This window comes from Sturnira hondurensis, unplaced genomic scaffold (assembly GCF_014824575.4).
Source record: "Sturnira hondurensis isolate 20B ecotype Veracruz unplaced genomic scaffold, ASM1482457v3 Scaffold0010128, whole genome shotgun sequence".
Lineage (NCBI taxonomy): Eukaryota > Metazoa > Chordata > Mammalia > Chiroptera > Phyllostomidae > Sturnira > Sturnira hondurensis.
This window is the reverse complement of record NW_028082759.1, coordinates 390038-450985: the sequence shown is the minus strand read 5'-3', so window position 1 is coordinate 450985 and position 60948 is coordinate 390038. Positions and strand designations below refer to the sequence as shown.

The following is a 60948-nucleotide window of genomic DNA, read 5'->3' as shown; positions in this document are numbered from 1 at the left end:
ATGTTTTTTTCATTTTGGGGTGTTTTTTTGTTTGTTTGTTTGTTTTCCCATCATTACCAATTTTTAGAAATATAGCACTAAATACAGTTGAAGATGCTGGTCCCTTACCTGATCCAGGTTCCAGAAATTTATTCCAGGGCCTCATCTTTTTTCAACTTCTGTGTTCCTTAAATCAGAAACTGGATCAGCTATAATGGTATTTCTCGAGGCAAAGGAAGACACATGTCATTTCTAAGTGAACTTAACAGGGAGGTTTCATGTGATTATTTTCTGTGCCTTAGATTTGGCTCTGCTACCTGACCTTGGAACAGAAAAGCTTTCTGTTCTTGTCACAGCTACTTGTTCTTGGAAAGTTCAGAAATGTTAGAGTATGTTACAGTGGAATTCTACAGAATAATAAAGCAGTTGTGAAGCGTTTTTTTTACAATAGTAAAAGGGTTCATACTTGTCCTGATAGTATTCATTCAATGTTTATTTATTTCTTCCACAAATTTTCGTTGGATGCGCATGATGTGATAGGCATTGGGCTAAAAACTCAATGTGGCAGTGTACATAAAATTCGTTCATGCTATGCTTGCCTATTTAATCTTACCATGAACTCTGACTTTAATACGCATCATAGTCATATAATAATTTTTAATTAACAACTCGAAATAAGAGAACAGTGGGCTCTTCACACAATTTGACAGGTGCTCACTTTTTCAATAGTTAGTGGACTTAGTACTTTGGGATGATCTACCATATGAACTAAAAGATAAATGCACTGAAGAGATTATAGTAAGAAGGGTATTCCTTAGGAAGAGTCACTTTTTCTCCTTAGAAGTACTTACGTTCTTCTAATTGGTTAAGAATGTGTTCAAAAGAAAGGCAGTGATTCTCAGCCACAAAGTCAGGGTGTACAGGAATAAGTAAATCTTGTGTTTATTAGATCCGTAAAAAAATTATTTCTACACTGAGCGCCTTCGATTTCTAAGAACCCAGCCCTCAGACCTGGGGCTGCCTCCCAGCTCACTGCTGGAATTCCTGATGATGGCAGAACGAGGAAACATGAGTTCAGTTACCAAATATAGTTGAGTGGAGTAAGAGGACAGATGAGACTCTGAGGCCACAGTTGCCTCAAAGTGACCACGGACCAAGCAGTCTGTAATGAATAGGACAGGCCAACCTCTGCTCCCACAGAAAAGAAGAAATGCCCATCTGAACCCCATCACCTTTTGGGAGCCTTCAAAGTAACCGAGGATTGAAAAGGTCTGTAACATGTATCATAATATATTAATTAGTAGGGCAACAGTTGCTAATTTTTTTAAGCTAAATATATAATAGTAGTTTTTCTGACGGTGTAATACTAGCTAGAAGATACCTTAATTTTTCTCTTATTTGCGGAGAAAAGTAATGGGAATTTTGTCATCTCAAAAGCAGAATACGTAGGATTTGTCTTCAGGCTTCATTTCTACCTATACTGTCAAATAAATGCATTGTCTATAGTAATCTTAAACATGCTAAATTGCTGCTATTCATTCCAAAACGATTAAATGTAGTTATAGAATCTACGTTTGTCAGAATCGTGTATGTGTTTTGTTTTACAGAAAATAAGAATGCAGTTCATTTGAACCTCACATATACTTAAGCTAAATACTGACAGTTTAAATGATATACTATAGATTTTTAGTAACATGTTAAGTTAATTATACTTTCAAAGGATTATTTAAAATCAGTTGAGAGAGTAATAACAGACATTTTAAGTTATATCTATGCAGAAAGTTTACATACTTCTCTAAGAAGATAAAGCTGACTAAGGGAAACCACAGCCCAGTTAAATGTAAGCATCACATTATAATTTTATATCACATTGTTTTATGTTACATATACAATTGTCTTAAATCCAATACATGAGGTGAATGCAAAATGATCTCAGGCTCATATTACCTGTTAAGATTTGCTAAAAATACTAATTGCCTTTAGCATGAATTAGGTGACCACAGAGTCCTTTGCCTGACAATATAATACTATTCAAAATCTATTCAATCGTGTATGTGCAGAAATTCAATTCTTATTACTTGATAAACATATTTTCTAATATTTTTCTTCAAAGAAAGAATTTGAATGCTCACTTTAATTATCCAGATTTTAAAAATCTGAGTCATTTGACAAATTTGTGCTCATGGTAAACGTGGCCTCCTAAGGCTTTATCAACAACTGCTCCGAAAATGCGTGATTACATATTCCTGGAAACAGATTCGTCCTCTCGCACTCTAGTGTCTGACACAGATTAGGGTCTGTATCCTGGTGACTCTATGTCAGTTTCCTGTCTGAGTTCCCCTGCTTTACTGCTAAAATTGAGAATCAAAAAAAGGTCCCATAGCAGACTTCCCAATGGAGTAAGGATGCAGACTGCACTGGGCAATGACTATCACTTGGACTTATTTATCTCATTTTTTAAAGATGCAGAGAGAAAACATTGGTTAGATTTCAGAATAAATCTGGAACATCCTTATAGATATGCCAAATGACGTCTGCCTCCAAGGCAAAAACCTCCACTTCACTAAAATGACATGTGTGGAGGGTGTCCAAGGGTATCACGCTAATTAAGTTCCAGTCAGGAGGTGTATCCTCTTAAATTCCAGCAAAGAAAGCAAAGATGAGTAGAACAGCTCTGACTATAATTTGTAACTGTTAAATTATATTAGAGACTATAGAATCAGAGTTAGTAAATAGGTTTTGAATTTAGGTGGCAGGAATGAAGGCCTGAATGAGGACAATGAGAGTGGAAATGGATGAGTTAGAAGTAAAATCTGAATATTTGCAACCGACTCAATCTGGTGGATGGAGCTGATAATATGAAGAAGCACCCAGGGATGACTCTAAATACTCTTTCTGTAAAATATTTCATATGGCTGTTATGGGAATTAAATGAGATATTATATTATTCCCCTATAATTGAGATAAATAATAGTACTTGGTGGGTGTTTAAAACTGTAGAATAAATATCTTCCTGTAATAATAATTTACTTAAAGATTAGTAAAAAAGGAAATGTACATATATTGTCAAGAAATTATTATAAAATTTTATGAGTTTTTTGCATCAAATAAGATTTTGGACATTTTTCACATTTGACTTTTATTCTATAGGGTCTTTGGTGAAAAGAACATTACAATAAAAGAAAAGAGGGGGGAAGGAGGGAGGGAAGGAAGGAAGAAAAGAAAGAAGGAAGAATGTAAGAAAAGAGAAGGGAAGGAAAAAAGGAGTTAAAAAGGAAGGAGGGAGCCAGGAAGGAGGAAAGGGATAAAGACAATTTCAGAGATACAAACAAAACTAACATTTCATGAAGCAATCTCTTTTTGAAGAACTGCCAAATAGGGCAAAAGACAGGAAGCTTTTGACAGGATGAGGAATAACGAACAAGAAAGAGAAAATATCTGATTGGCTTGGGCCACACAGTCAACCTTGCCTGGGGCAAGACGGAACCAGGAGGCCTGTATAAGAGCCCTGCTGGTTTGGCGTTTGGGGATTGGCTGACGAGGTAGACTGTGTTTTGGGTGAAGCAGAGAGTTTGAAAGGACACGAGAATTATCTCAGTTACAGTCTGCTGATGTGTCACCGTGGGCAAAAGTAGCTCCGTGATAGGCCTAGAAATGCATTTCAGCAAAAGGAAGAAATTTAGTCTAGAGACTGCCTGTGATTCTAAAATAATAGGAAAAAAGTTTTAAAGCTTTTCATCTTTGGTTTTCACAGTTTCAGTTTTCCTTTAAAAGACTTTTAGTATTGAATCATTGTACCAATAGTTTTTAACTACTATTTTAGTAATTTTTTGAATATGAACATAAACAAGTAAACTACTAAATTTAAATTTTAAAATCACTTATAATTTTAACTCTTTTTTCAAAGCATGTAACTAAGCCACAAAAGATTTGCTTATATGTCTCACCCCTCCACCCTGTGCCTGCCTAAGCCCTACCACAAAGGTGATGAGCATTAACTGTTCCACCCTTTTTCGTGTATTTATTCCCAACCATATGTCCATTTCTAAATGCCTATTGAAACATTATTGCCTGAACTTTGTAAATTGCCTGGCCCGTGTGGTTTGGGATACTGCATGATCCTTGGTCCCTGTCAGACTTTTTGTAACATCAAACACGTTTTTCTTCAAAATTGTCAATGTCTCTACCAAGCATTCCAAAAACAGATTGCAAAAACTCCCTATCAACTAAACTCTTAAGTAAATACCCTGAACATTCTCAATGGGAAAGGAAAACTTTGTGGTTAAATGCCGGTTTCAACCTTGAGTCTACCATTCTCTGACAACTCAACTTTAGCCAAATAATCGAACACTTTTATGTTGTAGTTTGGGTAATAGGAATAATAAGAATAAAAGTAATGTTTACCCCCTCAATCATTCTGAGAATCAAATGATTTACTATAATAAAGTAGACAACTCATAACCAGAAGCTGTCGTATAGCAGTCCTCAGGGAGGCTAGCTTTTCTGTTTGTAATTGAGTTCTTTCTACCACACAGCTATTTCTTGTGCGTCTGCCTTATCCTCCCCACGTTCCTCCCAAGTCAAGGAAATGCTGCATCTTTTACCAGCCTATAGTGCCTTGTCTCGTGGGGATCCGGGAGGGCATGCCCCACAGTATATTTTTATGGACAAAATAGAGGATTACCCTGGATATCACAGATCGGGTTTTTAGATGTTATCCCCAAAAGCCAGCAATTCTAAAAGCAAATGTTATTCAACATTTCTAAATCTGCCTGTCTCTATTTTCTATTATTTGTATATTTACATATGTATGTGAATTTTATATATTTATATGACATATTATAAATTCAGGAACTCAAAAATTAATGTTTTCCCAAATGCTAGGATAACAGTGCCAAGACAATTTATGATAAGAGTTGTATGTCAAAATGTGTGATATACAAACCGAACATAAAATATTCAATGAAAACGTATGTTCTGTATTTCAGAGCAGAACATGAGTCCAACAAAATTCACCTAGCGGAAAGTTGTGAACCATACCAAACACAAGTAGAAATAATCTGTAAATTAAGTAGCATAAAATTTCTAAGAATTAATGAAATATGCATGACTTAACAAAATAGGTGACCAGGAAAGTTTACATTTGAAAGCAATAGTCACTTGGGCTGAGCCAAAATGTTGAGAGGCTGCCTGTTGAAGATTAAGGTGGAGAGGAATCTGTACTGACTCACAGTATTTGCTGACCCTCCCAAACCTTTGCTTCATCGCATGTTTACTGAAGATTAAGAGTTTGCCGGGAGTATAGCCAATAGTGTCATAATAACCTTGTATAGGAACAAATGGTTACTAGACTTGTGGTGATCATGTTAGAAGGTATATAAATGTTGAACCACTACATAGTATTATATGATCTAATATGTCACTATACTTTAATGACATGGAATAACTTGCCACCAGGACACCTGCAACTGCCTTTGTGAGCCCATTTGAGAGAACTTAAAGCAGGTGCAATTCTCAATATCAAATACCAGTTCTACTTTTTCCATCATCTGCATGATTCAGACACTGTTCCAAGCAGTAGCCATGCAAAGACTGAGGGCTGCAGTCCTGCTTTCAAGGACTAATGGAGAGAATGTTCTCTAAACTGGCCTTTTTAATTCAGTAAGATGAATGTTATAATAAACACAATGCAGAGTGTCAAGTTCCAAAGAAGAAGCAGATCACACTGACTTGGGAACCAAAGAAAGCACACAAAAAAGTGAAATTAAGTAGAGTTTTCAAGGGTGAACTGGGATTTGAAACACAGAAACAGAAGGGAATGGCAAAAGGAACAGTACATGCAAAGCCTGGAGACATGAAAGAACATGGAGCATTCAAAGAATGATGAGCAGGCCAGCGAGGTGCGACTGCAGTATGGGTCAGAGTGACGATGGAGCCTGCGGCTGGAGAGTTCACATCAGGGCAGACTGCCCAGAGGCGCACAGATAACAAGCTTAGGTGCATATCAAGCTTAGACCTTCTCTTATCGGCCTGGGGGTATCATCGGGGGAAAAATACCTAAGGAGTGACATGACCATTCTGACCATTTTAGAACCCCTACGGCTATTTGTTTAAACTATTTTAACAGCACTTATCATGTTCCTCCTTGTGTTTAAGCCATTCTCATTCTTGTCTAATTTCTCCTACGGGCTTATAAGACCATTAAAGACAAACTACCCCCGGCTCAGCTTTGCCCTCCTCAAAGCTTCCCCTCGCAACGGTTTTAAGTGATAAAACAGTTGCTCCCGTTGACTTTGTTTTCCACTTACCATTCTGGGAAAGGGAAGTGGGAGAAAGCAAGAATAACTATAAAACGAGCAGGGCCAAAGAAAGGCCACTTCTCCCAGGGTGAGGAAGCTAGAACTACACAAATTCCAAAATACTAGAAAGTAGTTGGGGCTTACCAGAGCTTTAGTTGAAGCGACAAGTAGGCTAAAGTGTTAATGATGGGGATGATGCAGAAGACAGGAGAAAAGTAAGAAAGGAGTTTCCAGGCAATTCAGATTCCTTAAGAGGATAGAGGCGAGGGGCAGAAACAATTTAAAGATTTGGAGAGAAGTCCTCAAAATGTCAAAACCTTACCATTGCCCTTGCCAAAATGGAATGCTTTAATGTTTTTGGGCGTTTGTCCCACTTCCTCTTTACTCATTAAAGATGATATAATAGTTCTTTTGGATGTATTTCCTTTCTGTGTCTATCGCAACAGCATACCCTTGCCAAAAGCACGGTTTGAAATAAAACATGAAATTTCAGGGAAATAATGAAGATGTTCGAAGTTGTATTTCTTCTGATTACAACCTTTTTTATCTTGGGGTGCTGACGGACACGGAAATCTCTGACGCAGAATTTCCCAGTGAGTTTGGCACCTGGAAACTTCCCTTGCTCATCCCCATTGAAGGAGCATTTCCCCCAGACAACGTACATGTTCTAGCAGCAGTAACCGGGTTGCTAATTAAACCAGAACCATACATGCCATAGAGCTATTATTTTCTTTTTCACTATGCAAGCAGTTTTTAAGCTACATCTAATCCTAACAACTGGATCCCGTCAGACGGCGCCTCTTTAAAACCAAAATATAAGTTAATAAGCGGGTGATTTTTTTCTGCCTCCGGCAAACACTTCCTGTTAAAAAAAAAAAACCTGAAAATTGTTTCCTCATTCAGAAGTTGGCTTTAAGCTTTCACATATATGTTTCATGAAGTTTTAAAACATATCCTCTTATGTTCAGTTCACATAAAATATAATGAATAGCAGAACTCTGATTTCTGATCTACAGTTTTGTTAGTCTGATATATAGCTTAGGGTGCTTTCTAAACTGGGACATGTAGTGAGAAGTTTAAGTGAAATAATCTACTCAGTGGCTTTTGACACAACGCCCACCTCACGGTGAGCAGCCCATTGTTAGCCATTGTCATCGTCATGATCATCACCACGAGTGCTTAGGTACATTATATGAATTCATTAAGAAGCTGATGTTCTATAGCTAAAGTTGGCACACTTTTGCTGTAAAAGTCTGGATGAGTATTTTAGGCTTTGTCGACCATACAGTCTGCTGCAAATACTCAACTGTGACACTGTCCCACAAAGACAGTCAAGAGAGTCACATGGCCACACTCTGAGTGCAGTCAGAAGTCAAAAGGCTGTGCCTCTAAGTGATCCATTCAGACGCTTCACTATCTTAGCACATCCTTCCAGATCTCTCACTGTTCTCCATATACCTTTGTTTATGACATCTTTAGTTCCTTAATCCCTTCATATTCAAATGCCTACCCATAAATTCTAATCTAGTACAGACTTTTAGAATCCACCCACCTTGCCAATATTCCCCACAACATGCTCATTTCCTTTCCATCCTACCTGTGTGTCACGACCTGGGCCATCTACTTCCACATCTTCACCTGGACTGCGCAGCCCTGGTGGAGAAACATGCCCAATCCCACAGATTAATGACACCAGAAATACAACACATCCAACGTCAGCAAAGCCCTCACCTCTGCCTATAGACCTTTAGGGAAATTTATCCCTCCCTACAACTATTTCAGATTGTCTCCTGTTCTTATAAACTTCCAAACGCACAGAAGCCTCAGAATAGGGGCTCCCCTTTCTTTCAGTGATAAATTTAGGCAGATTCTCATTCTCTTTCTCCCCCCCTTTCACACAAACACACACACACTATATATAATTTCTCTCCTTTGACAGAGGAAGGACTGTCCCCTCCAACCTGAAGCCACCTGTGCACTATAATGACCCATTTCATCACACATCCTGGGAGACCTCTTCTGTATTCCATCCCAACTTCCTTACAAGGATCTTCTGTCACTCCCTCTCTATTGACAGATCCCATTAGCACTGAAACGTGTTCCTGTACCTAATAAACAACCTCACTAGAGTCCGGACTTTAGTCCAGCTGCACTGCCTGTCCTCCTTTCTATGAGTTTCTCCAAAGAATGAACCACACTTACAACCTATACTTCCTTTCCCTTCAAAATTCCTCAACATAGCTGGAGTCTGGTCTATGTCTCTGTCACGTAACCAAAATTGCTGCTGCCAGTTGTGCTACATTTCCCAGTTGCTACATCAAAAGGGCTCACCCCCCTCCGTGGAACATTTCCTTGATACCCTCACTCTCCTGCTTTCTACCCCAACTCCCGGGAGGATTCTTTTCTTTTTCTCTCGTGATGACCTTACCTACTCTCATGGCTTGGGGTGCCACTTATGGCCTAGGAATTCCCATTCCAGCTTCCCCTTCCCTCCTTTGGACTCCAGACCACTGTCTCACATCGTCTTCTAGCACCAGAGGTCCCAGAGTTCCCTCAGATGCCAAATGTGCAAACCAAAATGAAGCTTCATTTTTTTTTCTCAGAACTGGCTCCCCACTTGTGTTAACTGAGTTAATGGCACTGGCCTTCCTGTTGTTGGAGTAAGACATCTATGATCCCGCCTCTGGATCATCTTCTCATTTAATCAGTCATTGAGTTATGTCCTTTCTATCTTCCACCTATTGGTTCATTCCTGTTTTCCACCTCGATGTCACTTGTTCACACTTTCATCGCCTTTTTAATCTACTATTAATTGTGTTTCTCAGTAGCAAGCAACAGAAATATTCTTTGCTCAACTTGAGTGCAAGGAGATTTACTGATAGAAGTTGTGGCAACTCACAGAAGGAAGCCAAGAGTCTACGCTGGAGGCAAGATCACAGTCAGAGCTGTGCCTGGAAAAGGCCCCTGTGTGGCTAGCCCTGCATCACAGCCGAACAGCTCACGCCACAGCTCCCATCTCCAGTGCTGGGTGCCCCCTGCACAGCCACCACGGCTGCCCCGACCTCTCCGTGCTGCTGCCTCTGCTGCCACCGTCAGCATCCAGCAGTCAGAGTGGTTTCACCAGGGAGCCTGCTTCAAAGTCCAAGATGCACGCATCTAATTGCCAAGCACAGGACCTGTGCCTGGGCTCCGAGGTGCTGGGATAGCACATATTTGGAGATTTTACATCCCATTATGATAAGGGAACTCAGTTTTTTACTGAGGCTCTTAATATAGGAATTATCCAAAACTAAGAAGGAGGTTCAGATAATGGGCAACCAAAAATAAAATGATGAGAAACACACACACCCCCTAAATACTACAAAAGCCTTCTCTCTGACTTCTGTTATCTCACCTCCTCTTCCCCCGACTCTGTCTCCAACCCGGGCTGCAATCAGTCATATTTCTAAATTACAACTCTGGGACGTTTCTCACACACTAAACAGTCTCCTTTTGTCTCCCAACTTCCCATAAGACAAAATTCAAGCTCTTCACATAGCTTCAGGCCCTCTCTGACCCCACTCCTGCTTTCTAACCTTAATTTCTGACTATTCTCCCCATCCCCAGATGGATTTCTGTTTAACTGAATCTCTCTGAGTTACCTGGGTCTGCTGTACTCTCTTGGGATGCAAGACTCTGTACAGTCAGGCACTGAATAAAGGTAATTTGGTCAATGACAGACCACATACATGACAGTGGTCCGGTAGGATTATAACAGAGCTGAGAATTTTCTATGGACTGGGGATGACATAAACTGTCCAAAAGTCATGGTGTTGAGGCGTAAGGCATTACTGTTTTTTGCCAGTCTCAGTCAGTCGATAGCAATGCTATCAGATAGAAACACCTGGGGCACTCACCCGAATCCTATAAGCTTCCCACAGACACCTCTTCTTTCCAAGCCAGTGTTACACCTGGCCTGACCTTGTGGTTCTTATTACAGTTGCAAGATACTTCAGTGATGACTATTAGAAAACTCTGAAGAATAAAAGAGTTTATAACTTACCAGCTCTGGAGTGCATGGGGCACAGAGCCTGTACTCAAGCAGGGAAGTGTGAGGGGCGTGTGTGCTTTGAGGTGATCCCTAGGGTCTGGAGGGCTCACTCTTTGTTGGTGACTTTAAAACATAAGAGCAAGAATTTAAAGTGCAGGAAGAAAAAAAAAGCAGCCCAAATAATTATCAAAATCAGCCAACATCTAAAACAAAGGAGCCTCGGTCACAGGAGACGCCCTGGCTCTTTATCTAGTCTTGTTGCTGGTGTTTATTCCAGATAAGCCTTTGTTGAAGCAGATGCCTCCGAGAACAGGATGCATCACTTCCACCAGTGTATGTATAAGGAAAAGTCTGTTTCTTTAACAACTCTTAATGGAATCGCAAGAAACAGTATGAACATGTGCTTCACGGAGGAGGCCACACCAGCTGAAGTTGAACATGAGTCCTAGAGGTTGGTGGCGGAGGACTGCCATGTGGCAGTGTACTGTGTGGCAAAGCGGATACCAATACTCACAAAAGCTCCCAGTGGGACTCCCAGTGGGAAAATCGGAACCATTTTCAAGGCATGGGTGGAATTTTGCCGTCCTCCCCAATAACACAGAGTCCACCCTGCATCATCTCCGGGCTGTGCCTGGAGTGACAATTCTCTGGCTAAATACTGACATGGCATTTTCTACCTCGTGTTGGTCTCAAGACCAAAGCCACCTTCCCCTGGTTTACCTCTTACACACCGGTGCTGACTGCATCTGGTATTGCACTCTTGCTGAGGAAGAGAGAAGGCTCCGGGATGCGGGCCACACCCTGCTGCGAGCCAATGGAACCCCAGGGCTTCAGACGCTGGAAAGCAAATGATGATCTCCCCAGATGCGCTGTGCAAGGAGGAGATCAAGATGCACAGGACCCTGTGGCCGAGTGGCCAGTTCGTCACGTGCTTCCTGGGATCCTTTGTGTCCAAGATGGGCCACAGCTACAGTGTCTCTGGGATCACACGCTTCACACCATCCAGGGGACAAGTATGTGCTTCCAGATGCCCTCATAGCTCAGCCATTTTCCCCAGAGAAATTGCTTTACCAGACAAGCAGAAACAAAAAAAGGAAAAATGGCCCCACTCTTTATTATTATTATTATTATTATTATTATTGACTTGAAAGAGAGAGATCTATCTGTTTCAAAAGCTAGTCACCGCAGAATCAATGGTTTTATTTCCAATATCTAACTGGATTTTCAGTTTTGTGATACCAAACCGTTAGCTAGGACAACAATCTCAAGGTCTGGGCCATCCTTAACTAAATGCTTTTCTCGCTAAGTGTTAAAATGTAGCACCGTATTTTTCAGATCGGCTGTAAATAGGATAAGCTTGACAGGAACTCAGCCTGATAAGGGTGGCCAGCTGCAAAAAGGAGAAATCAACAAATAGTGTATACAAGCAATGGCTAGGCCTCCTTATATGAGGCAGAGCTTCAAATACAAATCTCCTGCCTCCTTTATTTACTGCAAGTAAATACAACTACCTTGCAACAACCTCATCTTGATTTTAATAGAGTACTCCAAGTGGTGAACCCCTTGAGGTAGGTAATAAAATGTTTTCCAATCTCGATCAGCAGTGAGTTCAATACAAAAAGGGAATCAAAGACTAAACATATGCAAATATTCAAAATACACCGAATATAGCTAATTTCCATATATGGGCTATATTTGAAGCACTGTTGAGGAATCAGAATGGTTTCATCCTGGAGCACATACAGAACAAAAGAATCAGAGTCATGTTCGGGTTGAAAAAGAGAGGGGGAAATTATGAGACTACTCTAATGGGTTTGTAAGATTTACTTGGACCACAGTGGGAATATGGTTTAGTAGGTAGAGTAGGACTAGCGTGTAGAGAATCTCATAACTGAGGTTCCATGAAGTGAGTAATCTTGCTACAACACAAGTATAACGTTCAGCTGAAAAAAGATACGGCAGGTTACTAATGAGCTTTAGGGTCTCTGGTTACAAATCTTCTGTTGAATTAGCCAATTCTATCAATCACCACACCCTACCTGGCGGCACATCCTTCAGGAGTGTTTCTGGAATCCCTCTACCTAATGCTGTTTGAGATTAGAGAGAAAAGAACATTTCACTTAATAAAAGAAAATTTCATGACTCTAGGCAGAATCCCTGGATGGGAAAGATCATTTAAACGAGCTGCTCAATTCTATCCTCACAAGGCAGACTTACTCTCTGGAGGATGGATGTCTCACCGGGTTACTCCTGACCCAATTTATGAAGTTGAACTTCATCACACCCAGAAAGCTTCCTTTATTGACTTTCAGGTTCAGTCCCAAGGTAAAGGTCATCTCTGAAGTTTTCGAGATCTTCCCGCTATCACTCTATAAACAATACAGAGAAAAGGAGCAACACTCAAAGTAACAAGAAAGGAATTGCCTCACAATATTTAGTTCAAAATGCAGTAGAATTTAAATTGATGCCCAATTATTTATTGTTTAAGGCTGGTAATAGTCCCATAGAAATGTCCTATTCAGGGCACGTAGCTCTCTCATGCGCCCTGGAAGGTTAGGTAAGCTTTCATGGCAACCAAGCTCTTTCCCTTTCCTTTGACACCCTATCCACATTTTAGATTGTTTGTATGTTATTTGTTTAATGTCTTCTCCACGTCCTTCTTTAACACACCACACAGCTTTTACCTCCTTAAATGTCAGGATGGTGTCAACAGTCTGGATCAAGAGTCAGCCAATTTCAGCCCCTGTGCCAAAGCCATCCCGCTGCCTGTTTTCACATGGCCTGCAAACTAACAATATATTTATACTTTTAAACTACTGTAAAAAATACCAATGTCCATAAATAAAGTTTTATTGGCACACAGCCATGCTTATGTACTCCTGTATTTTTGTGGCTGGCTTGCTATTCCAATGGCAAATTTGAGTAATTGCCACAGAGACTGCAACAACACACAAGGTCAAAAGCATTTACCACCTCACCCTTTATGTAAAAAGTTTTCCAATCCCTGGACCAGAGCATGACTAGACCTCTAGCACCTGGAACTTTATAAGTGATTATTAACCATGTGTTAAATTAACAGCGGAGTGAGTGAATATGAGTGCACGTGGCTAGACAGAGGAAATAAGTTTCCAAATATTTCATCGAAAGCCAAAAACAAAGAAAGATTGGAATCAAAATGTATTTTGTGGTCATTTATTTGGTAAGCAGGGTCAGATTTACTAAAATGTCAACAAGCTAGTAATCTCATAACATTAATGAAATTAGAAATTGCAGGAGGTGTATAGTGGGGGCAGAGGGGCAGTGCGGCAGGCCCGACCCGCCCAGGGTTTACTGCAGATATCATCCTCAATTATTCCATGCTGGTTTGTAGCATCCTTAATATTCACTCGCAGGGCAGATATTAAAATACGATAAGTACAAGTATCTTTAATGTTTGCTCCAACTTACAGACTAGAGAAAAACCATTTCTTAAAAAGTACAGTTGACTCTTGCACAATATTGGGGTTATGAGCACCAGTACCATTTGGAGTGGAAAATTTGGGTATAAGTTTTGACTTCGCCAAAACTCAAGTACAGCTGGCCCTAAGCAGCTTGGGATTCAACCAACCATAGATGGAAAACAGCATGTTACATTTGCAGTTGCAAACCTGCAGCTGGGAATCTGCAGCTGGGAACATGAAAAGGCTGGTTTGCACCACTGTTCGTTTAATCTGCAGGTGCAAAATGGAGGAGCAGGTGGGGCAGGCTGTATTTATCAGAAACACACATGCACACACACAGTTCAAACCCGTGCTGCTCAAGGGCCAACTGTACATTTGTTCCCCGTAATGTTTCTCCCAGTTTGTAAATTAGTAGCATTAGGGTAACACACACACCCGCATTACTACTCATGGCAATGCCATCTTTGTTGTCTTTCAGAAGTAAACCGACACCCAGTGCCTCTTGCCTTCCTGTTGAAAGCAGACAAAGAGTGTATGAAGACTTTTCAAATATGTCAGAGACTTCCTCCCACGACTCCTTCTACGATTCCCTATCAGACATGCAGGAAGAAAGCAAGAATGCTGACTGCTTCCCTGAGCTGTCTGCTTTTCTCAGCCAGGAGGAGATAAACAAGAGCCTTGACCTGGCCCGGAGAGCTATAGCCAACTCAGACTTAGAAGATTTTGACTCAGAAAAGGAGATCTCACAGATTTTCAATACTTCCCCCATAAGCTTCTGTGAAAATTCTTCCCGAAAGGAGACCAAACTGGGTGAGCCAGCCTCCTCAGGAAGACCTCTGGATCAGAGGCCAGAAGAACAGACTGAGCACACCTCCTCACCTGGTTCAAAGAGGAGACCTGCCGCCTCGCCCCTGCTTGCCAGACCCAGCTATATCCGGAGCCTGCGGAAGGCTGAAAAACGTGGTGCTAAGGTTCCCAACACAGGTGTAAAGCCTAAACCAGCACATCAAGGTAAGACTGGCCCCCAGAGCCAGCTGTGTGATAAGGCAGCTAATTTCATCGAGGAGTTGACATCTATATTTAAGGAAGCGTCAAAGCCAAGAAGCAGAAGCCCCAATGGGGAGTCGTCTTCCCCGGACAGTGGCTACCTGTCTCCTAAAAACCAGCCGTCAGCCCTGGTGAGTGTCTCCGCCAGCTCTCAGAGCCCCACGGAAGACCAACAAGAAATGGAAGCAGAGATGAAGTTGCCCGAGGCCAGGCACTGCTACGGGGCAGACCAGGACGAGGTGGTGCCGGGCAATAGCATCTCTCACCCCCGGCCCCAGAACGCACTCCACTTCCCATCGGCTCCTCGGTTCATTCAGAAGCTGCGGAGCCAAGAAGTGGCCGAAGGAAGTAGAGTCTATCTGGAGTGCAGAGTCGCTGGAAACCCGACGCCTCGAGTCAGGTAAGCACTGTTCTATTACAAATATCGAATGATTTGTGTTGAGCTTTGATGTTTTCTTTAATGTGGGAGGTTATTTCCTGTATAGCTGGCCTTCTGGGGTCTGAGGTAGTGTTTTCAAGTGTCTGCAAGGCGAAAGCATCTCAGAATGGCAAATAGTAGTGGACCGGGTTGTCCCTGGTGGGATCTATTTGTTGTCATGAACCACCTAATATGGGAAAAACAAAGGACCTGACAGGCATAGAGGAGTACAAACAGGTTGTTATATCGGACTCCGGATTATTAACAACCAGGGAAATGTGAAATGTGCAACATATTTATTCAAAGTACTGTGAAAAGTGTGTGCCTAATTTCAATGTTAGCATCTGAAAATGGCTGAAAGTGTGGCTAAAACTGGAAGTTGCTGCGCGCCAGTGAAAGCCACAGGTGTGCTGAGGCCAATCACAGTCATGGCCACCTGTTTCTGCCAGCGCTCGAGGCCAGGCAGGTGCACACGTGATTCGCTGAAAAAATTCGGAGGGCAGTGGGAATGCCTGACAAGCCTTTATTCTGGGGTGGGGCAATCCATGCAAGCTATGGGTGGCGCGTGGCGAAGTCTGAACTCCCTTATGTATCGAGTGCACACAAAGTCGTCAGGGTGCCAAGATGTTATATAACAGAACTGGATTCTTCACATTCGAGCCCATTCTCACGGCTATATGACTTAATAGGAACACTGCTAAGTCATAGTTGCCGGAACATCTGGGTGAGAGAGACTGACTGACTCCATTTTCCCTACATCACCAAATACATAATCTGGTCTAGGCCTGGGCAAAATCAGAACGTATTTACTTAATGTAAGCACACCCCCATGCATTCCATGTGCAACCAGGGAGGGCAGAACTTTCCTACCAAAGATACACCAAACCACATGGTTCAGGTCTGTTGTTCACGCCAGGCCCCAGCACAGGTGCTGCAACAAAGTGACAAGTGCATGAGTGTGCAGTTAGTTGGAGTCCATAAACACACACGATGTCCATCTTAAATTCTGTAGATTCTTCCTCTTTAATTGCAGAGTTTATACCTTGTGTGCAAAAGGTTAAGAGGGGTCACCCTGGAGTCAGGCTGCAGGGTTTTCAATCTTGTCTCTACCTTTTCCCAAGTAAGCAAGTTACTTTGTTGACCCAGTTTCTTCATCTGTGAAATGGGAAACATAACAATACCTACCTCACTCTATTTTAAGGTGACTAAATAAATTAATATGTGAAAGAGTAAAGTAAGACCTTGCACCTAATGACTACTAGATTGGTACCACCCATTATTTTTTATCATTTCTCATTTCTTAATGTCCCATGCCGAATTAAAAATAACATTTCAAGGTTTTACTATAAAAAAACACTCATTCATTTATTTGGGAAGTTTTGCTTTTATTAATGAAACATGCTTTTGCCTAAATTATGTAAATATTAAGAAGTAAATTCAAAACTTTGAAATTGGTAGAAATGATAAAGGACCTCATTGGCTACAAAACACTGGTACTTTTTATTAATATATCATTTCACATCACAAACTTTACCTCTCACCCCACATCCACTAACACACATTTTCCTAGAGTTTTTTTCTTTAGCTTGACTAATCATTTCTTCAGTTTGACAAACACAAAGTAAGCGTTAGCATTACAGACTTAAAAGTGGCTTAGAAGCAGGACATTTTTTTTCCAGCAATTTGTTCAACCAATTCACCTTTAGTCAGTTTTCACAGTAATTGTACTATATTATAGAAACTGACAGCAGGGGGCAGTAAAAAGCTTTTTAATGGGTTCATTTATTAAGTATGTCATCCTGAAGTCTGTCATCTTAATACATTATCCTTTCCATTAAAAAGAGCTTCTTTTAGTTTTGTCAGTAATAGAAATGAGATTGAGTATTTCTTTTGGATTCTATTTAATTTTTTAAACGCACTAATTATGGGAACATTCTTCATTAGAAACATATTCACATGTCACTAAAACAGTCCCACAGGTTTTCAAACTACATAGGGCTCCACTGACATATAAAACAGGCCCCTTCCAAATGCATTATCGTGGCAAGTGAGTATATAATACCCTTTCAAAAATGACAAAAATCAATCCATTTAGTTCAACTGTACCAGAGTTCACTTAACCATCTGATAATCAGGGAAACCATCAAATTCATGCTTTTGCCCCTTTGTTTATGGAGGGGGTGTTAGTCTAATTAGTAGCTACAGAATTACTAACTAGCTTGTTCTTGTCATTCCTCCATCTACCAGAGCCCAGGAGCAATGATCAGTAGTCATTACAAGTTGCGCCCTTCTAGGGTGATGAAGTATTTGATGAGCAAGCTCCATTGTTTACCTGACTGCTGTTAGCTGGCCTTTTTTGAGTTTTGGGAGTTTGGGGGATTTAGGAGGTTAGGGGTGGTTTTTGTTGTGTGTTTTGTATGGTTGTTTTTTTTTGGAGAGGTAAATGTGCATTGGATTCTCTTAATTTCTGTTCCAAAGGTCTTGTTCCTCTCTGCCATGGGTCTGAACGTGCACCTAATGCCTAAGAACGTTCACTGAGCTCCTTTTCCACATGAGCTATTTCTCTTTAGACTTAAAGGGAAAATCTTTGAAGGCAATTTTGTATGAGGAAGACTTTTCATAAAGAGTTGCGTGCCCCAGGCAATTTTAGAACCTGACTCACACTGACTAGACCAGGGTGTCGGCCCCGGAGATCAGGTGAGACTATTGACTGGGAGGCCACCTCGGTAGGTCCCAGAAGCAGGTGACAGAACTTGTGGTGAGAGACCCCTGTAAGTAGAGGCCCAGCAGACACTGGCCGGTAAGTGCAGAGACGTTCGGGGTTGAGAAGCTGGCAGCTGTACAGGTGAGTGAGGTGTGGTGCAGCGGCCAATGGTAAGATCCAGACTGACTTCAAAGGAACGCACCACAGGATGACATGACAGCAGGTATCATGTTCCAGACACGGGGGGCTGGAGCACGGGGAGAACATTCCACCCTTTCAAAGTTTAGTTAAGGGAAAGTTAAGTCTACTTACCTGCTTCAAAAAATACAAAAGCGTGGAGCGGGAAGTAGAGACACAGACATAATTAAATGAGGCAGGGCTTCAGCGACTGAATTGTGCGGGGCTCAAAACAGGGGAGCGGATTGCCAGGCTGACACGGCTGGGCTGCTCCGCTGCTGGCCTGGAGCTGCCTACATTTGGTTTGCTCCCGGAACCTGGGTGTAGTACAAGTTACGGTTGTAGATGGACCAGGTCTAGCTACAGAAGGACAGACAGAAACCATAGGACCAAGATGCCAGGCCCGTCACTGCATGACATTTCTGCTATCACTTCACCCTCCCACACACATAACTGGTGCAAATACCACTTATGACTATAAATAGGATGGAAAAATTTCTGTTTTGCTCCTCTATGCCCACATAGTTCAACAAAAACTCAACAGAAGACAGAAAAGCTGATAGAAGAAAAGCTTGTGTGTAGTAGTTGAAGTTTTATACAATTTAGATAATGCTCAGCTTTACAAGGTTTAGGTCCTACTCAAATTATATGCAAATTATTTGTTGACAATTTGAACTATTACGTGAATTTTTTTTTATTACATGAAATTTTTTAAAAGTCAGAAATCACATCACTCACCTTTTCTGTTCACTTCATTCTCTACTTTTGTTAGTTGGTGAAAATCTACAAAGATTTTAGTTTAAATTTACTTACAGTACAGGTGGCAAACACAAGTCCCACGGGCCGAATCCAGCCCTCTACCTTGTTTTATCCTGCTCGGCACCTTGTTTCTACCCAGTGGCAATGCCGGACTCTCACTTAACTGTTAAGGAGTAGTTCCATTTATACAGTCCTAAAGTTACATTTGGCCCTTTGAAGGCAACTGCGAGGCTGATGTGGCCCCCGGTGAAAATGAGTTTAATACCCCTGACTTAGAGTATTATAAAGATGAGGCCTTGTATTTTCACTTTATGCTTTTGAAACTATTTTATTCTGGCAACCATCTGTTTTAAAGCATGTAAATATAAGGGAACTAAGACAGAAAGCAAGAAATTCTTTGCCTGGTAACACAAAATAATTGATTGGTCATGGAGACTGGACTACAACTCCGGTTTCCTGATGTCTGGGGCGGGTTCTGCAGTGGTCCCCAAGAGGGGTTAGCTACCGTCAGTGCTGTTTTGCTGCCTGGGCAAGGCTCACTGACAAGCTCCAGAAGTGGAGACACGTGGAACTGATATGTTTAAAAATCTTCTAGGATTGGAATTCACATTCTGAATATCTTTAAAGAAACAGCATCCTGATAATTTCCACAACATTGCTCTGTATCTCTCTCTCTCTCTCTCTTTTCTCTTTGCAGTAAGTTAGTACTGTAAAATAATTCAGCACAAACCAAATGTAAACCAAAACAAATTTTAAATGGGAGTGGCGAGGCAGATACTGTCCATCAAATAACTACAAACAAAACATCATTCCCAATTCTTGAAAGGTAGTCCAAATTACCCTTATATTCAAATTAAATTGTAATGTAGATATGAACATACTCATAAGAAACAAACACTTTTAAATACCCACTCTCTTATACTCTGGTTTTTCTTCAGATTGTATAAATCTTTCACCTTTTTAAATGACTCTTTGCAGTAAAAATTGAATCCAGCAATAGTCCAAGCATTTTTTAATATTCTAAGTATGATTATTCATATCTAATCATACAATGCCTATTAGGTCATCATTATTAGCCTAGGAAACTTTCAATTAATGTATATAGTTAAAAGCAATTAATTTTTTTATGATCAAAACTCAGATGCCTCTAATTAGTTTACATCAGTTTGACTTCGAACATCAAAAGCCAAAGCAAGAGGATTAGCCATATCAACACTGCAGTGCTGTCTGTAGACATTTCCATCTCCCCAGAAGAAAGTGGAACTATAACCAGGTCGCCGATTCACTTTTCTTACTAAGGGTGTGTGGTATATCCCATTTATTGAGCATTTTGGACTGAGACAGTGTGGCAACAGCGCCACCGGCCAGTAGGTTGTAAATATGCATTTAGTGCTTGTAAAATTAAGAGCTGAGCTCAGGAGTATTGTTTTGTTAAAAATATTGTCAACAGTGCTATTAGGTTATCAATAAGAAAAATTGAAAATCCAAGTGTTGTTACTGCACATGAAATGTAACTAGGTACAAGAAATTGGGGGAACAATTTTGTGATACGCAATAAAGTTAAAGATAAACCCTAAACTTCATGTAATACCCAGTTGCCTACTTGATATCTGTATTGTGATATCTAATAGGGGTAACAAATTTAATATATCTAAACTGAACTTCTGATTCTCTTCTCCTCCAAAAACCTTCTCTTTCTAAATCTTCTCTGTTTCAACAAATGACAATCTTTTCTTCCAGCTTGCAGCTGTTCAAGGTAAAAACCTTGGAGTTATCTCCAGCTTCTCTTTTTCCTACACCTCACATCACCCAATCCATCCAGCAAATCTGCATGGAGCTACCCCCATCCTTCCGAATCTGACCACTTCCCCCACCTCCACTACCGAGGCCCTTGTCCAAGCCACCATCGCCTTTCTCTCTATGTTAGCAATCCTTCCTGATCACGCTCCTTATTTCCATCCTTGCTTGTAGTAGTCTATACATCACCTGGCGTGCTTAATAGCACTGTGATCAAAGCACAAGGCAGAGCCATCCAGTGCCTTCTCACCTCACTCAGAGGAAATTCTATAGTCCTTACAAACTTTGATAAGGCCATGTTTCTCTGCCTTTGTCCCCTTCTACTACTACTCAATCACCTGTGTTGGTCCACTCCGGCCACAGCAGTGTCCTTGCTGTACCCAGCATACCAGGCACGTTCCTGTCCCTGGGCCTGTGCACTTGCTGCTTCCTCTGCTTGGAGTGCTCTTCCCCCAGATATATGCAGGATGGACTGGGCCCTTCGTCTTCTTCATGCCTCTCCCTAAATGTCACCTGCAGAGGATAGCCTTCCACAGCTACCCTTGTAAAGAGCAGGCCCTGCCCACTGCACTCTCCATTCCACTCTCTAGTTTGTTTTACTCATTAATAATTTTTTTAATTGTCTGTCTCCCTCAGCAGAATGTAAATTCCTTGAGTTAGGAACTTCCATATGATTGTTATCATTGTGTTCCCTCAGCCTAGGATGGTGCCTAGAATGTACTAAGTGCTCAATTAACACATATTGAATAAATAAATGAATAAATTTCACTCCTATGTGTATACCTGAAAGAAAGTTTTATTCATGTGTACAAGGATACATGTATAAGAATGTTCATAGCAGCATTGTTTCAAAATAACTGGAAAAATTCTAAATATTCCTCATAAATAAAATGGGTATCTCTTTGACATAGTGATTTCCTTTCCTTTGGATATACACCCAGAGTGGGATTTCTGGATCAGATGGTAGTTCTATTTTTAGTTTTTTGAGGAACATTCATATGTTTTTTATAGCAGCTGCACCAATTTCCATTTTTACCAATGGTGGACAAGCATTCCCTTTTTTCCACATTCTCACCTGCCCTAGTTGTGTCTTGTTATTTTGATAATAGCCATTCTAAAACAACCTAAGTGTCTGCTGTTGCATGAATGAATAAAGAAAATGTAGTGTATGTGTACAATGGAATAGTATTAACCCGTATAAAAGAAGGAAATCCTGCCATTTGCAACAACACAAATGGACCATGAGGGCACTATCCTTAGAAAAAATAAGCCAGGCAGAGAAATAAAAATACTTCGTGATCTCATTCATATGTGATCTCATTCTTTGAAAACCAAAACTCATGCCAAGGTTTGGGGAACGGGGGGAGTGGGGAGGCCTGAGTCAAAGGGTATAAACTTCCAATTATAATAAAATAAATAAGTGGGGGGCTAATGTACAGCATAGTAACTATCATTAACACCCTATTATGTACTTGAATATTGCTAAGGCAGTAGATCTTAACTGTTCTCACTGTGCACACACACAAACCTGCAATTATGTGAGGTGATGAATGTGTTGATAACCCTTATTGTAGTAATATAGGAGTCATCACACCATACACCTTTAACTTATACAATTTTATAGGTCAATTGTTTCTCAATAAAGCTACAAAAAATAAAAGAAAATGGATAAGTTGTGATATATATTCATATAATAAATGAATTAGAGATTCATGAATCAGAATTCTGAAACTCACAAGCATAATAGCAATTTTAAAAATTGAGAAAAATACTCAGATTGCATGAATAAGTTTATCCATATGAAGTTAAAATTGCAAAACAGGATTATTTCAGGTGTAGGCATGTAAGAGTCTTCTACAGAAAAATACACAGGAATGACAAATACTAAATTTCATATAGTGGTAACCATGGAGATAAAGATGGATAGTAGAGAAACAGGTGTAAATTATTTTATTTTTATACTTATTGAAAAATAGTGACTTTTTATTTCACTCTGGTTATGTGTTTGGTATGTTCATCAGTATTATTCCTAGATTTACTACTTAAATGCCATTCAAAAAATATGTTGCTGTTGAGCAATGCAAATTGGATAGGTTAGCTCTTAGCTGTTTGTGAGTTATAAGTTAAACAATTTTGTGGGTTGTTTTAGTTGTATTTTAGAGTTTTTAAAAATGTTTGTGTTTTGAATTCATGATGTCATAATAGAATATTATATGCATTCAGTCTTGTCCCAAACATATTTTATGGTGTGATCTTCATGGTTTATTGGCTATTGAGGGTGTAAAAATTTGTATATGTCTCTTGCTCTTAAGAAAAAAAATCTCTACATTTAGATACACACACGTACACGCATGGTACCTTTTTGGATCTTGCTCACTCTCTCACCGTCCCAATGGCCTGCCCTCCATCATTGTCCTTCCATGGTAAGAGCCAGCAAAATGGGGCAGCTTTTAAAGGAAACATGACAATTTTATACTTCCCTGCTCCTCATTCTTTTATTATTTCATTTTAAATTGATTTTTAAAGATGTTTTCTTCTCTGTACATTTTGCATTGAATTGAAAAACAAAGCCTTTTCTATTTTACAGAGGATAATAAATGTTCTCTAAGACATTAAATTGCCATTGAACTAGAAACCAAAAGAGACTGAGCAACAGAATGGCCCCTTTGTTTTCACTGAAATGAAGATACAGCTCTATTTTCTATTCCTCCATGCAGATGATTTCTGAGAGTTAAGACAGTAAAAGGACATGTCCTATCATGCTGTTTTGTCCCCTTTCCTATATTTCCCAGTTTTTCTTAACCCCTGTTTTCATCCCAAATCGCTCGAGGTGTAATTCTCACTAGAAAATGTGGCTGTACCTCTGCTGTGCTTTAACTGCCAGAAGACCATCATTCATGTGAATAGTGACTCCGCTTCGACAGACCCGTGAGTGAAGTGGACTACCCCAGTATCACTGAACCCAAGAAATATGGCCCCGGAGTTATTTAATGATATGAACGTTGCCGAGTGACTGCAGCTGCCTTATCACTTTCTCGCGGTCAACCCACGACCCCGCGGTGCTGTGCCAGGTCCACCGCACTGTGCATGAAGCTGCTGCTGCTAATGCTGATATCTCAGGGAATCACGGAGCAGGCTTGATGTTCAAGGCACAAGGGGCATTACTTGAACACAATTCAAGGAGTATTACTATGGTCAGGAATCTGAATGGATTGTCACAGTCGTTGGTATCAAGCCATGAAGTAGCAGTAGCCAAATTAGACAGCAGCCTCTGCTCTAAAGCGTTGATGCCATCATTGCAGCTTGCATCTCAGCGGCCAAGTTTCTGGATTGAACAAGAAAACCAATCAATCAATAAATACCATCATGAATTTTCATAAGAAATAGAGGTCGTCAAAGGGAGTCCTTTTAGGAAACTATGCTCGTGCGTAAACACGCATGTGTGCTCATGGAACAGAGGAGCTTTAGCTACTTCCAGGACAGATTCCGGAGCAGGGGTGCGAACCCCGGCTCTGCCTCCCGTCAGTCGGGTCCCCTCCACAAGTCACTTAACCTTTCTGTGTCTCAGCTGTCTTCGCGGGGAAATGGGAGTGGGAGGAGTACCTAGCTTGTGCGCGACTATGCGTGTTACACCCATTCACAGGGGAAGAGTTCAGAACTTTTCTAGGCCCATGGTAATATATTACGATATTATAACATTATTATTATTATAAAGTGTTCACTTTATCTATTGTCATCAATTCAGTATTAACTCCTTACACCCTACCTTCTCAAAAACCTTTGAATCTGTCTTCTTTCTTTAAAATCTTCTTCCTACAATTATCTTCCATATTGCTAAGTATTCACCATGGCATTAAGTTTACAGAGAGGGCACACTTCAACATTATAGGCTAAACAAAAAATTTATAAGGGACACAATGTCTCTCGAAAGGTGTTTCTGGCCCTATTTGGAGAGTGAGTCCTAGATTTGTATCTCGAGGACAGGCTCCTGGCTGCCATGGGGAACAGTGGGGTCCCTTCACCTTGGCTCTGTCTGTTTGCATTTGCTAGAGACTTTTACCTCACTTGGCCCGCTGTTCCTTCCCTGCTGTAGGGGATGGGATCAAAGCCAGAGAAAAGTAATTGATTTCCATCTCTACCCCTCCCTCCTACAACTAATTACCTTCCCATCCTCTCTCTCTAAACCTCAAAGCTGCGAAGGTCATCCTTATTGTGGATTATAGCCAACCTAAAAAGCCTTCAGAAATCAAGTCTCTTTGACTATTGTTCTCTTGCTGCTTTTTAAATGACTTGGCAGTTTTCCTAAATTTACCTCGTGGTTCCTTGTTAAATATTTGCTAAAGCCAATTGAAAGTGGTTCCTCAACACTTTCCCCACTCCCTGTTTTTTTTTTTAAATTTTTTATTCCAATAATTTCAGCAGGAAGAAAACTAAAAATAAGTTAAGTAACAAATGCAGGCTCTTCCCCCTGCTAGATTAAAACTGGCTTTGATTTTGTATTTTCTTCCTACTAAGTATTATACCATACAGCCAAACTCTCAGAAGGAAAAGAATGCGCGTTTTTGGAAGTTTAATTTATTGTTATGCAAACTACTGTGAAACAGTTCTTTTCAAAAAATTTGACGCTGAAGTTTTAGACTTTCACAGTCAAAACTATTCAATGTCTCCAATCTTATTTTAAATACTTATTGACAAGTTTCTTCACTTGCCGCAGGGCAGTACCACATCACGGATCACTGAATCTGTTCCGGTATAATTACAGCAATTTAAGAACTCCATTAGACATTGCATTCTTTGGATGGTTACAGGGAGTTACTTTATAATACATCTGTAGCAAGTACAAGTATAAACCTGAAATTTAATACAGTTTACCACGCTAAAATGCAAAAATTTTCTATGACTTGGCTGTATTCGAATGATGAATAGCAATAGAAATTATTTTTTTCCTGTTTAGTTTTAATTTGAGCCAAGAAAGAGTGTCATATTAGTACCTGCTGGAATAGGAATAAATTGCTAGTCGCCTAAGCACTGACAAAGGAATCCCAATCAAAAGTCTTTCCTGGAAAAAAAAAGATTACTAATTATGACCAGAAACGTTGTTCTCTTGGTTTTGAGTTCTAGCAGTGAAGGCTGGTTCTGTATAGCAGCATATGGTAAATTAGGCCACGGAAACACTTTCCAATCAGTTATAAAATGCACATGTGGGCCAGGAAACTTAAATAAAAATACCCTAAGAAAAAAGAATTTTTGTCCTAAGGTGACAGCTTTTAGCCTCGGTCCCTGCCTGGAATTGGAAAAGTACTTTCTAATGGGAAAACAGAGAACAACTCTGGGGAAAAGGATTTCCAAATAATGGAGGAGAATCTTCAAAGGAGGGGAAAGCGGGAAGGGGAGGAGAAGGAGGAAGAAAAAGAGAAGGTGAAAAAAAAAGGAAGGAAGGGAAGGAGGGAGGGAGAAAATTCATGTTTGAAGATAATTGGTTCTTCCTTTAAAACCCAGAGAGATTTTCTAAATTACTTTTATCATTAGAGAAGGTATTGCCAACCAATTGCATTATCAGAAAAAATTCCCATTGCGCTTATGTATAGAGAGGACAATAGATGTGTTGTTGATGAAGTCTAGAAAGATGAGGCAGAAATGTCACTCTTTCCGTTTTGGATTTTGAACCACCACAGACAGAGAATAAGAATTCTCCACATCGTTATACAAATTTGGTTTTGATGAAGGAGCCAAGGTGGACCAGTAAGCTTTCTGGAGTGAAGTGACTACTGAGAAGGCATTTGTCACAAATAAGAGGGTTTGATCAAGTGTAAGAGCTTAGCCAGGGCTAATCCCACCTGCCCAGGGCCTTTGTCATTCCCTTAATGAAGAGACTTTGACAGTTAACATCAGAAACTTAACTGTAGCCATATGTCTGCCCAGTCACTGTGCAGGATTAGACAGATGAGATCTGTCCAGAAAAAGTCCAGCCATTGTTAATATAACGACAGTGATTTGCATGACATTGATGTAAGCTGGCAGCCAAGAGGAGTAGACTGGAATGTACATGAGTGAACAAATAACAAATTCACTGTACTAGTCAGTGGGGGCGACAGACGCCCTTGAGTGAGCATGTGTACTGTGTGGCCATCACATTCAAAATGACTGAGCGAGGGGAGCAATGAATCTGCATCCAAGTTTGCATGAAGCTTGAACATTCCTCCAGGGAAACTATTCGGATGATTCAGAAGGCTTTTGGGGACGATGCAATGAATGCAGTGCAAATAAAAGTGTGGGACAGATGTTTCAAAGGTGGTCAAGAATATTCTCCTAGTAATAATAATAGATATAATAATAAGAGCCAGCATTTTTTGAGTTCTTAGCATGTGCCAGTCATTCTTCTGAGATCTCTACATTCATAAATTCACTTATTCCTAGAGGTAGATGTTGCTGTATTGCTTGGATTCTAAGACATGTATTCCGTCACACCTGAACATCTTTGTAATCAGAATGCAGCCTTCAGTGAACACTTCACAGCCACTGTCAGACCACAGTTGTGATGTGGCTGGCATTGCCTGGGCACACACAGATTTGGTAAGAGTTGTTTCTTTTGCCATTTTAGTTATTTGCACTGTTGACATTACATGCTGTTTTTTTTATCTTAATGGTTCATTTTTTTGAAAGGTGTCATAGTGAGCAGCATCTTAGGGTCAATGAATACAGTATTATTATCTCATTTTTTTTAAAAAAGAAACTAAGGCATGCATTGTTTAGAAAAGTTGCCCACTTACCATTGCCCTAGACCACCAAACAAAACCCAGTGAGGGGCACTGCCTTTCAGACAGAACGGTGCTCCGATAGAAAATCAGGGTCGTCTCCCACTTACCCTTTACAACACCTAGCATGGTAGTTGTAGTTTTATAAAAATAAAGTGCCTGTGAGTGGCTTCTTTCCATTGTCCCCCACAACACTGGGAAAACATGGGAAAGAGCCATGATCAGTGATTCATTGGTCCTCAGGAGAAAACCTTACCCTGTGTACGCACCCGGCCCACTCTAGTGTCATAGGGAGAGCCAGCATCTTTCGTAGAGGAACAGTCTCCACTGATGTAGCGTGTGAGGGCAGGGGCTGGAACTTCCACCATCAAAGCCATGGTGCTAGGTCTCTCTCTTTCTCTCATAAACGGAGCAGTAATCTCAAGCGGAACAGAACAGGTATGATTTGTAATCTAATATGGCACCGTTTAATTCTTACGTTCAGTGGCCAGCATGTTAATTAAGAATGTGCTGTCATACGTTGGCCAGAATCCCGATACATGGAATGATTCCACACTCCAAGAACAAGGACACATCACCACTGCCTGAAATAAAAGGGAAACGGGCCCCCAAAACGCCAACAATGTGTTAGTTCAACTGATTTCTGATAGACCTTTTCTACAAAAGGCCATTACAAAATATAGTACACCAAGTTCTAACAGAATAAATTATTTTAACGTTGAACAGGTGGCTGTAAAGAAGTATCAATATTGAAGAAATAGAATTGATTGTGTGGATGATACATAGGATGAGCATCACTACAGCATTAAAAGTTCCTGTGCAGATCAAAATGACAGATACTCCTCAACCCAGCATAACGACCTTTCATCAGGGGCCTGACAGTGTGATGAAGATTGGGGGCAGGTGTTACACGAGTAGTGCGGGGAGGGGCGCACTCACGAAATGCGCCATCTTACTTCAGGGTTGGGTCAGTTCCATTCAGAGGAAACAGGTGCTACCCAGTGGTACATACTCAGTTCCACAAATATCTTGGCCCACTCATTTCTATCCTAGGTTTTAATATTTGAGGGAATATTTGAATTGGAGGTTTCTGGAGCATATGATTTAAAAATGCCATTTGTTTTACTATTGGTTGATGGAACATACCTATGTACTACTTCAAATTAGAGATGCCATGACTTCTAGTTTAAACAACTGAAATGCCACAGAGAAACAGCCAGTAGAATACTTTACTATGAGAACAGTCATGTGTTTGGATTGTTATTTTTTTCCAAGTTCTAACATGTCAGCGTGGGTAGAACAATGACTCCATTAACAGGGTACCCTACTCCAAATCAAACTAACTTTACTACCACTGAATAATATATAATAACTACCTGTTATTATAATACATAATATATAATAATGTATAATGAATAATAATATTATATATAATAATATATAATAACTACTTCCATCGCCAATTTATTTTTTCTCTTTTTTCAATTCACTGGGGTGGCGTTGGTTAATAAAATGATATAGATTTCAAGTATACATTTCCATGATACATGGCCTTATTTTGCACTGTGTGCCCACCGTCCGAAGTCAAATTATCTTTTGTCTCCATTTTGGCCCCCTTTACCCCTTTACTACCCCAACCCCTCTTCCCTCTGGTAACCTCCATATTGTTGTCTGTGCCTATGAGTTTCAGTTTTATATTCCACAAATGAGTGAAAACACATAGTTCTTAGCTTCTTCTCTCTGACTTATTCTGCTTAGCATAGTATTCTCAAGGTCCATCCATGTTATCACAAATGGCAGTCTTTCGTCCTTTCTTATGGCTAAGTAGTATTCCATAGTACACCACATCTTTATCCAATCATCGATTGAAGGACACTGGTTGTTTCCGTGTCTTGGCCACTGTGAATGAAGCTGCAATTAACATAGGGGTGCATATATCTTTCTGAATAGTGTTTTCAAGTTTTTCAGGTAGAAGCTCAGAAGAGGGTTTGTTAAATAACATGGAAACCCTATCCTTAATTTTTTTAGGAAATCCCACCGTGCTTTTCATAGTGGCTGTACCAGTTTACATGTTCACTAGCAGAGAATGAGAGCTCATTTTTCCCCACAACCTCTCTAACACTTATTATTACTTGTTTGTTGTTAATAGCCATGCTAACAGGTGTGAGGTGGTATCTCATTGTAGTTTTGATTTGCATGTCCCTAATAGTACTAAGTTATGTGATATATGAGCATGTTTTCATATATCTGTTGGCCATTTTTGTGCCTTCTTGAGAGAAGTGTCTGTTCGGACCTTCTGCCCATTTTTTAATTGGATTGTTTGTTGTTGAGTTGTATCAGTTCTTTATATATTTTGAATATTAACCCCTTGTTGGAGCTGTTGTTTGCAAATGTCCTCTCCCACTAGATTGGTTGCCTTTTTGTTTGGCTGGTGGTTGTTTTTATAGTTGTTGTTGCTGTTGTTCATTTTGGATTGTTTTGGGGTTTTTTTTTTTTTTTGCTGTGCAGAAGCTTTTTTAATTTGATATTGTCCCATTCATTTATTTTTACTATTGGAATAAAATTCATAAAATCTTCTCTAAGACCAAGGTCCATAAGTTTAGTACCTATGTTTTCTTCCATGTAATTCATTGTTTCAGGTCTCATATTAGGTCTTTGACCCATTTTGAATTAATTTTTGTGCATGGGGACAAACTGTATGACAGTCTACTTTCATTCTTTTTTATATGGTTTTCCAATTTTACCAGCACCATTTATTGAAGAAGCCTTCTTTTCTTCATTGTGTATTTTGACTCCTTTGTCAAAAACTATTTGCCCGTATCCATGTGATTTTATTTCTGAGCTCTCAGTTTTGTTCCATTGGTTTGTGTGTCTGTTCTTCTGCCAACACTATGCTCTTTTGACTATCATTGCTTTGTAGTATAATTTGAAGTCAGGTAGTGTGATATTTCCACATTCATTGTTTTTTCTCAGGATTGCTTTGGCTCTTCAGGGTCTTTTGTGGTTCCATACAAATCTGATGATTTTTTTTTGTTCTACTTCTTAAAAAATGTCATTGAAATTTTGATGGGGATCGCATTAAATCTTATATTGCTTTGGGTGATTTAAAAAGTTCATATTTATCTAATCCCTTTCATCTGTAAATCCTAAAATCTTAATATTTATTCACCTAATATGCTCTGTAAAATGGCTTTAGTTCAGAATTTAAAGGTTTTTCTTCTAACAAAAAAACAAACACCTTGCCTTCCCACACAGAGTTCAGCTCCCCACACATAGCTCCTGAGCTCACAAAGTCGTTTTTTCTCAGAACTAGCTCTTAGCTACCTGCATTTCAGAATGCACTATATGATCTCAGCAGTTTCTTGACTCCATAGGGTCTTCCTCAAGTTCTCAACTGTCACACATGTGTTTCTTCTCTTCTCCTTTTGAGGGTTGTCTGGCTTTCAGATTTTAACAAATCAGGAAAAGATCAAACCCAGCCAACACCTGTCTTTCATTATAGTTTGCTCTGGTTGATATGTTAAATTTTCTCACATTCATCGATTAAGAGTAAACTATGATCCAAACTGAACAGTGGGTTGGGTTCATCTCTTTCACTCACATCCACATTGCAGATCTGTTGGTTTTTACTCACCACACTGAGGGCTATCTTTTGCCTTCTTGCCTCCCTTTTCATCTAGGAAACCTGCTTACCCCTCAGGTGGATTTGTAGAAATACAGCTTTGTTTGCCTTTCGACATTCCCGTATAATGACTTACCTGCTCTAATCACCTCTGCTTAATGCCCACAGGATGAGGGGTGATGAGAATGAGAATTTATCTGATGCGCTTGGCACAGGGAGTGTTGCCTGAAATCCTCACCTGCGTGGCTCTGTTTAGTCAACCAAATGCAGTCAGCAGATCTTAGATTATCAAAGCAGTGAGCAAGCTTGAAGTCAGGGGTTAAAAAATTACAGAGAGGCAAATGAAGGCTCAAAACAGAGAATCAGAAGGAGGCCAGGTGAAGGATTAGAAGCAGATGGCCTCAGAAACTGTTCCAAGAAGAAATGAGAAAAGGCAGAGCTGGAGATGGCTGAGTGCTGGAGACCATCCCCGCGGCCATACACCAGATATTTCCAGCTCAAACCTCCAGGGGAAATAAGTTAACACGCAGGAGTCTCCTGTTTTGCTGACCAGTTGTGAAATTTTTCTCAGCTCTTTGTGAAGAAATACTTGTTTGCTCACCACATTTATGTGACAACAATCCTAAAATGAGTTAGATCATCGCTGAGAACCGTGGTGTTCATGGGTTGCTTCCTTGTGTCTTAACAGTATAGGCATGGAAGGGGATGAAGACAATACCTCCTTCGGGTTCCCTGTGCCTTTAAAAAAATCTTTCTTAATGGATCAGAAAAGAAATTTGCAAATATGCTTTTGGACCAGCTGACACAAAATTGTATTGAGGTTATAAAAATATAAGTATTTAAATATGAGTGTGCTCTTTGGCCTGTCTTGCAAATTTTGGCCCCTACCTCCACCTATTCTCTGACTGGTCATCTTTCACAGGCCCCAGTGGATCCTCTCTCCATGCTTCTCCACCTCTCTTGCCTCTGGGAGTTGACCTGGCGGGGACTCCAACAGATTTCTTCAGGTTCTGGTTGGGTTCAGCCCCCCAGGGAGTTCTGGTAGGTTAGAACAAATGAGGAGAGGAATTCAAGATAATTAGTCCCCTAGTTTCATCCCTATGGGTTTGTCCTTTCTCCACCCATCAAATGAAAGTCTTCTCTCAACATGCTACTCTGTTCTGCATTCAGGATGCTGCTTCCTCCCTTGGTCTCGCAGGCTTAGGGGTGGTAACAGTCTGCCCTTACAGCCCCAACTGACATGTTAGCCCCACGGATCAACCACCTTTAAATCTACTCCTGTCATGGAACCTCTCCTGTGCTATCTGAGATTTATTGCATTCTCTCTTCCTAGCCGAGACCCCAGCATCCTTCTTCTGATCACTAATATCTATGGAGAAAGGTGACCCCAAATCCTGATAATCCACATATGGCAACATGACCAACTCTTAAAATACTTTACCCTGAAATTGCCAAAGCAAATTTTGGATTACTCATGGGCAAGTTATCCAGCTTGCAAATTATTTTTCCAGCTTTGTGTTCCCTCTTACTTCTCTCTGTTTGCTTTTAGACTTTTTAAGTAAACGTTGACTCCAATTTTGTTTGGTAAAAGAATCACATTTATGTGAAGGTGGAAATCACATTTTATGTCATTAGTGGTATTTCCTTATTTATACATTCTCTGTCAATGTGGAAAATAATGAGTAACACTTAATGGATCATTATATATGCCTGACGTTTTTCTAAGGATCCTATATCCATTCTCTCATGCAAGCTTTATGAGAGATCTCTAGGGCAGGCTCCATTATTACTGTACAGCATCACCATTTTACACAGGAGGAAATTATGCAGAGGTGAGTGAATTACCCAAAGACTCACTCTTGGTTAGTGGTATATAGGGAATTACCAATTCTAAGAGTTGACTGTTTGGCAGACTTCCTAATTATTGGTGCATTATTTATTTGAAGTGGTGTTTTATATAAAAAAGAAGATGCATAATATAGTGCCAAAACTTAGTGACTTAAAAGAAAAAAATGTTTAATATCTTCTTCCACTAGGCTAGTCTGTTTGGATGCTAGCTACCACACGTGTAATCTCAGACAATTTTTTCATGTCAATTATGCTGGACTGAGTGGACTCTAATGAGAACTCAGGACACAGGATCCCTTAGGGTGAGAGTGAGGAGGATGGTACAACAGGGTTATAGTTTGAATTAGAAGTCGAAATAGAGGTAGACAGAGGAGTCCAAATTAATGGTAAGGAGGAAGTGCCCCGCATGTGAATTAGGAGCACCTTTAAGAATTTCGCTCTTCACACAGACTAAAATTAAAAAGAGATGGGAAAATATTTCATGAAAATAGGAGCCCCCCAAAGCTAAGATAGCAATAGCTATGCCACACAAAATGGACTAAAACAAAGACTATAACAACAAGACACAACAAAAGGAACAAGAATTGCACTTCTGGGTATTTATCTGAAGAAACCCAAAATACTAAATTGCAGAGACTGTACATATGTTCATTGCAGCATTATTTATAATAGTCGAGGTGTGGAAACAACCTAAGTGTCCAGCAATAAATGAATAGATAAAGAAGTGGTGTGTATGTATAGTGAAATATGACTCAGCCATAAAAAGAAAGGAATCTCGCCATCTGCAACAACATGGATGGTCCTGGAGAGTACTGTGCTGAGTGAAATAAGTCAGACAGAGAAAGACAAATGCCATATGATTTCACTTACGTGTGGAATCTAAAAAAAAATAATAAATGAACAAGCAGACCAAAAACAGACCCATAGATACAGAGAACATTTTGATGGTTGCCAGATGAAAGGGCATTTGAAGAGATGTATAAAAGAATAAGTGAAGGGATTAAAAAGTACAAACTGGTAGTTACAGAATAGTCATAGGGATGTAAAGCACAGCATAGTAAATATAATCAATAATATTGTCATAACCATGTATGGTGTCAGGTGGGCACTAGATTTATTGGAGTGATCACTTCATAAGTTATATAAATGTCTAATCACTAGGTAGTACACCTGAAACTAATATAATATGTACATCAATTGTAATACAAAATATATTTTTTTAAATTCTGTCTGCCCTTCAAAGCTTGACTCCCTTCTTCAGCGTGCAGCCTGAGCAGAGTGTGAGCAGAGTGCAGGGACAGGAGGAAGGCGGAGAGCAGGATACCACACAGGTCAAAGGGCACGGCCCCCTCACACTCATTGAACTGGGTTTCCGAGATGCAGAGAAAAAAAAGCCATAGCTAGTTTTCCCCTCCAGAAAATTAAACAGGGAAATTGCTACGCTCAACTTGTCTGTTTCACTACAACTAGAAAATAATCATTTCGTGTGAAGTAAAAATTTTTGAGACACCATATTTCATTTTCAAAAGTGTATCTAAGTTCTAATTTAATGGCAACCTGTCTGGTAGGAGGTCTCAAGGAACAGCAGAAGACTGTGACAAAGTCAAATGAAGCAGGTGTGATTTTTTATCACAGAATTACACACAAAATTATTCAGTATTGTTGCCTTTTCTGTCTTTCAAAATGAAAGCCAGATTAAATGCATGAAAATAAATGTTTAAGACATCAAAGCAAAACATATTCCTTCTTCACCTAAAGTACAGATTCAAACATATATTTTCACTTTACAGTATGTGTAAATTTCAAAGTAGTTTTACATTTATCAACCAGGATTTCCCTTACTCTAGATAGTACACATTTTAAAAAATATTTTGCAGGAAGTTTTAATCTCTCAACAAAAAATATTTTGTTGAATCAGCGTGCTGTGGTCCTCAGGTCCTCTGTAGGAATAATTACATATTGAAATAGTAGGAATAAATCCTTCAGGAAAATTCATCCCTGGGAACAGCAAGTGTATGTAATTGGAACAAATGTGATAACAATAGCTACCTTTAATTTATCTGCTGCCACTGGCAACAGAAGAAGATAGTTCATTAAGATCTCAAAGACTGGAATACAGAATTTTACCTGATCACCTCAGTCTTCTCACTGAAATAAGTATTTCATTGCAAGTGGGTTCTCTGACCTTTTACTTTCATGTTAATTGAATGTATTTCCATGAATTGGGAATATGTAATTCATATAATGAACCACTTACAGAATACTCTGAGGATAAAGCTCTGTCAGGGGTCAGAGGGTACAATGATCTGGTTCACACATCGGTAAACAGAATCGCAGGAGGGCACCAGGCAACACAGTAATTTGTAATTGGATGCTCCTGCCTCTCGAGATATGGATATAATGGTCGCCTACTCTTACCAGTGTTATGGCGTGTGAAAGGTCAAGACACGCCCCGGGATTTCTCCCACTTCCTTCCCAACCTTTCGGACTTCCGCTGCAGCACGGGCTGCTTCTGTGCCGCGGTGACTGGACTCGGAGTTGCACATGCAGCATCTCTTTAGGTTTCACACTTAAAGATGTATTCACACTCATAAGCCTGATGAACTTCACAGAAAATGGTGTAAAAAGTAACAACTGAGAGATCAGGAATGCATGTCTCTCTGGGGAGACGGGCATTTCACCAGCAAATATCAATGACCGCCATGCTTTGCGGGATTCCTTCCGATTTACCTAGCCCTCGCCTCTCCCCATCTTGCTCTCATGTCTGTCTCCAAACCACCTCCGCTTCTTCGACATCCCCTTCTCTCTTGGATGGCAATAGAAGTTCCGAATTATTTTTCTTCTAATAGGGCAGCATTCCCCTCCTCTGAAGTCTTGGAACCATCTGACACATAGATATTTCCAACACAGAATTCTCTCCCTGGAAGAAACCCTTATGTAAATTGTAAATCATATTCTTAAAATATTCTCCCTCTTATCACATATTCTTAATTCAAGGCATAAATAAAAAGGAAAACAATATATTCTATTATTAGTGGTTGCTTATAGAAGCAAGATTTATTGATTTTATGTGTGTATGAATATGTATGAACATATAGATATGTATAATTGTGGGATATGTGATAATTTTTAATACTATTTGGTTAGAAAGTCATTTACAGTAACAAACAACATTGTTTAAGAAGACTAAGATAGCCCTGGCTGGTGTAGCTCAGTGGACTGAGCACGGGCCTATGAAGCAAAGAAGACTAAGATAATTTTTAAGCTGATGATGATGACGAACCTCTTTTTTAAAAATATATTTTATTGGTTATGCCATTACAGTTGTACTATTTCCCCCCTTCATTCCCCTCAACCCTGCACACCCCCTCCCCACCATTCCCCCCTTTAGTTTATGACCACGTGTCTCAAGTTCTTTAGATTCTTTATTTCCCCTACTATTGTCCTCCTCCCTGTCTATTTTCTACCTACCGTCTATGCTACTTATTTTCTGTACCTTCTCCCCCCTTCTCCTCCTCCCACCCCCCTGTTTCTAATCCTCCATGTGTTCTTCATTTCTATGGTTCCACTCCCGATCTAGCCGTCCTCTTGGTTTGCTTTTGTTTTAGGTGTGGTTGTTAATAACTGTGAGTTTGCTGTCCTTTCACTGTTCATATTTTTTATCCTCTTTTTCTTATATAAGTCCCTTTAACATTTCATATAATAAGGGCTTGGTGATGATGAACTCCTTGAATTTGATCTTATCTGAGAAGCACTTTACCTGTCCCTCCATTCTAAATGAAAGCTTTGCTGGATAAAGCAATCTTCGCTGTAGGTCTTTGGATTTCATGACTTGGAATACTTCTTTCCAGCTCCTTCTTGCTTATAAGGTCTCTTTTGAGAAATCCGCTGACAGTCTGATGGGAACTCCTTTGTAGGTGACTGTCCCCTTATCTCTTGCTGCTTCTAGGATTCTCTCCTTCATTTTCATCTTGGCTAATGTAATTATGATGCACCTTGGTGTGTTCTTTCTTGGGTCCAACTTCTTTGGGACTCTCTGAGCTTCCTGGATTTCTAGGAAGTCTATTTCCTTTGCCAGACTGGGGAAGTTCTCCTTTATTATTTGTTCAAATAAGCTTTCCACTTGTGGCTGTTTCTTTCCCCCTTCTGGTACCCCTATAATTTGGATGTTGGAACATTTAAAGATGTCCTGGAGGTTCCTAAACCTCTCTTCGTTTTTTTGAGTTCCTGTTACTTCATATTTTTCTGTTTAGTCATTTTTTTTCTTCCTTCTGGTACACTCCCTTGATTTGAGTCCCAGTTTCCTTTCCATCACTATTGGTTTCCTGTGCATTTCCCTTCATTTCAATTAGTTTATCTTTCATATGTTCCTCTAATTTGTGACTAAGATCAACCAGTTCTGTAAGCATACTGATCACCAGTATTTTGAACTGTGCATCTGAGAGGTTCGCTATTTCTTGGTTGCTTAGAGTTATTGGCTCTGGGGTTTTGAGTTCTTGGAGTGTTCTTGGACTGGCTTGGGGCTGTTCATGCCTGTTACGTAGGAGGAGCAGAGTCCTAGGTGTTCACTGGGGGGGGGGGGGCAAGTCAGTCGCTGGGTTGTGATGCTCTATGTGGGGGCAGGGTCAAAGAGGAGCAATGGCGGCCCCCTCTACTGCTTCCCGCCACTGGGGCTGGGGCCTGCACGGTCTGTCTCACTGCTTGCCCATTTACTGGTTTATCCACGGGAGAATGTGAATGTGCGAATGCAGTCAGCCTGTCGCCTTGCGCCCTCACTGGGTCCGCCCATTGCTACCCCACACCTGGGATCCATCCACAGCTGCCTGGGCGCCTAGGTCGGGGGATCTTTCCTGCCCGATCCTGCTCTGCTGCTGGCTCCGCCCCTCTTACGAGTCTGGTTGAACGGTTCCGGTTCCGTTGTTGTCGGACTTCTGTATAGTTCAGTTTTCTGTGTTTTGGCTGCATTTTTGTTTACTAAACCTTTGTTGTCTTTAACCTTGGTTGTGGGAGAAGGAGCAGTGTTCCACCTACGCCTCCATCTTGGCGGAAGTCCTGATGGTGATGAATCTCAAATAGATGATTAGGCCCAGGATCTTCTGATTACTTCGCTTGAACAAATTATGGCACTGAAGGCTGGCTCCAAGTTTCTGGAAAAAATACCCCAGGTACGGATGTAATTCATCTTAAAGCACAGGAATGATAAAGTACCACAGTTCTGACCTGAGCAAAGCGGCCAAATCAGAAGGAGTTAGTGACTGGGAAGGATCCTGGGTGATGCCAGTCACATATCTTCTGTCTCAGTTCTAATGAACTTGGCCTAAGAAACTCAGGCTCTGAAGTTTGCAAATAAACCAAAAGGACCCGACGACACATAATGAACACTCACCCCAGAAATATGAATAGTGATAAAAAATCCCCCCTCAGATTCATGCTAATACAGTGTAGATACAAGGCAGATACAAAGTTGTCTTCATAAAGATGACGGCCATCAGGTCAACAGAAGCATCTGCTCTACTGAGAAAGTCACTCTGTCCATGGAGTAAATCCTTTCCTGCCTTGACAATGTGTGGGTGGGGTAGGGTGTCTTATGGAGGAGTCTTCCCATCCATAGGCCCTAGTCCTATTACCAAGAACCCACAGGGAAAGAAGGTCCTTACTACAGCACATTATTTCTACGAGCCATCCCAGATACTGATTCACAAACATGATCCACCAAGAAACACCAGGTATTACAGGAAAATAAATACCATGAGAGAACTTTGTGTTTCTCTATTCATCAAGATGAACGAACAGAACCAATCACACAAGGAAGCCAAGGTATCTTAAGGAAAAGGTTACAACAGAAGGGGTTTTATTCCTACTCCTCATTAAGAACAGGAAGACAGCATTGATAAAAATAAAACTGTGTCCTTATGAGGGGAAAAAAGAACATAGTGAAATTTAAAATAGAATCATGAACATAAAAATTTCAGTGCATGGTCTGAATAACCAAAGGAGAGTGCCTATTGTCTCATATTGAAGGAGAAGTTATAAAGTTTCTTAGAATGCAGATCACAAAGAAAAAGAGATGATAAATATAAGGAAAAATATAGTGACTTCAGGGAGATTTGTGAGGCCAATTTACGTCCAGTAGAATTCTATACAGGGAAAACAAAGACAATGGAGGGGAAAGACACTAATGAAAGAAATAATAGAATGAAATTAGTCTTTAGTGAAGAAATGAAGGCACCTTCAGACAAAATTTGTCTGTGCAGAATAAACGTCAAAGGGTTTAGAGAGAGCTCTTCATCCAATCTCAAGATGAAGAGAAAGTTCTAAAAGCTTCTAAGAATCGAAATCGGTTACCCAAATCTACTGAGATAGAATCAGAGGAACGCCTGACATTTCAACAGAAGTGCTCAAACCTTGAGGACAGTAATGCAAATCATACTTCTGTGCATATGTTTTCAAATAATGTCTGGAAGAATATACATCAAACTTTGGGGAGTTCAGGAAACTAGAAAGGAAGACTCACTTTTTCATTTCTACCCTGCTGTTTTAATATTTAAAATGATGTTTTATTTCCTTTGTAATTAAATTATTAAAAAAAGGAAATGTTAACTCTGGCAGTAGTGAACACAACTAATTGCCAGGCAAAGAGACTAGAGGCTGTTAATTCAATTAGAAGGTTATTATAATAGTTTCCAGCAAGAAACTGAAGGATAAAAAAGTTACAGCAATAGAAATGAGAAACCAGACTCAAGGAACATTTGGAAGATACTTCTGATGATTTGGTGAGTTAGAAAGAAATGATAAAGAAATTATTTCTAAAACTCTAGTCTGAATAGCTAGCAGCATGATTATGTCATTCAGATGGGAAAGGCCAATAGAGGAATAGAGTTATTTTGGATGTGAGGGGACAAGTAATAGGTAATATGTTTATTTTGATTTTCAGCTGCACGTAGAGAACACATATGAAAGGTACAGACTATGATCTGAAATTAAGGCTGGAGCTTGGGAGGGATGTCAAGTGTAGAGACAGCTGGGCCATGGGATGAATGGACAAGGGAGACAAAGATCGATGGCTGAACTTTGTGGGAAGCCCTGAACTTAGGGCAGCTGGCAGAAGCCAGTGCCACCTGACAAGGAGGGCTCATGGAAAAAGGGAAATCTGGAGAGTTCAACGACACCACTAAAGAAAGATGTTTTCAACAAAGAGGAGAAAGGTTTGCCAAATCAAAGGCTATGAGAAAGAGGAGTAGAAATATGCAAGTTTGGGCAACTGACCACATCATTTTCTTTGAGAAATTTCAGATTAATAAATATTCGAATGGTCAAATAATTGTACATAATATATTAAACAGTTCATCAGGTTCTAACATTGGCATCTCTTCATTACTGAGGTATTTTAACATTTTAGGAAATAAAAGGGTTAAAATTTCTTTTCAGGAAGTACATTGACTTGATTTTGGGAAGAAACCTGAGGTCAGATGGGTTTCCAGGGTTCTGAGCTGGGGTCAAACTGCACGTCCAGAAGTGCCAAGTTCAAGGAGAAGAGTGGGACTGATGCCAGGGCACAACCACCAAAGCCAATGGGAATAAGAGCAGAGCCTCAGAAAGGACAGAGACTACAGGATACCAGGAGGGGAGCTGTTATTCTGAGTCAGTCAGAGGACAGTTCAACTGCAGCCACATGTGTTTGAAATGAGCTTCCTTTGTTTAAGCGCCCCTTCTCTGCCTTATTAGAGTTGACAGGCAAATGGGTTGTCATCTGATAGTATTTCCCAAGAAGAAAGTTTTAATCATTTATATTCCCAAGATCTATGACCTAAAAAAAAATCCAGATGGAGAAGACTGATATTTTTCTAATGTGTATTATGATGAAAGGGAATGAGCATCTCCAATGGTATAATAGGGGAGGTGGTTCCCCCACAATTTTTACTCTTTCCGTCTTCCATTGAACACATTTTTCTCTTCAAAACTCCTCTTGTAATTATTGCTAACTTCGCGTGTCTGGTTCTAATCATTTACTACCTTTGTATTGTCATCTTTTCAAGCACATACACTTTATCTTCCCCTCTGTAATATACAATCTGCTCACGCCATTAGTGCTTTATTCTCCTTTTAATACTTGCCATGCCCTAGAACAGTATCTAAAACAGTAATAGTTTATTTCAGGTTCATTAATGATCATTTATTACATTACCCACAGATTATGACTGCTGAGGATTATTCATACTACTCTATCCTTATATCGATTTTTATACTTTAAAAATATTTAATGTACATGAGCTCTTTTGATTTTTATAAATTTTTCTAAAATCAGTTCATTATCATTTCATAGATGGGTAAACGGAGGTTCCAGAAATTCAGCAATTTTCCAAAAGTTTCAGTATTACACCTAGAATCCAGATTTCTTGATTCTTCATTGGGCTCTCCCTTGACTATCAGAACTGCTATTCATCTTCTGTAACAATTGAGATTCAGAGACCTAAACCCTCCTTCCCTAAGCCAGTGGTTCTTACGTGGCAGTGGCAGGCAGCTGGGGTGGGGAACAGAATTGGATGGAGTACGTATGCATACACCACTCCCCAAGAAACGGTAGAAATGTGCAAAGTTATCCCATTGTGGTTATCACAATGGATAGAAGATGTTTGTGGTATTTATATTAAACCTCTTACAATATTGGAGATAGCACAATGAGAATTAACCCATCTGAATACCAACTGACCCCCCCCTCTTGGGAAACTCAGCAAATAAAGTTTAGGCAAATAAAGGGTATTATAGCCACCTCCTTGAACAACCAATACATAATCTTCCCTTATTATATCTAAATCAAAAACCTATGAAATAAAAATTTAAAACTTTTAGCCATTATTAAAATGAAGGAAGGAAAACATATGAATGGCGAGTGTCCAAAAATTAGCCTTAGGAGGTAACTGAGCAAAAGCAGAAATCTGAGCTCATATTCTTTCTACATAAAAATACAGCTATTACATCATCACATAAATGATCACATTAGCAACATGGTGTATAATGTACAAGATTTAAAGAATTCTAAGCACCCAGGTGCCTGTTAGAGACCTCACTTAATAAACTGTAATTTTCAGGCACTCTTTACTTGTCTTAATTAAGAGTTAAGGAAAGTGTCCTGAATCTTCAGAAGCTTTCTGCTCCTCTTCTTTCAAGGATTAGCTTGAATCATCAAATCAACCCAGAGCTGTGACTTCTGCTTCTCAGGGCTTCCACCAAACACCCCTGATTCTGACGCTCTCTTCAGTTCATCCTTTAACCCAAATGGATTGCCTTTGACCTTTCAGCAAAACACAAGCAAAGAAAATGACATGTGACAGAAGGCTCTTCTTCTCAGATTGAGACAAACTCTGCAACAAGTCTTCCCCCCAACTCGGTGACCAGGATGAAGCTCTCTTGGCATTTAAGGCATTAATGAGATGCCCATTTTAGTCCCCTTTCCCAGCACCTGCCATGCATTACCTTTGAAAATATTTGGCATTGAAAAAATTTCCTAGACTTTTGCATTTACAAACTGTCTTTACTACAGACACATTTCTGAAAATGATATGCCTTTGGGATATATGTGTTGTTTAGATGAAGAATACAAAACTGAGGGAATATTTCAGGCACGCACACACGCTATACAGCCCTCACCTGTTAACTATGACAACAAACAAACATTTTAATCAAAGAGTAATAAAGTCTTCTCAAATATTGAAGCAATTTTTAGTATAGATGTCACTTAGCAATTCTAAGAATGTTAGTTTTCTGCTCATCTGATACACTGGAGAAAATCATTTATCTCTGATGCTCTATAAACTAACATGCATTACTTTGTATTTATTACAATTATATTTCAATTAAGAAACCTTATAATTATCTTAAATCAAGCAGTTAAGAACAGAAATACCTCATAGTGAATCATACTTAGAGGAATAATGAGACCCTCAAGTTTTGGCATTTATGTTTACCTCAGATAGGCGTCCAAAAACTGTGATGATTATGCAAACTCTCCAAACATCTTGAGTCTGCAAAATCTGGCTGGCAATCTTGTGGGAACAAGCATTTTTTGCAAAAGCCCAGTATGTCTGCTGCAAGACCTGGCCCAAAGTCAGACTCCAAAGGCAGATGAAAACGAGAGAGTGAGAGAGAATTCTGTCTAAATATCTGAAAGCTTCACAATGGGTGAAGATATATGGGAAGGAAAAGTTTATTTTCTTTAAAACTAGTTCAACATAATTTATATCTATTGCCACATTCACATTTAACCTGTTACTAAATGTCATAAATTGGACTCTCTCCCACTTAAAAGTGAGAATAACCATTTGAGAAACTTTTGTGAGCTATTTTATATTCTTGGATCCTTTCCCCATTTTACACACAAGAGTAGCAATACCAAAACAAGCTGTCTTTTTATTTGAATTCTTCTAATATATAGACATTATAAGTTAATACTTAGTAAGGTATTTACTTAAGCAAGTAGGGTATTAACTAAGATAAAAAATATGTGAGTTGAAACAAAATGGGAGTTGTTGTGAATAACATAATAAAATGTGCCTCATGACTGAAAGTATAAGAATTAGTCAATTATTCTAAGTTCACACCCTTTTCTTTATCTGTAATACAGTAAAATATTTTAAAGCCCTTGCTTTTAAAATGAAAGGGTAGGCATAAAAAGAGAATCTAAAGATGTAATAGAATGAGAAATTCCTAAAGGCATGACATTCCACATTAAGGCCACCTTTGTTTTAAATTTAAATAAAATTATAAAATTAATTTAATGAGCCCTACACACTATTTTTTTCAGGTTAATTTATGTTACAGTTCTACCTGTACTCATTCTGTTTAGCATGTTCTTACTTTCCAGAACAGAGGTGATCATACAAAGTTGAACATAAAATAAATTTCAGCTTCAGGTTAAATTTCAAATTACACTAGGGATATTTTTGAAATAATTTCAGATCTTTGGGGGAAAAAATCTTCCCAACTCTTAAAGTCTCTCCTCTGACTTTGCAACAACCCCCACTTTTTGGGAGCTATGATTTCATGCTCACCTTGTTCAGAACTAGTACCACCCCAGCGCCCACAGTAAAAAGACTCATGGCCTATAAAAAAACAGACATTTTCTACAGATCTATAGATGTTTATAATGTGTAAAGTAGACCTAGCTTCTAGAATTACAACTTAGAATTTATTTTTTAGACATTTTTAATGGCATACCTAATTTTACTTCATCTTCACAACGGCTGTGCTATCCTACTTTAAAAATGAAGAAAACGGAGGCTCAGAGAAATTAGGTAACTTTTCCACAGTTTATCAGGCCGAAAACCATAAAATCTAAGTTCAAATCGATGTTTTCAGACCCCACTCAAGTCTCACTGTTGCTGTTTAAATTAGGATGCACTGGAAAACCCGAAGGTCCTGCAGGGGCCTCTCACAATTCCTTTCCAGTTAATTTACATGAAATACAGCGCCGTCTTATCACCAAATGGTTTAAGATTACCTTTGTCATCTTCATCGATTCTTCTGAACTGAAACACAGCTGCAACGCTCAGCTTTTTAATGCTTTTTATGAAAGAAACCATGTTGTACTCCAAGAATCTCAATGGTACCTGAAGGTAAAAACAGAACATCGTGACACTGTATCGTGACCAGGTCATTCCCATCTTGGCGCTGGAACAGGAGCTCTTACCGTTTTCTCCTTAGCAGATGCTCTAGTCTAGCTGGGTTTCATGAAGCCTCTGCACAGTTATGGACAGTAATGGGCTGCTACGCTCAGGTTCCTTCTCAACTTTTCACTTTCACAGGTGGAGTCTCCAAAGATACATTACAGGCAAGCTTAAACGGTCAGAAAGGCTTTCACATTATGAGGGTGGGTAATTAAATTTGATTTGTGTCTGTTACAGTAATTTTACCTTTCTCCAGGCTTCCTTTTCTCCTTCTGAGACACAAAACCACAGAAACACACCTTACATTCTTCATATTCTTAGAGATTGCCCGAAAGATGTTTTTGTCCTGAAATGGGCTTTATGAGTACAGGGACATGCCAAACGATAACAATTCTCTTTCATCTAGACAGAAGCCTGAGTTCTGGCTAAAGTAACAAGAGCTATTAAAAATGAACTTCAGTCCTTCTTTAGTCTGTCCACTTTTGACAAAAGAGCAGAAGGTATGCTTGTGTTTGCTTTTACCTTCTTCCCTCTCATTTTTTCTTCTCGTTTTACCCTTTAATGACTACAGCAGCAATGAAAGATGATAAAGTCCTCCCTTGCTGAGAAATATTGTGGGTATTATCAATAAAAAGTTTCTTTGGAAAGGAGAAACTTTATTCAGGCACACAGTTTGCACACCAGAAGGCACAGTCACTGGTGGGAACAAAGTGTGCTCCACGAAGACAACTTTCCTTTTTATAGAGAAAGTTTCTACCCAAGTAGCCAATGTGGCCCATTTTATGCAAATGAGGTCTCCAAATTGTGCAATTCTGATTGGTTTGTGTAGATGCAAATGAGAATATAATTGTGCAGTTCTGATTGGATGGGGTGGGTGTCAGTTCTTTGGTTTCAGGCAAAACCAGGAATTTCCTTATAGAGGTTGGCTCAGGCAGCAGAAGCCTGGTACAGGAGGTTGAAAGCTTAGTCTGTGGCTTTCCTCATCATGTAGAGTGCATGAGAGGCCCCAGTCAGCAACCGCCCCTCGACTCTAGTTATAGTTTGGACCAAATTAACCCCAAGAAGTCCATTTTGACAGATACAGTTCTCTGAGTTCACACTATTGCACATTCTACTGTAACTCCCATGACTCTGAGCCTCTCCCTTCTGAGAACTGCCAGGAGGTGAGAGGAGAAATTACTTGTTGTTGGAATGATAAAGGGCCATTTTGCACCATAATGTTATTGAATTTAGTGTTAGGATGTGGAGCTCTTATGTGGCGTTGCTTCTCACCCCACCGCAGCCTTCATCTCCCGTTACATTTTTGTGAAATGACTCTAGATATCCTTTAAATTGGTCGACTTATCTTGGAAACTGTAGTTTGTCCCGAATTCTCTAGGGGCAGAGTTGCTTGCGTAGTCTTCCTGATAAGAAGCACAGTTTATTTCAATGAAATTTATACTTAAAAAAAAACACAGTGGAAAATATGGTACAGACACACTGCAGTGTTTTTGCTGATATGTTGACTCACTGTTACTGAATGCTCAGTAAACTGAGCAGTTCATTTCTTAATGTGGCAGGACCCGAGACGGCGATAGTTAGGAAGGCAACTGCATTCCATCTTCGTCCCTTTGTATGTTATTTAGGTTTTTATTTTTTTTTCTTTATTATTGCTCTTCTCTCATGTGTGAGTTGTTCAGACAACAGCATTTTCAACAGCAAAATTCAGGCTTCTGTCTTAGAAAAATGTCCTCTTTTCATGGTCTTATTAGATGGGATACATATTTTTTTGTAAACTAAAAAATCTTGGAATTGAATTTTTATTTATTTTACTCTCTCTCACATACTTTTACAGTGCATATATATATATATTGTCTTTAAAGAAGCACAAGCTGTTCGATGACTTAATTCACTGGCTGCAAAATGTTAAAAAGTGACCCTTTACTCAACAGACTTTATGAAACAACTACTATGTGTACACACTATTCAGGCTGCCTTGAATACAGTAGTAAACAAACCACAAAAAATTCTGCCCTCTGGAGATGACGTTTTAGTTACAGGGGTGAGGAGGACATGGTGGTGGATAAACCGGACACTCATGTTCTTAACCTCATACAACCATGGGGCTCACACATGTACACAGACATGCAACACCTTTAAGACTGTACTATTATTATCCGTATTTTACAAATGAGAAATCCGAGGCACTGGGGGTGGGTAAGCATTGTGTCCAACATCACACAGGTTGTACATGACAGGCGACTGACTCTGGCATCTGTGCTTTTACACCAGATAGAACTGCCGCTCCCCCATCGATCACCACTGGAGGGTGGCAGGTTTTTAGTGACACAGAGTTTTGAAGCAGTTTATTAAGTGCTCTCACCTGATAAATCTTTTACCTAATTTGATACTTCATGTGGAACGTAATCCAGCAGTTTCTATAAATAAAAAAATTAAACCCACGACTGTGTAAAGCTAGCTCTTTTTATGTACTTTCTTTATATGTGAAAAAATTAGACAGAAACCAACCTTGAGTAAGAAACTGCTGCGTTCCCAGAAAAGTCTGCACTTAACAAGAGCCTCCCAATGGCATCATTTTCCAAGATGCAGACTCACCGAGACTCTGGCTACAACCTGGGAATTTATCCACAACACAGGGTAGTCATTCGTTTTTTCTCATCTGGAAAATATAGAGATAATAATACCTCTTGGGATTCCTTTGCATATCAAATAGGATTTCACCAGTTTTAATCAAATAGTAAAGCAAGTCTGCGTAAGGGGAGGTGCCATATTTTGCCATGTGTAATGTGTACATTTTGCCCAAATTCTTGAGGAAAAAATAAGAATGCACATTATACATGGGTAGTAGCTGAAATACCTTGTATCCATTCTTGTGTTTTGTAATTATTTGTTACATAAGATTTCTTTTTTTGTTGTTTTTTGGGTTTGGGGTTTTTTTTTGTTTTTTTGTGTGTTTTTTATAATTTTTCTTTATTTAAGTCTTGTTCAAGTACAGCTTTCTGTCTTATATTCCCAACCCTGCCTGCCCCCCGCCCCATGCTCCCCGCCTCCCTTCCCTTTCCGCCCCCACCCTTAGTTATTGTCCATGTGTCCTTTCTACTTGTTCATATTTGTTACATAAGATTTCTTATACCATAATATGTTAAGAATAAATGCTAAAATTCCTTTATAATATAAAAAAGGAGTATCTAAATATGAATAAATAAATGAATTTCAAAATTAAAGCAAAAGATTTTTTTCCTAAAACCTGGGTACATATTAGACATAGCAAAATACAGTAAATGCCTTCAATGCATCCTGAACACTGTCACCAAGTCCTACAAAACTTAGTTTTAGCCAGGCCCAGAGAGCCTCCCCAGACCCCTTTCATTCACCTGCCTCCTCACACCTCTTACATCTACCCTTTCCACATGGTGTAAATTGTACTGTCTTCTGTTCCACTAAGATCTTGTGCCACTTCTACTGCAATAGGTCTCAAATCCTCGTGAGCTAGAACCACCTCGGCTAGCTTGAAGAGAAAGGATAGCCTAGTACTAAGGAGCCCAGCCCCTGAGGCTGTCAGCTGGGACTCGGGGCCCAGCCCCACCATTTACCAGCCCAGTGACGCAGAGAAGGTCACTTGTCCTGTCTGTGCCCCACTTGACTCAATTGTGAAATAGAGATGACAGCATCGTTAAGAGGAATAAATGAGTTACTAAACCAAAAAATGATCAGGATGACACCTGATTCACAGCAGGTGTTACGTAAATAACTTTTTTCTTTTTTTATAACATCTTCCTTCTCAACATAGTACTCTCTCTGCTGTCCGGGGGTTACGGTTGAGTTTAACTGAACTAACTAGGCAAGATATGCTACTGAATGGACCATCTAGCTTAATATAAAAACCATGACTTTAGGGAGGTTTTCTTACTCCACCTCTGCTGCTGTTACAAAGACTAGACATTTCCACAGCCGCAATCAGGTCGAGGAGGTGAACTGAGGCATTAATTTTTTAAATCATGGTAGGTGGCACCTCTTGCATCCAGTTCTAAGAGCCTGACTCGTTATTTAAAGGGTGTCTTCCCGTGGCCGGCTGAGCTGCGGAAAGGTGCCCTGTCTACAGATGCCATTGGCTCCCTCCACACTTTCAAGCAGACTTAACAAACAGCAAATCTACAGATTGTGTTTCATAGCCAAAGTTTTACAAACTTTTAGTTTCAGTCAGTCACACTAGTGTCTGTGGGGGGGGGGGGAAACCCACTCTCTTTAGAGAGAAGGCAAGCTCCATGAAGGAAGGAATTATTCCAGTTATATTTACTCCTTAAAATTTTATTGAATAAATGAATGAATTTGGTATCCATTTGGAATAAAGATATTCACAGTAGTCCCCCACTTATCTACAATTTCAATTCCCATGGTTTCAGTTACCCATTGGCAACTGCAGTCTGAAAATATTAAATGGAAAATTTTTGGAATAAATGATTCATAAATTTTAAGTTGAGTGTTATTCTGAGTAGCATGTTGAAATCTCGTGAGTCCTACACCATCCAGCCCAGGATGTGACTCATCCCCTTGCCCAGTGACTCCACGCTGTCTACACTTTCACCTGTCTGCACTCCTACCTGTTAGTCACTTAGTGGCCATCTGGTTATCAAATTGACTATCAAGGTATCACAGAGCTTGTGTTCAAGTCACCCTTATTTTACTTAATAATGGCCCAAGGCTCAAGAGTAGTGATGCTGGCAATTCAGATATGCCAATGGGAAGCTGCAAAGTGCTTCCTTTAAGTGAAAAGGTAAACGTTCTCAACTTAATAAGGAAAGGAATAGTCGTGTGCTGGGGTTGCTAAGACCTATGATCAGAACAAATCTATCTGTGAAACTGTGAAGGAAGAAAAGTCATACTAATTTTGCTGTGGAAGCTCAAAGTGCAAAAGTTGGAGTGATGGTGCGTGATAAATGTTTAGTTAACGTTGAAAAAGCATTAAGTGTCTGGGCGATGTGTTCAGTTGGTGACAACACGTTCACAAGAAAACATAAGCCTCTGTGCAGACTTCAGCAAGCCATCCCCTGAGACAGCTGACACCAAGCCACTCACTGCAAGCCAGGGGTGGTTGCACAGGCTCAGGAACAGGTTTGGCATTTTATCATCTGACATCATCACAAGAAGGAGGGTGGGTACCCAGAAAATGATATTTTGAGAGAGACCAAACTCTTCTTCTTCACATTATTTGGTGGATGACTTGTATTAAAGTATATTGCTGTAACTGTTCTATCTTATTATTAGTTATTGTTGCTATTCTCTTACTGTGCCAAACTTATAAATAAAAATTTATCATAGGTATGTATATAATGGAAAAAAACAGCATATATAGGATTCAGTAGTATCTGCAATTTCAGACATCCAGTCAGGGTCTTGGATTGTACCCCCCTAGATAAGAGGGGCAGTGCAGTAGTTGCCATATTTACAACCTTTCTGTTTTTAAGGTCTGAATACTAGAAACAATTTCCTTTTTTAAAAATATATTTTATTGATTATACCATTACAGTTGTTCTATTCCCCCCTTCATTCCCCTCCACCCGCACACTCCCTCCCCCACCATTCTCCCCCCTTAGTTTATAACCACGTGTCTCAAGTTCTTTAGATTCTATATTTCCCCCACTATTCTCGCCCTCCCCCCTATCTATTTTCTGCCTATCATCTATGCTATTTTCTGGGCCTTCTCCGCCCTTCTCCCCCTCCCACCCCCCTGTTTCTAACCCTCCATGTGTTCTTCATTTCTATGGTTCCACTCCTGATCTAGCTGTCCTCTTGGTTTGCTTTTGTTTTAGGTGTGGTTGTTAATAACTGTGTGTTTGCTGTCCTTTCACTGTTCATATTTTTCACCATCTCTTTCTTATATAAGTCCCCTTAGCATTTCATATAATAAGGGCTTGGTGATGATGAACTCCTTGAACTTGACCTTATCTTAGAAGCACTTTATCTGTCCTTCCATTCTAAATGAAAGTTTTGCTGGATAAAGCAATCTTGGCTGTAGGTCTTTGGATTTCATGACTTGGAATACTTCTTTCCAGCCTCTTCTTGCCTGTAAAGTCTCTTTTGAGAAATCCGCTGACAGTCTGATGGGTACTCCTTTGTAGGTGACTGTCCCCTTATCCCTTGCTGCTAGAAACAATTTCTTGATTTATTTTTATAACAATGCAAATATCATACAATATGCTATTCCAAGTATCATTGGTTAACCATGTGTATATATATCTATGTATAGGTTTTAACTTTACAAATCAGAAACTGAAGTATATTTCTGTCCACAATTTTTTCTCATTAGTATGTACTGATTATGAGATTATTTGAAATTCAGTCCTATGTCCATGTTATTGCTGTCCTGCAGTGTTACTAAGAAATGAACATGCTTTATTCATTCATCTTGACATACATTTTCTGTATCATGATGGGCCCAGCATTATGCTAGACCTCGCAGATATCAACAGAAATACCTGCAGTCCCTACCTTGAGTAGTATAACACACAGAATAGCTCACATACTGATGGGTGTTGAGGTTAATGTGTTAATCACATGGGCAGATGCATCTTTTAATGGGAAACTGCCCATGGTTTACTTATAGGATATTTGAGGATGGAACAGTGGGCTTATTTTTATAAATGAATTAAGACAATAAAATCCACTTAAATTTTTATTCTAATTTAAAACATAAAATTATAATCATATGACTTTTAAAATCATCTAGAAGTAGTAAAATTTCTTAATGAATTGTGAAATTCAAAAGAGTAAAAAAAAAAGAGTAAGCTTTATTTTTATTTCTATTATCAGCATTGATCTAAAATTTCACATTATTATTTACTTGTTGATCCAGAAAATTCCAAGAGCATTCCCTGGAAAAGCTGGCTGATTTTGTAGGTGATCCTACCAGTCAGCCCACCCTAACAGGAAAGGGATGCTAACTGGGACCCTGGGATGGTCCCAGTGAAAGGGATGTTTCACTGGGACCCTGTTACCCTTGCTAACCTGGCTGACCCAGTTAACCTTGCTCTCTGAGTCATCCCAGGGGCTGGAAGGCAAGAGCTTCTCCACATCTTGGGGGCTGTTAGGGCACAAACACCATATGTGTGCCGTAAATGACCATCATTTTCTGGATAAATACAAGTCTGATCTCCAGTCCTTGGACACTTAGGCTAATTCTCTCAGCCTATGAAAAGAAAGCAAATGGTGGTTTCAAGAAACAACCCAAATTCAGGCTGAAACTATTTTCCCCATGATCTTCTGTTTTTCTCTCCATCCTCTCTGATTTCCAAAACTCAGACTCCTTCCCTAGTTAGTCTCTCTCTAGAGCCTGAGTCCTCAGCCACCAATGACTATTTTCTTTACTTTCTTTTCGCTGAACTCATGATTACTTCAACTTCTCTTTCTCTTTTGCTTCTTCCAGCTGACATGTAGCAAACTGTGTACAAACTAATACTCACCTTTCTTGCTGTTTTTGTCTGAGCCCCTTGTTAATCCTGTTTCCACACCTGCCCTAGATCATTCCCTACGTACAACGCTGCACTGTTCTTTCCCAGTCTCAAAGGTGATATTGCTAAAGTTGCCAGGGTTCATTTAGAACGACCCCACAACTGAGTTCCCATAATACGCATTTTCTACTTTCAAGGAGAATAGCTTCTATTCATGTATGATTATGGTGGAAAAATGCAATGATCCCTCGCACAGCACTTTGAAACCAGCTAATTGTTTTAAATTAGTCAGAATGAGTCCTAGGGAGATACACTTATTTCGAACCCCTCATTTTCCTGACTTAACTGAGGAACAGAATTCTAGGAATAATGGTCTCTCCTGGGGAAGAAACCTTAAGGTGGCCTCTTTGTTTACCTGAGCATTGTAGTTCCTGTGTATGAACACAATAGGCGCAACTGAGTGTGAGACTAAGGAATGGAGGAGGGCGGATTGCTGTAGGTAGTAATCTGAAAAACATGTGGAATTCCTGCAAGACATCTGAGAGGAAGTGAATGAAGGAAGAAAACGAGAGGGCGGGGCAGCCAGTAAAATCAGACTGTTGAGAACATAGCAGAGAGTAAGGAATTCCCAGGAGCAGGAGGGCCAACCATAAAAAACAATAAAAAATAAAAATAAAAATAAATAATGCTTTAAGAAGGAGGATGTGTGTTTTTCAACTTAAAATTTTTATTGTTCCTGTTCCATAAACCTCCTTTTCCTCCCTGAATTATCAGTAAAACCTCTTAGCACCCAAAAGCCTCGTAGGAGTTGAATTCTGCAGAAGTCAGAACAAGAAGCCTAGCTAGCTGGGTCCATAAAGAATATAATAGGTCATATAAGCCTGGTAGGATATAGTAATTTAAATTTATTTTTAAAGATTTTACTTATCTTATTGTTTAGAGTGAGGGGAGGGAGGGAGAAAGAGAAAGAGAGAAACATCAATGTGTGGTTGCTTCTCCCACACCCCCAACTGGGGACCTGGCCCACAACCCAGGCATGTGCCCTGACTGGGAATCAACCCAGCAACCCCTGGGCTCATAGGCCAGTGTCCAATCCACTGAGCCACATCAGCCAGGGCCTGTAATTTAAGTTTAAAGAAGAAGGCGCTTAGAGCCAGACATTACCTGGAGAATTCAAGCTCAGGAGAACTCTCAGCAGTTTCTTAAGCTCATTAAACTTTCCATCCATCCGGGAATGGAAGGAGGTGGCCCAGTGTAGTCTGGGTATAAAGGGTGTCAGCTGATGTGTGGATGGTAGTAGCAGTCACCCTCCTCTAAACCAGCATCAGGTGGTCCCATTTAAAATGTGCTGGCTAAGACATAGGACAAAATCCCAAACGGTTTCTTTCCAGCACAGAAAGGAACATAGGACTCTTCTCATTTCCTGGAGCTTACTATGTATGTCTGCTGATGCCGTGAAAGCAGCCCACGTGTCCATCATGTGTATCAGCCCACCACGTGCTTGTCTCTCATAGTCAGATTTCTTCTCACATGAGCGAGCTAGGTGCCCTCCTCCTCTCCCAAGCCTGCACTAAAGAATTTTATTTTATAATCCAACTTTAAGACCTTCTATTTTTCCCTATTAAATTTCATCTTCTGGGTTTTCTTGGCCAGCATTCCCACCTGCTAAAATATTTTCGAGTTCTAACTCTGCTGTCCCTCAAGTCAGCTGCAGATTTGATCCATGGTCCTTCACCCTGTAAGGAGTTGTAAGGTGTTGTGGGAAAAGAAATACACACTTGCCAAATCAGCCCTTTAAACTAAAATAATTATCACATAAATGTGTGTATTGTTAACGTGCGTAGCATCCCTGTGTTCTGTGAAGACAAGGCGGCCCTGTCAGTAAGGCCATGAAGCCTGCAGAGTCCTCTGGGGGGCCCACGAGTATCTCCTTCCAGGTGAGCACTCGGTAACGTGTGATTATCCAACATTTGCTTCTTGCACACCTACTATGTACTGGGTCCGGCACAAATAACACCCCTGTTTGATTACCTAGAAATGTTCTATTACAAAATCATAAGCAGGTAATTCTGTAACATAACAATATCACACTCAAGCACAGCATATGACATTCTGAGTGAAATGGTCAAATTGCTGCCGATCTTGTGTGAGGAAGTCATGTGGCCTATTAACCACACTCAATGGTGTTACTTCCGCCAGACCCTGTATAAATAAATACCAGACCGAACGCACCATGTGCTTAACATGGAAAAATTAGTGAGACACCAGCATCTTATTTCAAGCCTCTGATGAGAAATTCTAAAAGATGAAAGGGAAGGGCTATAAGCCCCTAAGAGCTAATATTTACAATTATTGCTCTACTTTAGAAAGGGAAAGAGCTGTTTCTCTGTCTTATCAGATAAAAAGAAGAAAAAGGAAAAAAAGGAAACAGAAAACCCCTCATTCTCTCGGTAGATCTTACTACTTCCAAGATACCTTCACACATCTCTGTTTTCTGGTGCACACAGAGGAAAAAAGCAATCACTTGAGGTAATTTTTTTTAAGACTTCAGTTCTTTCCAGTGATTAGTTTGATCTAAAGAGATTCCCTGAGATGGAGTCTCGGACATGGCAAATAAAATACGGATAAGTGATTACAACCCTCAGAAGTTCTTATTGAAATGGTCTGGGGTGAGTGAGGCCTGGGCACCAGCAGGGAAATCCAATGTGTGGTCCCACTTGGAATCGCTGTCTGAGACATAAAGCCCCAGCAAAAGTTTAGGTTGAAAGTGCTCTAGAGGCAGATCCTATAATATAATAAAGGAATAAAAATATTTTTTAATATTTTATTTATTTCTTTTTAGAAAGAGAGGAAGGGAGGAGGAGAGAGAGAGAGAAACATCAATGTGTGGTTGCCTCTCTCATGCCCCTCACTGAGGACTTGGCCTGAAACCCAGGCATGTGCCCTGACTGGGAATTGAACCAGTGACCCTTTGGGTTGCAGTCTGGCACTTAATCCACTGAGCCACACCAGCCAGGGCAGGAATAAAAATATTTAAAAATTCTTATAAAACTATCTTACTGATTTGTTTTAAAGGCTCTTTAAAAATTATTACCTTAAATGTTTTCATTCTTGAGGCTGACTTTTTAAATACAAATTGGGCAGGGTGGTAAACCAATGAAAGTTTCTATTAAAGCTCAAGGAGAAAGTAACTACCTCACAAAAAACCGCCTACCTGATGATTTAAACCGAATGTGTGCCATCCTGTGCATGCTTAATTAAACTGCTCTGTGGCATCCCTTTTGAGTGATGAATTTTCTCCTTTGACAACGGTTTTACTGTCACAATTAAAACTGTCAAGGGATTATGATGTCACACCTCTAAAATAAAAAATTAGTGTTGCAGCCTCTGAACCAAAAGCATAAGAGCAGTCGATGGAAAACAGATGTTAGTCCTGGTGGGTGTTCAAAACGGGTTTTTAAAGTCAGATGTCGCTGTGTGTATTTGCACAACCTCGAAACATGGGCCCTCAAACATTTAAATGCTCGCCTGTTTGGCATGGTAATGTTAATTAGGCAAACAACATGTTAAAATCAGCTATTTGATTAATTGATCTTTTCCATTCTTTATTCCTATGGATTTTTTTAAACATCTAGTAACATAAGAGCTTGACATTTTTAACCCAAACTCTCCCTCTTATTAAAGACTTCACCCAACTCTTTCAAAAAAAGGGGGGGGGGTGGTATTCCAATTTTAAGGAAAATATATCTCAGCTTATCTCTTCATTTCAGCCAGAGATGCAAAACCAAAGAAATTCATTAAATAGCTCTTCATTTCTAGAGAAGGTAACAATGAGACATTTCTGGTCACCCATTCACGGAAAAATACATGAGTTGGAATTTAAAAAAACAACTTTCTAACACTCAGAAAACCAAGAGATTTTTAAATATCTTATTTATAGTAGCATTTGGCAAAAGGCAAAAGACAATGAAATTTTATCTCCAAAATGAAGATGGTGCTGAGGCTGATAATAACTCATTTATGTAGAGTTACATTATTTACAAAGTACTTACATACACCTATTCCTCCCAATATCCTCATGTAATCATTTCATAAATAGAGAATATAAGTCTGAGTAACTAAATAACTTATCTGTTGACATAGAGGATGCAAAGCATTGAAGCTCAAAACCCAGATTCATGTCTCTCGAAGCCCAGTGCCATTTTTCCAGTATCTTACTAAGTAGCTAGAATGACAGTGAGCCTAGGATTCAAAGGGGTTGGGGGACCAGGCACAGGTGGTCAAAGGAAAAGAGGAGGTCCTCAGGAATAACCCCAACCCAAAAGGGATGGCTTTCCTCTGAGCCAGTACAAAGCTATAAAATCTTCATCAATCTTCAAGCACATAAAATTTATACTTTCATCCCACCAATTAATGGAGAGAATTACCATATCCAAGCCACGTGAGCTCCCTCAAGCATACAGATGTTTTAATTATTGTAGTTCTATGTTCTTCTGGGATAAAATAGAATAAAATTCAATGAGAAAAAGCCAAGTGTGAACCTGAATTAAAATAGGCTTCTTTGGCAAGATGACAAAGCACAGTAAGTCAGTCTGGACATCAAGCCAGGGACATTTATGAGCTTCTAAAGAGTCACCAGTACAGCCCCCACGAGCTAGACACTCGCCTGGACTTTGGAGTCCGCGTTCACCACTTGGTATGTGAGTGCACTCTTTGTAACTTTATTAATCACACTGGGCTCTCAGAATCAAATTTTTGTTAAGCAAGCAATATTCTTATATTCTTATATTCTCCTATATTCTTACATATAGGAGGTCAGTATTCTTGTCTGCTAAGAGGCACATGTCATGAACTCTTCACGAATTAATTTGGCTTTGGTTTTCGGATTGATATTCTGTCCCAAATACATGTTCTTTCATTGAACTATAATGTTTAACCTTCATGCCACCATTGTTTTGTGGAGTAAATGGTTTCCAACAATATTTCTTGTTACTAATGCTCATATACACATCTTGAATTAATGGAGGATCTGCCAGTACTGGTATGTTGCTGCTACAAAGTTCTCAAATGCTTCAGAAAGTTTTATATTTTATAAGTACAATGACAAAACTTGAGAGTTATCTATGCACCATTATTTGTGTCTTTGTTACATATTATAAATTTTTCTACCTCTTATAGACTTATGACAAACACTGTTCCCCAAAAAGTTATTCATATATATTCAGTATATATATGAATATATATTCATATATATTCACTGGCCAGTGTAGGAGAAAGTTCAATTATCACATTCTTGCCTGACCTATCCAGGCAAGATAGGTCAGGCAAGATAATCTATTACTTTTAATCTCTATTAATTTAATGATACATATAAATCTATCTTTAGTTGTATTCTTTGATTACTGATTACATTTTAAAATGTTTTCCAGTCTTTTGATTTTTTTTCTTTTGTGAATTGTTTGCTCAAGTTCTTTGCCCATCATTTCATTAATTGAAGAAACTCAAGGCTAAAATTAGGAAACTATTAGCTATATATTTTTTCATTTGCTTGAGAGCTGACATATGACCTCATTAATAACAAGGATTCCATGAGTGTACCTCATGACTACAAACATGGGAGTCACAATTTCTCATGTGCAAGAAACACAATTCTTGAGTACTTTGTACCTTAATTAAAAAGAAATACAGAAAAATTTCAAAAATAGTAACTATGGCTGACTAACTTATTATCTACTCCTTTTTTAATCTTGTATTTTTTGTTATATGTTTTCCATTACCATTTAGCCCCCTTATACCCTCTCCCACCTCCTCTCACCCCTGCCCCGTCCCCTGTAATCAAGACCCTGGAGCAGAAAGAGAAAGAACCTATTATCTGCTCTTCAAAGGATGAGTGATGCATGTGGATTAAAGTAAAACTGAAGATAGTTTGTTAAGATTTTCAAAGGCCTTTGACAACAGTTCAGATTAAAAATAGTTTCATTTTGCAGTGCTTTGATTTCTTTTCATTGAATCAGGAAGTGTGAGACACATTTGCCACTTGCTCAAAAAAAAAAAAAAAACAGACACTGTGGATCATAGAGTCAGAGCAGCCTCGCCAGAGATAGAGAGTTGATCTGGAGGAAGGAAACCAAGGACAAATTTACATTAAACAGAATAGAATTAAACAGCAGTGTGCTCCTGTGACCGATGCTGAAAATGAATGTTTTTAATATTACCACAATGATTTGGAAGAGGAAGTACACAGTGACATTTACAATTTGCAAATAACATGAAGCTCCTGTGAGTTTTCTTTTTGAGTGGGGAGCAGATGAGAAGTTACTTTGTTTGGCTTTTGAGTTGGCAAAAAAGAGGCAAGTGGATTTAAATGTGGACAAGTGTGAGATTATATGTTTAAGGAAGTTAAATATTGCAAAATAATGAATCCCTGGAACCTATGACCTTATACCACCCACTTGGTACATGAGCTGTGAATGCAAACAGGCAAGGAAAAATCCATACAGCTCAATGGCTACGCTTTCCTCTTTGGAAACTCAGTGACAAGCATTATCCTTGCTATTACAAATTCATAGGAAAGCTGTGGAAATCTTACGAAAAAAATTAAAAGCTAGTAGTCATTATGTATTTAGTATGTGGTAGGAATCAGGCTAACATGTTGCATGGACTCGTTAAAGCCATGCAATATCCTTATGAAGTCAGTCTCTAGCATCACTGGCCCATTTTAAAGATGTAAAAACTGAGTGACTGAGATACTAGGTTGTATCACTCAAGCTCGCCCACCAGTAAGTGAGGAGTGTGGAATTGAAAACAGCCTAAGAGTCTATACTTTGCTGCCCGCGTTGTGATGAAAGGAAGAACCGTCTCCATAAAGGGACTTGAGGGATTGTGAAGAGGGCAAGTCAGTCGGGAAAGAGAAAGTCACATAAGGGCTCTTAGAAACATCCACAAAAAGCAGAGGTGGATAAATTTAAGACAAGTAGAGTGTATGGACTCTAAAAGAAGGGAATTCTTTTGTGAATCATTAATGTAAGTGAAAACAGTGTCTGCCTCTAGGTAGAATGATTCTGAGTGATCTTTCTGTATGTCCCTGTATTTATTAATTATAAGTAATGATACATTTATCATAAGAAAAACATAAATGATGAAAATATGTAATTTATCTTTCTGGAGCCCAGTCTTCTTCTAGTGAGTTAGGAAAGAAAAACTCTGCCCTCAAAAAATACAGCCCTATCATATTAAGTGTTTCCCCCGGTTCTTTCCAATGAATTGAACTTCTTGCTGCACTCTCTCAGCAATAAGTGCTAAGTGGATATATGTTAATGCTGGTTAGAAGCAGAGCCTAGAGAAAGGAACCACAGAATCTGAAGACCATTAGAGCGGCCCCAGAGTCGAAGCCTGAGAAGAACCCACAGCAGGTTGCAGCCTTCCCGTAGCCAAGAAGGAAGAAGATAACCTGGGTCTGCTTAGTGAAGAAGGAGACGCTCTGCTGTGGCTGGAGCCACGCTACTCAGACCTGTGCGTGGCAGCCAGCCTTCTGTTGACTGTGCTTGCTGGGAAAACTTGCTTCTCCCTGGGTTTCTTCCAGAGCAGCCACAAGCCTATGTTCAATTTTTTTTCAGAAGTCTGCATCTCACTATTAGAGGGAAGGATTCAGTATTAGCAGATCAATCATCCCTTTCTCTGCTTTCTGTTATACAGTGGAATCAGCGGCGAGGAAGATCACCACGAGATGAAGTAGGCCAGCTGTTCCACTGCTGAATAGACCTGCCAAGTATAACAGATTTGGAAACAAACACAGCCCATTCCAAGGCAGTTGACTCAATGCCTCATTATCCATCTATGTATTCAGCATCATGGCCTATCTTGACACCTTAGTAATAATTTATGCAAAAGCCAAGCTCTGTGTAGCATAGCTGTTAAGAGCTAGGAACCTGCTCAAAAAGACAAGACCAGTTCCAGGCTCTGACGCAAACGGTTGTGTGACTTAAGACACATTGTTTAACCTTCTCAAACTTCCATTTCAGTTTTTATAAAATGTGGATAGAACATCCTTAAAGGCCAGTACTGTAGAGTCCAGAGAAAGTGCTTAGAAAACCTCTTAGCAAAGTTCCTAACACATTATGTGCTCGTGAATGGTGGTTCATATTATTAGTACTTCTTAAAGTAGAGAACTTCCAAGAAAATGAAGTATTTTCCATCCTTTGCTCACATATTTTCCATTTCTTAAAAATGGGCTTCCTAGATGCAGAATTCCTGGATGAGAGTAAGCAGAGCACACGGCAGGATGCTTCCAATATGTGCAAATTGATCTCTTGGTAGCACGAATTTACGAAGCCCAAACTATCCATCCCCCACAAGAGCTTGACACCCTTTACCTCTGTTATTCTTTTAGTCACGCAAGTCATATCTAAGTGGGAGATCATTGCTGATATCAGATTTCACAACCTCATTGAAAATAGCTTAACAAAAAAGACTCAGAAAAGTACAGAAATGAGTGCCCGAGAAAAAGGTGTGATTGGAAGAGTTTCAAAGGTTGAGGAACTTCCTTGGTGCTCTCTTGCCTCTAAAGGATAGGGAGCTCCCTACTGTTTTGTGACTAAGGCATAAAGTCTAAACCACTGCAGCCTATGGTTTGCAGCCTGTTTTATTCTAAAGGCAACTACCTCACACAGAGGAGAGAGGGAGCAGAGGGAGTCTTTCTTCAGTCAGCCTGCCCAGGAGGCATCAATTTTCAGTGGCTCTCAACTCCTATTGGTACTTGGTATTTGTCACTATATGTTGCCCTACGGGGTTCCATGCCTTGTGGATGTCCCAATAGATCAGAGTCTATTTCAAAACAGAATTACTATAAACTCTCTATGTTCGTGCTTCTCTATGTGAGTGCTAACCTTAAAACCTGTAGCCATTAAACATGCATCCATTAATTCATTCTAGACACAACCTATACATTGAACGAGCACAACAC

The 60948-nt window shown here is 39.7% G+C and overlaps 1 protein-coding gene across 1 annotated transcript; it reads left to right on the top strand.

Annotated features, from left to right (window-relative positions):
• The first annotated feature begins 1147 nt into the window (after window positions 1–1147).
• Window positions 1148–24030, top strand: LOC118995304 (palladin-like). The gene is made up of 3 exons (XM_037058227.1): window positions 1148–1248; window positions 14227–15195; window positions 23670–24030. The coding sequence occupies exons 2-3, from the start codon at window positions 14300–14302 to the stop codon at window positions 24028–24030; spliced, it is 1257 nt and encodes a 418-aa protein (XP_036914122.1). The 5' UTR covers window positions 1148–1248; window positions 14227–14299.
• Window positions 24031–60948: the final 36918 nt, after the last annotated feature.

Bases quoted from the DNA above. Each gene is read 5' to 3' on its own strand.
- LOC118995304 (XM_037058227.1), top strand. From the start codon at position 14,300: ATGTCAGAGACTTCCTCCCACGACTCCTTCTACGATTCCCTATCAGAC. The intron at 15,196-23,669 runs GTAAGCACTGTT...GAGTGACTGCAG, and splicing joins AACCCGACGCCTCGAGTCAG to CTGCCTTATCACTTTCTCGC.